General features: G+C 44.8%; 1 protein-coding gene across 2 annotated transcripts; it reads right to left on the reverse strand.

Moving 5' to 3' along the window:
• Positions 1 to 4,845: 4,845 nt before the first annotated feature.
• Positions 4,846 to 44,049, reverse strand: NT5M (5',3'-nucleotidase, mitochondrial). 2 transcript variants are annotated; one of them, XM_090291915.1, is made up of 5 exons: positions 43,591 to 44,049; positions 40,379 to 40,479; positions 30,820 to 30,880; positions 6,864 to 6,995; positions 4,846 to 5,576 (listed from the first exon to the last, which is right to left on the reverse strand). In XM_090291915.1, exons 1-5 carry the CDS (start codon positions 43,858 to 43,860, stop codon positions 5,364 to 5,366), a joined length of 777 nt encoding a protein of 258 aa, XP_090148041.1. In that variant the 5' UTR covers positions 43,861 to 44,049; the 3' UTR covers positions 4,846 to 5,363. The 2 variants fall into 2 exon arrangements, with proteins under 2 accessions (XP_090148041.1, XP_090148039.1); XM_090291913.1 differs by having other exon boundaries at positions 5,376 to 5,576; positions 6,881 to 6,995; positions 43,591 to 43,929.
• Between the last annotated feature and the right edge of the window lie 28,040 nt (positions 44,050 to 72,089).

Consider the following 72,089-nt stretch of genomic DNA (forward strand, 5'->3'; position numbering starts at 1 on the left):
AGCTTTGCCTTCTTTAACTCTTACCTGCCCAAATGGCACCGCTGGTTTATAACTTCATGTGTTGGGCTTCCGTGTAGCTTTATTTTCTGGAATTTCTAGTTATCCTTTGTTTTGAAGTAGTTGTATTCCTCTATAGTTGTAGAGGGAGACCTAGCGTGTCCGTCTAAGCCTCCATCTTGGCCGGAAGTCCAGATTTTGTTTATTTTTAGAGAGAAGGGAAGGAAGGGAAAAAAGAGAAGCATTGATGTGTGAGAGACATCCACTGGTTGCCTCTCGCACGTCCCCAACTGGGGACCTGGACTGCAACGCAGGCATGTGCCCTGACTGGGAATTGAACCAGCAACTTTTGGTTCACAGGCCAGCATTCAATCCACTGAGCCACACCAGCCAAGGCTATTTCTACACATTTCTGTCCTTCAGAGTCATTTCATAACAGCCCCAGCTGAGTCTTTTGAGGACTGCAGCTTTGTGGCAAAGGCTGGCCTCTCCCTCTGCAGGCCCAGCCTCCAGGCCTGGGTTGCTCTGGATAAAAACCTGCAAACACAGTTGCTGACCCCGCCCACGCTGGTTCAGGGCTTGGGGGGACAGCAGCTTGACTCCCACCAGGTCAGAGGTCGGGTTTGCTACAGAAAGCCTTCCAGAAGTGGAAGCAAACTGCTTGTGCCAAGACACAGGTAAGGGATGTGTTTGAGGGATGAGGGGTCGGGGTGGGTCACGAAGGGGCTTCCTTGAGTGCTAATGAGCCTCCACTTTATCTCCAGTGCTACAGGAAGCAGTGACGGGTTAGGCTCAGGCCAGGGCCAGCCTGGGACCTGCACAAACTCCCAACTCAGGTGACACCTGCAGCCAGCACCGGAGCTGCCCAGCAGCCCCGGCGGAGGGGCAAGGAAAGCTGGTCCAGGGAGCCGAGGGGAGCTCTGGCATTCAGCTTCCTTCTCTCCCTGCGCCTGCACCACTCACTGCCCCCCATAAGTACACACATTGGTGACACTTCAGGTGAGCTGCGCTGCCCCCTGGTGGCCAAGCCTGAACGGGCGCCCTGGTGACCGCTGAGCCCACCACCTTGTTTCCCAGAGCAAGTCTGTTTCTCCCGACCCTCAGCAGCAAGGTTATGGAATAAATAAATGTCACTGTTTCCAGCAGCCCCTTCTCTGACCAACTCTGGAAATGGACTCCGGAATAAGTGGCTTTGCCAAGGTCATGCCCCAAGGGCACAGCAAAAACAAAAAAAAAACAAAAAAAACCCCGGCCCTTCCGCAGCTCCCCTCCTGGCCCCTCCCACTGCCCAGCTGCCTCCTGGGTTTTCTCTGTGGCTCTGCCCGTGGGCGGCCTGGGGCTTGTCAGGGAGCCTGGCTTTCCGGGCAGGCTGTAGGAAGAACCAAACTTCCATGTTAAAACTCAGATGTGCATATATGAGTTTGTTACTAACTAGAACTGGTCACTGATAACTTATCATTACAGTATTTTTTTTAAATTGCCAACTATAACTTAGTCTCTTTCCACCTAAAATGATCTTCTTTGATCTCTAACTCAAGAGTCTTTCTAGAAGCACTTAGTTCAAAGTTCTCAATCCTTGGAGGGACTGATATCCCCTCCCTCTTCAGAGAGTCACCCTCATTTTTGTCCCTGCCAAGGGGGCACCCAGGTCCAGGTGCACTGGTCACATTGCCCTTGCTGCTTCAGTGCCAAAGCCCTGCAGCTGAGGTCTGCTTGCAGCCCAGGCAGACTGGGCAGTCCCCTGCTGCCGGCTGGGTCCTGAACACCCACTGGTACGTGGAGGCTCAGCCCAAGAGAGACTGCTTTACCCATGGACCACTGACCCCTTGGAGAATTCTGGGTCAGTGGCCAGGCCTGTGTGTCAGTCACAGCACGAGCCACAGAGTGGCTGCCTGGCGCCACTGGCCTGGCACATCCTCCGTCGGGAGCCCTGACCTGGCCAGGCCCACAACCCCACCAGTTACATGGGGCTGACCATGCAGGGTGGTTGCGAGGTCACGTCGAGTGCTTGTCAGCAACCAGAACATAGTAAATGCTAAGAAAATGGCTCTTAGTATTGCTGTGATGTTGGAGTGGGTCCCAAATGGGAAGCCGTGATCCAGAAAAGGGAAGAAATTACACTAAGCCTTTATGCCTAAAACCCCCCGCTAACCTGGAGGCCATCGCTCCTTCCAGGGCTTCCGGTCCTGCAGCCCTGAGTCTTCCCAACGTTTTCACTTTGGACGTGAGCTGAGGCATTTCGAGGCCAGCAGCAGAGAAGGCGAAGGACCGAGATGGCACCTCACTGCATCCTGGGGTTGGCAGAAGCGGACTTTCTTCTCTGGAGTGCATGAAATGGTGCTGAAGCAAAACAAAGTCTTCTCAAGCTGTGAAGAAAGTCACATTCATTTCAGTTGGGTGTCTCCTGTGTGACAAAGAGAAAACCAAACAATTGTGGTCCTGGCCATTTCATACGCTCTCCCTTCTCAGCAAGATCACTGCCCGTGCCCAGCAGAGGGCCACGGGCAGGCCGCCCCAGTCTGCCCCCATGACCCACCCCGCCCCAGGCCTTTTCTCTAGGCTGCAGTCCAGCCGCCTTCTTCCCTGCCCACTCCTCAGCAGCCCCTTCCTACCCCAGGGCCTCTGCATGGCCCTCCCTCAGCCGGAAGTGCTCATTCCTCTTCTACCTGGGTTTTATCAATGCCACCTGCCGGGAGGGCCCTCCTGGACCTCAGACCCCCGGCTGGCCAGGGTCCTCCTCCACGTACTCCCACAGCACCTGGACTTGTGGCCATCATCATAATCACAGTGAGTTTATGATTGCTTGCCTGGAGTTATTTACCCTGAAATTACTTCTCCTTTAACCTAAAGGCAGCTGAAGTAGCTGCTACCTCAAGGTGCGATTCTTGGTTAGCAGCGAACAAAGCTGGCGACTCATAGCTCATGAGTTTCTAGCCCAGCCTTGAACACCCATGGCAGCAGTCACTTAGAAGAAGAGATTGGGGGGGGGGGGGGCAGCGTCTTGAGGATCTGATGCAGAGCACCCATTACAGCTTTGTCAGGAGCAGACCTGAGTCAGGGCTGGGAGCAAGCAGCAGCTGCCTGAGGCTCTAGAGCCCCTGCCCTTCACCAGGGTCCGGGCTGCGGGGAGGAAGCGGCTGCAGGAGGTGTGTAGGCAGACTTGGCTCTCTGCCCCCTTAGGCGCAGCTGTTTCTGGTGGTTGAGGGGCCATCCAGTGGAAGTGGGGTCTCAAAACTGACCTCAGGAGAACCAGCTGTCCCACCAGCGCCAGCAGGCACTGGCCCCGTGGCGCCAGCATGGAGGGACCGGTGGAGCGCACATGCCCTCACCACTGCCATCCCTGCGTGCAGGAAGTCGGCCTCTCAGCTCCAGACGCTCCTTGGGCAGGAGGTGGAGGAAGAGACTAAGAGGGCACCAGGTGGGATTAAAGTTGTCATCAGCAGAGTGAGGCCCCAGGGCAGAAATGAACAAGTAGCTTTTCTGCTCCCCTGCATCAAGGTCTGAAGGTCAATGTTGTTGGAGGGCAGGTAGGGCCAGGTGCCCCTGGTTTGCAGCTGTGCCCTGCGGCTAGCACGCACCCTACACGTGGGGGGGGCGGGGCACTGGCAGATCCCCTTCCCACTAGGAAGGCCAGGTTCGGGGGAAGATGCTGATCCCATTGGGTCACAGTCTGCAATGCTCTATACAGTCCAGAACTGGGGGTCTTGGAGGGTCCCCGTAAGTCTAGGCCTGACAACTCTAAGCAGGAAGACGTGGAAAAAAGGGCATGAAAGAGCAGATGGGCAGAGCTGTTGTCGATGGGGAGGAAGAGGCAGAGCACACAAGCTGGGAAGAAGGCAGTGCTGCACTGCGCATTGGACACTGTCTCCCGGCCCTTGGACGGTGGCGGAGTCCTCATGTGAGTGGGGCGGCCAAGGAGCCAGCACCCCAGGTCTCACTTCCTTGCAGGGTCTCAGGCCCGGACTCTGGGAACAGCCCTGCTCGGGCCAGATGGCCTCTGGGCCACATGGTATGACTGCAAATACACTCTTCATCAGGACCGACCTGCAAAGCCCCCTACTCTGTCCCCCAAGGGATAAAGCCAGTCAAGGAGAGGTCACTGCTTTTGGCCAAGCCAAGAGTCCTTCCTTTCTAATATGGGGTGACCAAGCCCAGGCTCCTGAAGACCCAAGAGCCAGAAAGGCAAGACGCTATGCCAGCCCTGAGCCCCAGGCGCCTGTCCCTCATCTTTTTTACCTGACCTACTGCCAGGGAGCTCAAAAGTGCCTGTCACAGAGTCACAGACAGCTGAAAGGCCTGCCAGGCCCCCAGAGATGGAACAGTTAGGGGTTCCCTGCAAGGGGAGAGAAGGAGAGGGCAGTGGGGCAGCAGGAAGTGGAAGCGTGAGGGCCCTGGAGACAGGGTGAGAAAGCGTGGGAAGTGGTTGTTTCAGCTTCCGCTTTCTCATGGATTGAAAGGAACAAAAACTGAGCCTTGAACAGCCTGCTCCCTCCACACACAGCTCGTGGGATCCTACAGAATGGGGCCATTGCAGCAGAGCAGAGGGTGCGGGATGCACTCTGACCTAGGGGGTTGGGGAGGGTGCAGGCGGAGCAGGAGAAGTGGGAGGCCTGTGTGGGAGGGGTGCTGTGTGGGCGGCACTTGCTGAACTTGACCATCGGTGTGCAGTGTGGAGTCGGGGTGGCCCAAGGTCCCATTCCTCCTGGCCCCACCAGCAACCAGTGCTTGGGGCAGGGAAGCTGTGCCCTCTTCGGCTTCTCATGCTGCAGCGGGGTGGCCCAGGAGCTTGGTACTGGGGCCAGATGCCGAAGGATCTTGGAGTGGCAGCTAGAAGAGGCTACAACCTCAGACAACACAAGAAAAGCATTTATTTTTTTAACAAACATTCAAGCCTGATGACTCTGCTGGGTCCTGAGTGGGACCTGGGACAAGGGTCAAGGGCCCTCTGAGCTGGTCAAAGGCAGAGCTGCACGTGTGGCCCTGGAGCTCAGTGAGAGTTTGCTGAATGCATGGCGGGGCACTGGGGACCCCAGACTGGGCAGGCAAGGGGCTGTGGCTGAGAACGTGAGGGGTCACACCACCTGATCCTGCTTAGTATCCTCACTGATGTGCTGCCAGTCTGGGAAAGCAGGCACACCCTGAGAGACGGGCAGGGCTGATGGTCCTCTGAACGATGCCCTAGCCCCCCACCTGGAGCAGGCTGGCAGCGGCCCGAGGCCAGCCTGTGCCACCCGGCTGCTGGAGTGTTGCCAAGTGCTCCCGGGCCAGTCCTGCTGAGATTGGTTTAAGGCCTGGCGGGGCTGGGAAAAGGGAGGAGACATGCAATGGGCCTGGGGCATCTGAGAGGGAGCCCTAAGACCAGAGCACTAGGCCCCCAGACCCTGAGCTGTGAGCCCTAAGCCAGGGCGCCACGGAGGGGCCTGGAGCACCATCCCCTCAGCAGGGCCGCTTGCTGTCCAGAAGGGCCTTCCAGTCGTCCGCCCACGAGTGCAGCCTGCGGCTGGGGGGCTGCAGCGGCAGGTGCCGGTTGTGGCAGGCTGTGAAGAGGATGTGCTCCCAGCTGGGGTTGGGCTCGGCCCCTGTGGGTGGGAAAGCAGCACTCAGTCTAATGCCTGCAGCCCGGAGAGGCCACCTGGCACCAGTTCCCCTGGGCCTCCTGTCAAACAGCTCACCTCTGAGGCTTGGTCTCCCAGCCAGCTCAGTGGTGACTGCACAGGCCCCCGTCCCACGGGGGCCACGGGACTGAATGAGGCGGCCCCCACCGAGCACCAGCACAGCACACCCTGGGCCCCGCAAACAGTGACTGTGGTGCTTGCTGTCACCATGGTTACTGTGGAGGCCGCGCCCTGCTGCCCCCTGCCCTTCCTCTCCACTCCCAGTCCTCCTGACAACGGCCAGCGCCAGCTGCTGACCATGGGCCCCGCGAGGCCTCTCCCCCAAGCTTCAATCCACTTGTCCACATGGCACTGCCCCCTGGGTTATGGCCTGGCCCCCAGCTCCTTCTGCACAGGCCTCTTCCCTGCTCCCCATAGCTGGAGATGGAAGTCGAGGGGGTCTCTGGGACCCTGTCACAGTCCCGGCTGGCATGCGCCCTGACAATCTTTGAGAAACTGCCTGGTTTGGGAGGTCAGGGGTGGGCGCACCACGCTTCTGCCCTCTGGGAACAGAGGCTGGCCCAGAGGTGGGCGAGTTTCTCAAAGCAGCTCAAAAAGCTGTTAGGGAGAAGTATTCTGTGTTTTCCCACTGAGGAGCCCAAAGGGTAAGACTTAACCCTGACACTGAAGGCTACCAGGAGGAGAGAGCCTGTCAGGAGATAAAGACACCGACTCTGACTGATGTTGTCTGGATGTCTAGATTCAGCCATGCCTGAAGGCCTCCTGCCCTACCTTCCCAGTTAGGGGGACCAATAATTTCCTCTCTCCTTTTAAAGCCAGTTTAAGGTTTGTTTGTTTGCTTTTGGGAGGGGGCATCCATAAGCAAAAGGGACAAATAAAGCTCCCAAAACACCTTCGACTAGAGAAATTAGGCTCCGTTTTTCTGTTTTATGTATTAGATTCAGTTCAAATTGCCTTTAGAAAAAAAGAGGGGTTCTGACGAAAACAAACATCTGGAGGCCAGAGCTGGGCCTTCATTTAACATGAGGGAGGCAACGCTCCCAGGTGTAAGGGACTCACCTGCAGCTGCCCAGTGAGTTCTGCACCAAGCTGGCCTGGCTCCCGGTCAGACACGGAGGAACCTTGTCTTCCCAACAAGGAAGGGGCCAAGCGCCAGGCCCAAGGCTGGACGCCTGACACACGGCTGCTGCCTAAGTGGGGGCCGCTCGGGACAGGTGCCGTGAGGCTCCCAGCGTCCGTACTCATCCTTACCTGCCCAGGCCACTTGCCTGTGATGTCCGGCCGGTCATCTATGAGAAGGTCAGCAGAGACCACGGTCTTGTCTCTGGTCAGCACAACCTGCTCCAGAAAGTCGGGGCCGAAGTGCTTCTCCACCCAGGCATACTGCAGCATGGACAGGCAGAGGGGAAGGAAGTGCGTCAGGCCGGGCCCAGCCAGGCTTTCTGCAGGACCCAGGACCAGTGAGGGGGGCGCGGTCACCCCACTGGCAGCAGAGGACTGGCACACAGCAAGAGGGCAGCTGGGACCCAGACTGCCCACCCCCAGCTCCAGCGCTGCACCGCTCCTCCCGATACACGATACATGACACACGATACACGACACACGACTGGCGGCTGCCTCCCTCGCCGCAGCACGACCTGTGAATGGCTGGCACAGGCTCTAGGAACGCAGGAAATGGACAGAGATCAGAGGTGCATTGAAACACTTGGTGCATGACACTCGGGAAAGCGCTACCAAGAGGGTCTGCAGAGACCCTGAGCCAGCCAGTCCGCCCACCCTGCCTGAGTGAGCCGCGAGGGCTTTCTTCAGGACTCTGTAAGGTACAGGAGAGCCTTTCTCCCGGCCCAGCAAGCTCCCGATGCGAAAGCCGCCACTGCCTCGGCCTTCCCTACCTTACACCCTCTGTCCTTCCTCGCAGGGGTTACAGGCACAGCCGTGTGCCTGTGGCTTTACTTGTTTCACATCTTGCTGCCCCACTTGACTTTCTTCCCCTTGAGGTCAGGGACCGTGTCCCAATGAATACTTGTTGAATGACCAAACCAACCAAAAGCAAGCATGACAAGAAGAAATACGTCCGTTTGGGCCAGGTCTGACTCAGAAGGCCTCATGGCCAGGATCACAGCGTGGTCCCACGTGGTCTGTTGGTCAACAGGCCATCGGGTGCCCTCCTGCCTCTCTGGCCCAGTTCTGGGTTCCCCGAGCATCACTGTTAGAGCCAGGATGCACAAACTATCTATGGAGAAGAATCAGCTTTTTCGTTTTGTAACTTCCAATTGATCCTGGACCGATAACTTCCGTAAGATCTGAAACCCAGTCATGTCTGGATGCAGCATCCACGTCAAACGGCCACCAAAGTTTTGAACTGCAGACACCGATTTCTGCATTCCTCCCTCTGGGCCAGCACTGTCGCTAGACCATGAGGGGAGCAGCTCTAAACAGCAGATTTTATTTAGGAAAATGACACCAGCTTTATACCTTCCAAGGCTCACGGTGGCGAACAGATTCTCTACAGATAAAGAGGCTCAGAGAGGTTCAGCGAGGGGCAGAGCACCAAAGAACACGGGTCTGCACCTCGAGCCGCCCCCCACGCCCTGCCTCACAGCCCCCAAGCCCCTGAGCTCCCACCTGCCCCTGGGCCTCTAGTCCTCCCCCACCAACCAGGGCCACAACCTAGTGTGGCCACTTCCCCTCAACTGGCAGTGCTGGCTTTCCATCAGTGAGTCTCCTCTGCAGCACGTTGCCCAGGCCGCGGCACGGTAAAATGGGCGGTAACCGTGCTCCTTCAAGGGACTCCTTTGGAGATTAAATGGGATGATGTGCGTGCAAGTCTTGGCATGGCACGCAGCACCTAGGAAGTGCTCAGTCAAGGCAGCGGGACAACAGGTTCTAGCTTCGGTCTCCCCCTCGCCTGCGGTTCGGATGCACCTGAGCCACAGGGCCTCAGGCAAGTCTCTAGCTAAGCCTCAGTGTTCCACAGTGTTGTTGCATGACTAAGTTAAACAAAACCTAGGGAGGGTATAGTAAGCACTCAATAAATGTTAATATTATAACTACACTTCAATAGCCCCAAATAATATATAAAAGCTACTCATACTAATCAGTTTGGCAACGGAGTAGGATATAAAGTCAAAATACAAAAATCACTTGTATTTCTATAGAGTTGATATTGAAATGAAACAATACCACTTACAACAGCGCCAAAAATATGAAACAGGCTGGCTGTACACTTATGGTTAAGATGGTAAATTTATGCCAAGTATACTTTACCACAATCTTTAAACATTTAAAAAATAAAGAATTACAAAAATAAGTTCTAGGAAAAAAAACCCACCATGAAATAAGGATTAAACTGAACAAAATATGTGCAAGACCTGTATACTAAAAACTTCTTATAAGATCTAAGTGGGAATGTGTAAGTGCTCGTGGGTCAGAAGATTCAGCGCTGTCAGGCTCCATAGTCAGGGTGCAGACGCAGATTCCAGCCAGGCTGTAGAAACTGCAAGCTGATTCTACAATTTAGATAGAAATATCAAGGACCGAAATAGCCAAAACAATTTTTAAATGAAGAATAAAGTTGGAGAACTTAAAAGAATTATTATTAAAACTATGTTTAAAAAGACTTACTATAAAATTAGAGTAACCTGGACTGTGGTATTCACACAAGGGCAGCTATTTAGATCAAAGGAACAGGATGTTTTTGAGAAAGAGACACACGATGCCAAGGTAACTCAACAGCAGAAGGGTGGGCTTTCCAACAGAGGAGCAACTGGGCATCCACAGGGAAAATTACTCTACAAAAGCCTCTGCTTTTAACTCCTACCATATAGAGAGAGTAACTCAAATAGGATAATTACCTAAATATAAAATCTAAAACTATAAATGCTGCTCTTCAAAAATACTGTTAAGAAAATGAAAAGACAAGCCACAGACTAGGATAAAGTATTTACAAAATACATTATCTGATAAAGAACGTGTATCTAGAATATATAAAGAACTCTCATTATTAAGAAAATAAACAAGCCAATGAAAAATTAGTCCAAAAATGTGAACGTTTCATCAAAGGAGGCATACAAAGGGCAAATAAGCAAGCACATGATGTTCAACATCATGACTCATTAGGGAAATGCAAATGAAAACCAAAGCTGGATACCACGAGACACCCGCCAGAGCAGCTGAAATGAAAAAGACTGGCAACACCACGTGACCAGAGGAACAGGAAGCAACTAGACAGCTCATGCGCTGCGGGTGGAAATGCAAGAGGGCCTCACGCCTTTTAAAACCAGCTGGACAGCTGCTTATAACCACGTCAGTTAAACACACACCTACCATGCCACGCAGTCATCCCGCTCTAGTTGTCTACCCTGCTAGATAAAAGCCCATGCCTACCCAAAGACATGGACATAAATCTTTATAAGAACTTTATTCACAAACGCCCAAAACTGGCACAACCCAAATGTCCACAAACTGGCCAATGTATAAGTTGTGGTAGAGCCACAGAACAGAAGGCTCCTCAACAATAAAAAGGAATAAACTTCTGATACACGCAACGCCGTGGATGAACCTTAGAAGTATTATGCTCCATGAAAGTCAGCCACAAGGCTCCATACTTTATGATTCCACTTATATGGCATTCTGGGAACGGCAGAAACTACAGGCATGGAGAACACAGCCGTAGCTCACCCATACCAACCGTACCCAGCAAAGGGGTGGGGAGAGGGGAAGGAACTCGCTGCAAAGCGAGTGCTTTTTTAAAAAAACAAGACTTTATTTTTTAATGTTATTGAATTTTATTGGGATGACATTGGTTACAAGATTATGTAAGTTTCAAGGGTCATATGCTAAGAGTATGTTTAGTTTCATGAGAAACTGTTGAACGGCCTCCCAGTGTCTGTACCAATGTGCACTCCCACCAGCAATGAACCCAAGTTCCTGTTGCTCCACGTCCTCTCCAGAACTTGGTGTCTTCAGTGCCCTGGACTTGAGCCATGCTCATAAGTGTGAGTATTGTCTCATTGTTGTTTCATGTTGCATTTCCCTGATGACATATGATGATGAACATCCTTTCATATGCTTAATTGCCATCTGAGTATCTTCTTTGGTGAAGTGTCTGTTCATGTCTTTGGTCCATTTTTTACAGCAGGCTGTCCATTTTCTTACTGTTGAGTTTCAAGACCCCTTTCTATATCTTGGATAACAGTACTCTATCAGTTATATCTTTTGCAAATATGTTCTCCTAGTCCATGGCTCATCTTCTCATTCCCTTGACAATGTCTTTTGCAGAACCAAACTTTTTAATTTTAAAGAAGTACATCTTATGAATTATATTTTTTTAATTTTTCAATTACAGTTGATATTCAATATTATTTTATACTAGTTTTAGGTGTACAGCATACTGGTAAGACACAATTTACAAAGTGACCCCCCCCCCACAATAAGTCTAGTACTCACCTGGCACCATATATAGTTATTATGGTGTTATTAATTATATTCTCGATGCTGTACTTTACATCGCTGTGATAAATTATTTCTTTCATGGACTGTGTCTTTGGTATTCTATCTAAGGAGTCATCGCCATACCTGAGGTCATCTAGGTTTTTTCCTATGTTATTTTCTAGGAGTTTTAGTTTTGTTTTTTGCATTTAGGTCTATGGTCTATTTTGAGTTGCTTTTTGTGAAAGGTGTAAGATGTGTAAGGTCTGTGTATAGATTGTTTTTTGTTTTTTTTTTTTTTTTGCATGTGGATATACAGTTGTTTGAGCTATACTTGTTGAAAAGACTATGCCTGCTTCATGGTATAGCCTCTGATCCTTGTCAAAGACCAGCTGACTTTATTTATGTGGGTCTGTTTCTGGGCTCTCTGTTCCACTCCACTGATCTATTTGTCCATTCTTTCACCAGTGCCACATGGTCTTGATTTATTGTAGCTTTACAGTAAGTCTTGAAGTCAAGTAGCATTCGTCCTTCAACTTTGTTCTTCTCATTCAATATTGTATTGGCTCTTCGATTTTTTTGCCTTTCCACATAAACTTTAAAATCAGTTTGTAGATATCTACAAAATAATTCACTGGGATTTTGACTGGATTGAGTCTATAGATCAGGCTGGGAAGAACTGACACATTGACAATATTGTCTTCCTATCCATGAACATGAAACATTTCTCCATTTAGTTATTATTTCAATTCCTTCATCAGGGTTTTGCATGATAGTTTTTCTCATATAGATCTTGTACATATTTTGTTAGATTTATATATGAGTATTTCATTTTTGGAGCGGTAATATAAATGGTATTGTTTAATGGTATGCTATAAGATATGATTTTTCTTGGTTCAGGTATACTTTAAATTCCTAAAACTCCAAGGAAAAAATTGAATGAAAAGGTCAGTAATATTTAAAAAATCAAATTATTAAAAGTTATGACTGCATGTGTATAATTATCCATCTGTTCTCAAAATTCGTGTTTCTCTCTTCATTACTTTTTTTTGATATCTAAATATTTGTGTCATATCATAAGCAAATAACTGGATAAAAGAGTCCCCTTGGAATAAAATTTGCTGAAGGTATATATTGTTATTTGAGGAGTATACTTCTGAGGAAGAATGGTAGTTATTCAGAATCTCTCAGAGTAAAGTGTTTACTTTTTATGAGCTAATAATGGCCTTCAAAAGCATTTTATTTACTTATAAAATTTGCTTTATTTGAAACCTAAATAATGGAGAAGCTAGAGATCTGTTTGTTTTCCATCCACTAAGGGAACTTTTCTGGAAATTTACTGGGGAAATTGAGGCTCAAGGTTTAACCTTATGTTGCTGGGCTACTGTTTATTTTCCATGATGTAGGGCACATCAGAGAAGGAAAACTCTGACTCCAAAAAACCTCCGCTGCCTTGCGGCATACCTCTTCAGGGGAAAGGCTAAGGGAGTAAACCCCGACAGAAAATCCGGAGCCGGAGTCCCTAAGGCGGTTTGACGTTGTAGTCAACACCGGCAACTCCTGCGGCGCACCTGAAGCCAAGCTGTATTGACTCCGTCTTTCCCTTGGACCCTTCAGCTGCGAAGAGAGGGGGGGTCTGCTGCATGGGCAACAGCAGACCCTCCATATCACCCTGCCCAGGCTCTGTAGCTTCAGCTTCACTGGAGAGGACACTCCAGCGTCATCGCAAGATGTCGATTCAACACAGGAGGAGACAGATACCGTGTCACTCCCGAGTCGGACTGCACAGCCATTTTCGGCGGTGCAGATAGACTCTTAAGAAGCTACACCATCGTCTCTCAAGACGGACGGCTGCCGACGATTGTTTTTAATCTGAAACCCATTTGTTCATTGATGGCATATAGGAAAGCAATAGACTGTTATATATTAACCTTGCATCCTGCAGCCTTGCTATAATTGCCTATTAATTCCAATAGATTTTTTTTGTCAATTCTCTCATATTTCTACATAGATGGTCATGTCATCTGCAAACAAAGACAATTTTATTTCTTATTTTAAAATCTGTATATTTATTTCCTTTTCTTGTTTTATTTCGTTAGCCAGGGCTTCCAGTACAATGTTGAAAAGGAGTGGTAAGAGCGCACACCCTTGCTGAGCTGCGGATATTAGCAGGAAAGCTTCTAGTCTCTCATCATTAAGTATGTTAGCTGTAGGCTGTTTGTAGATATTCTTTATTGGATTGAGAAAATTATTATTTTTTTTATCATGATGGGTACTGGATTAATCAAATGTGTTTCTGCATATATTGATGACCACATGATTTTCCATCTTTGGCCTCTTCATGTAGTAGATTACATTAGTTGATTTTCAAATGTTCAATTTGTTAATATTTTGTCTTTTTTAAGAGATATATTTTATTTTTATTTTAAAGATTATTTATTTATTACTTTTATGGAGAGGCGAAGGGAGGGAGAAAGGGAGAGAAATATCAGTGTGTGCTTGCCTCTTGCGCACCCCCAACTTGGGACCTGGCCTGTAACCCAGGCATGTCCCCTGACTGGGAGGAAAGTGAACTAGTGACCCTTTGGTTCACAGGCCAGTGCTCAATCCACTGAGCCACACTAGCTGGGGCACTAATATTTTGTAGATGACAGATAAGTTGAGACATATTCCCTCTATGTCTATTTTCTGGAAGAGATTGTAGAATTGTTATAATTTCTTTCTTAAACACTTGGTAGAATTCACAAGTAAACCCATCTGGGCCTGGTGCTTTCTGTTTTGGAAAGTTATTTATTATTGGATTAATTTCTTTAATAGATACAAATGTTCAACTTCCCATGGCGTTATATCCAGATAAACCCATTATAAGTTGAAAATATTGTAAGGAAAAAATGCATATTAGCCCTGGCCAGTGTGACTCAGTTGGTTAGAGCATTGTCCCATAGACCAAAAAGTCACAGGTTCGATTCCCAGTCAGAGGATATGCCAAGGTCGAGGATTCAGTCCTGGGTTGAGGTGTGTACAAGAGGCAACAGATCAATGTTTCTCTCTCACATTGATGTCTCTCTCCCTCTCTCTTTCCTTCCCTTTCCCTCTCTCTCTCTCTAAAAAAAAAAAAAGCATTTTAATACTACACTGTAGAATACTGGACTTTTCACTCTCATGGCTGTGTGGCTAACTGGGAGCTGTGGCTCAATGCCACTACCCGGCAGTATGAGAGAGCATCATACCACATACTGACCAAAACTCAAATTATAGTCCTACAAAGTATGCATTGCTTTACTACAGTAAAATCTAAACATGATTAAGTCGAACCTTTTTAAGTCAGGGACACTCTGTATAGGTCTATTCATATTGTCTATTTATTCTTGTGTGAGCTTACCTGATTGTGTCTTTCAAGGGATTGGTCCATTTTTATCTAGGTTATCAAATTTGTGGGCAGAGTTGTGCATAGTATTTCTTTATTATTATTGATATTCTAATTGCCACCAGATATAGTGATGTTTCTTCTTTTATTTCTAATATTAATAACTTGTGTCTTGTTTTTTTATTAGTGAGTCTAGCTAGAGGCTCATTGATTTTATTGCTCTTTTCAAAGTGCCAAATTTTGTTTCTCTTGTTTTTCTCTTTTTTTTAACTATACAAACTCTTTAATAATCTGTCTTAAAAACATATTAAGGATGTATTTCAGTTGCATTAATTTTTTAAATATGCTTTATAGATTATGCTGTTACAGTTATCACTATTTCTTTTCCCTCTTCTCCCCTCCACCCAGTGACCCCCCCTCCCTCCAGTTGCCCCCCACTTAGTCAATGCCCATCGGTTGTGCATATAGTTCTTTTCAACCTCTTCCTGTCTATTCCACTCCCTTCTACTATGCTTCTTAATTCCTGTACCATCTCCCTCCCTTCCCCATTCCCCCTCCCTGCTGACTTCCTCCCAATATGTTCCCCATACCTATAATTCTTTTCCCACTCTTGTTGCCTACTTAGTTTGCCTTTGTTTCGGTTCCCTAGCTTCTGTTGTTGGTTGTTGTGATACAGTTTTCATTTTAATGTTCATAGTTTTGATCCTCGTTCTCCTAAACAAGTCCCTTTAACATTTCCTATAACAGTGGTTTGGATCTGATGAATTCCTTCAGTTTTACTTTGTCCTGGAAGCACTTTCTCTGCCCTTCTATTCTGAATGAGAGCTTCACTGGATAGTAATCGTGGTTGTAGATTTTTGCTTTTCATTCCTTTGAATATTTCTTGCCAGTCCCTTCTTGCCTGCAGAGTTTCTTTCGAGAAATCAGTTAAGAGTCTTATTGTGACCCCTTTGTATGTAATTCTCTTCTTTCTCTTGCTGCATTTAAGATTCTCTCTTTATCCTTAATTTTTGACACTTTGATTATAACGTGTCTTGGTGTGGTTCTCCCTGGGTCCAGTTTTTTTGGAACTCTCTGTGCTTCCTGGACATGTAAGTCTATTTCCTTCCCCAAGTTAGGGAAGTTCTGCTTCATTATTTTTTCACATAATTTTTCAATTTCTAGTTCTTCTTCTTCACCTTCTGGCAACCCTATGATTCAGATATTGGCCCGCTTATAGCTGTCCCACAGGTTTCTGAGCTTCTCCTCATTTTCCTCACTTTTCATTTCCTCTTTCTGCACTGGTTGACTGTTTGTTCGTTCCCTATGTTCCAATTTGTTGATTTGATCCCTGGTTTTCTTTCCCTCACCACTTGTTTCTTATGTGTTTTCGTTCATTTCAGCAGGACTAGCCTTCATTCCTTCCCCGTCTTGTTTAAGATCTGCTGTTAGGTCTGGAAGCATTTGTATAACCAAGCTCTAAACTGTGCCTCACTAAGATTTCCTATCTGCTGATCCGTTAGATTCGATATTTGCTGTCTGGTCAGCTCTGTCACCGGGATCTCTATCATGATCTGTGCCATCCTGACAGTTTGTGTTTACCTTTGCTTCCTGGGCAGGGCTGTCACACCTCCCATGCTATAGGGGGCGGAGCCCCATGCACTTGTCACTACGGGACGACCCTTCTCACCACACTGTGGTGTTTTGTGTGTGGGGTGGGGGTCCAAGATGGATTCTTGCTGTTTACTCTCCACTGAGAGACCAGGAGCTTCTTCCTCCATCCCCACTCCCTCCAGCCTTCACGTTCCGAGGCAATGGGGGTCTGCCTTCCCTGGCATTGGAATCGCAAGCTGATGGATCTGGTCTGCAGCCTGGGGTGCTCCCCAGGTGTTTCTTGCCTCTTTTTAAATATGGGTGTCTGTGCTTACCGCTGTCCTGCCGCCGTCGCCACAGCTGCCGCCACCAGCACAGCTTGACCTCTATGCTCCGGCTTCGCCCCTCCTACTCGTCCAGACAAGCACCACTTCTTTATAACTTCATATGTTGGACTTCCATTTACTTTCTGGATCTTCTGGTTGTTTCTGGTTTTGCGGTTGATGTATTCCTTCTTAGTTGTGGAAGGAAACGGAGGGTGTCAGTCTAGGCCTCCATCTTGGCCGGAAGTCTGTTGTTTTCCTCTATTGATTTCTTGTTTCAACTTCATTGATTTTTGCTCTAATTTTTACTATTTCTTTTCTTCTACTTACATTGGATTTAATTTGCTCTTCTTTATCTAGTTTCCTAGGATGGAAGCTTAGATCACTGATATTAGATATTTCTTTTATTGTTGTAGTTGTTTTTTTAAAGTATATTTTATTAATTATGCTATTACAGTTGTCCCAATTTTTTCCCTTTAACCCCCTCCACCCAGTACCCCACTTCCCCCCACCTTAGTTCATGTCCATGGGTCATGCATATAAGTTCTTTGGCTTCTCTATTTCCTTTACTAGTCTTAACAACCCCGTCTATTCTGTACCTACCAATTATGCTTCTTGAACCCTGTACCCTTTTCCCCATTCTCCCCCTTCCCCCTCCATATGATCTCCATATCTATGGTTCTGTTCCTGTTTTAGTTTCCTTAGTTTTAGTTTTTGCTTTTTACATTCATTTGTTGATAGTTGTGAGTCTGTTGTCATTTTACTGTTCATAGTTTTGATCTTCTTTTTCATAAATAAGTCCCTTTAACATTTCATATAATAAGGGCTTGGTGATGGTGAACTCTTAGCTTTACCTTGTCTGGGAAGCACTTCATCTGCCCTTCCATTCCAAATGATAGCTTTGCTGGGAAGAGTAATCTTGGTTGTAGGTCCTTGCTTTTCATCACTTTGAATACTTCTTGCCATTCTCTTCTTGCCTGCAAAGTTTCTTTTGAGAAATCAGCTGAGTCTTATGGGAACTCTTTTGTAGGCAACTCTCTTCTTTGCTCTTGCTGCTTTTAAGATTCTCTCTTTATCTTGAACCTTTGGTATTTTGATTATGATGTGTCTTGGTGTGGTCCTCTTTGGGTCCAACTTGTTTGGGACTCTCTGTGCTTCCTGGACTTGTATATCTATTTCCTTCACCAAATTAGGGAAGTTTTCCTTCATTATTTTTCAAATAAGTTTTCAATTTTTGGCTCTTCCTCTTCTCCTCTAGCATCCTATGATTCAGATGTTGGCGCTTTTGGAGATGTCCCAGAGTCTTCTTATTCTCTCTCTCTCTCTTTAAAAAAATTCTTTCTTTATTCTGTTCTGGTTGATTGTTTATTTCTTCCTTGTGTTCCAATTCATTGATTTGAACCACTGCTTCCTTCCCTTTGCTACTGATTCCGTGTGGGTTTTTCAGCATTTCACTTAGTATAGCCTTCTCTTCTTCCCCTATGTGTGTGCTACACTCAATCATATCTGTGAACATCATTATCACCAGTGTTTTGAACTCTTCATCAGTTAGGTTGGCTATCTCCTCGTCGCTTAGTTCTCCCACTGGAATCTTGATCCATTCCTTCTTGGAGGCCATACTTCTATGTCTCCTCATCTTGAGAGGCTCCTGTGTTTTATTGCCTCTGTGTCTTAGGTAGAGCTGTTGCACCTGTTAGGTTGTAATGGGTGGAGCCTTAGGTATTCGTCAATATCGGGCAACCCGTTTCACCATGTTGTGGTGCTGTATGTGGAGGAGGGGTCTGAGTGGGAACAATGCTGCTTGCTCAGCACTTGCCCCTGTTCCAGGCACTTCTCCCACTTCTGTATGGGCCTGGCGCCTCTCTAGCTGTTGCCCTGGCCGTCGTTCCCAGAGTGGGTGGGTCTGCAGATGTTCTAGGATCGTGGGCAGTTTCTTCCTCTGCCCAAACCCCCAGTGATTTGCAGTCAAAAGCAATGAGGCTTTATTTTCCCCGGAGCTGGGACCATGACCTGTGCAGTCTGTTCTGGTGCTGGGAGCACTCCCCAGGTGTCGCTTCCGACTTTCTAAGATGTGTGACTGCGCTTTCCACCAGGCTACCACCACCACCAATGCTGCCACCACCACACCGTGTCCTCTCTGTCCCAGCTCCGCCCCTCCTACCTGTCTGGATGAATGTTTCTTCTTTATATCTTTGTTTGCTGGACTTCCATGCAGCTTGATTTTCTGGAACTTCTGGGTGTCTCTAGTTTTGAGGTAGTTGTATCCATTCTTAGTTGTGGAGGGAGACATAGCATGTCTGTCTAGGTCTCCATCTTGGCTGGAAGTCCAGTACCAGACTGTTCTGATTACACTGGCCTTGTGATATAGTTTGATGTCAGGCATTGTGATCCCTCCTACTTTCTTCTTTCTTCTTTCTCAACATTGCTGAGGTTATTCGGGGTCATCTTTGGTCCATATACATTTTTGAAGTATTTGTTCTAGGTCTGTGAAATATGTCACTGGTACTTTAATAAGAATTATGTTGAATCTATAAATTGCTTTGGGTAGTATGGGCATTTTAATGATGTTAATTTTTCCAAGCCACGAACAAAAATAGTCTTTAGATGTCAGTTATATCCAGATGGTGTTGTGGAGTTCAACTATGTCCTTATTTTTTAAGTCTGGCCATTTCTGATAGAGGGGTGTTTACGTCTCCAGATATAATAGTGGATTCATCTATTTCTCCTTGCACTTGTAACGGTTTTTGCCGCACATATTTTTATGTTCTGTTGTTAGGCATATGCATGTTAAAGACTGTTATGTCTTTTTGGATAACTAACCCATCTATCACTATATATAATGACCTTCTTTATCCCTGATAATTTTTATTGGTCTGAAGTCTGTCCTGTCTGAAATTAATATGGCTACTCTCACTTTCTTTTGACCAGTGTTAGTATGATATACCTTTCTCCATCCCTTTACTTTCAATATGTATGTGTCTTTATACTTAACATGTGTTTATTATAGACATGTATTTGAACCTTGTTTTCTTGTTTTTTAGCCAAACCAACAATCTTTATCTTTTAATTGGTGTATCCAGACCCTTGACATTTAAAGTGGTTATTGACAGAATTTGATTAATATCTACTGCCTTGGTTACCATTTATATTTCTTGTCCTTGTAATCTGTTCCTATTTTTGTCTTCCACTCTTTTTATGTCCTTTGTGATTTTAATTTAGCATTTTACACAATACTACTTTCTAGCCTTTCTTAGTATATCAATAGGCATATAGTTAAAAAAAAACTTTTTGGTGGTTGCCCTAAAGTTTGCAATATACATTTACTATTAACTCACTTTCAAATAACAGAATACTGCTTTGCAAGCAGTGCAAATACCTTAAAATAACAAAGGACTCCTAGTTTCTCCCACCCATCCCTTTATCACTGAGGTTACTCATTTCACTTATACAGAAGTTATAACTGTTGCTAATATTATTCTGAGAAAACTATTGGATCAATTAAAAATAAGTTTTTATTTTACCTTTAATTATTTCTTCTATAATGTGCTTCCTTTCTTAATATAGATCTGAGTTTCTGACCTAGATCGTTTTCCTTCTCTCTGAAGAATTTCTTTTAACATTTCTTGCAAGGCAGGTCTACTGGCAACAGATTTCCTCAATTTCTGTTTGTCTGACAAAGTCTTTATTTCTCCTTCACTTTTAAAAATAATTTCATAGGGTACAGAATTGTAGGTGGTAGGTTTTTACTTTCAACATTTTAAATATTTTACTCTTTCTTCTTGCTTGCATGGTTTCTGAAGAGAAGTCAGATATAATTTACATTTCACAAGTCAAAACTACAGAGGCTTTATGAAAGAAAGCCACCTCTGAAACCTCACTTACCTGAAATGTATGGCCATCCTGACTATAACAATGTGGGGTTGGGCCTGCTACCTCTCCAATCAGTAAGCTATTTCTAAAAGCAGTCATGTGAGATGACATGGGTTCAAATCCCAAATCAGCCATGTACTGCTTGTCAGGCCTTTGTCAAGTCTCCTTAACCTCATTTATAAAATGCAGGTATTCACCCTTTGGGGTTTTCATGAAGATTAAATGATTTAATATGACATGTTTAAAACACAGTAACATGTTTAACTCATAGTAATTAATTTTTAAGTGTTAGCACTTATATTATTTTTACTGCTAGGGAACATGTTCTGGCAAATACCTTTCCATTGCAGAAACAGGCTGACATTATACAACATACCTCATAGATATTGGAGATTCGGTTCCAGACCACCACAATAAAGCAAGTATGGCAATAAAAGAAGTCAAAATCTTTTTGCTGGTGAAGGTGCTTGTCAGTTTGTGAAAAATGCAACACCTGTGATGTGCAATAGAGCAGAGCATGATAAAGCACGTTGTGGCTGCACTCACAAAACTCAAAGTCCTTATGGGCCCGTCTCAAGCCATATCTTGACATATCAAAAACAGCAAAGGTTTTAGCGAAGTAAAAATAAATACATTACTCATTTTCATTGTTTATTAATTATATTATTTTGAACAATCTATTTATTGCCTAAAATTCTTCTTTGAACCATCTTCTACACTGTACTGTTTTTTTAACTTAGGTATAATTGACATACAACATTATATTAATTTCAGGCATACAACATAATGATTTGATATTTGTATGTATTGAGAAATGATCACCACCACAGCCTAGTTAAGACCCATCACAATACATAGTTACAATTTTTTTCTTGTGAATAAAAACATTTAAGATCTACTCTCTTAGCAACTTTCAAATATACAGTACATGTTATAAATTACATCCACAGGACTTACTTATTTTATAACTGGAATTTAGTACTTTTTGAATCCCTTCACCTGTTCCACCGCACTACCCACCCACCATCTCTGGTAACCAACAATCGCTTCTCTATATCCATGAGCTTGGGTTTTCTTGTCTGTACATATAAGTGAGGTCATATTGTATTTGTGTTTCTCTATCTGATTTATTTCACTAAGAATAATTCCCTCATGGTCCATCCCTGTTGTTGCAAATGGCAAGATTTCCTTCATTTTTTAATGAGTTTCTTTGAATAAATACCCTGAAGTGGAACTCCTGGGTCCTTCTTTGTTTCTTGTTATAGCCCTTGTTTTAAAGTCTATTTTGTCTGATATAAATATTGCTACTGACAGCCTCGGTTCCCATGCCCTCCCCCGCCCCCCCGCCCACCTGCTGCTGTTTTGGACTTTCCCGTGATCACAGAATGTGCCAAACTGAACCGCATTCAGCCTTGATCAGCCAGCTGTGAGATAAACAACTAAATTCAATAGTTTCTTTTTTATTCCCCCTATAAAGCAAGGCACTTCCCCCTTAGTAGGCTGGAGTCAGAGCTATTCGTGGCATGGCTTCCTCCCCACTTGCTAATTCCCTCAATAAACTTTTTTTTCTGCTCGCTGCGTCTTGAGGGTTCTCTGAGTGACTCTGTTCTTACAGCTACCTCACCTTATTTTCTAATTTCCATTAGCACAAAACATCTTTCTCCATTTCTTTACTTTCAGTCTGTGTGTGTCTTCTGAACTTTAGTTATGGGTCTTGTTTTGTTATCTATTTAGCCAATGTATGTCTTGATTGGAGCATGTAATCCATTTTCACTTAAAGTAATTATTGATGTATTGATGTAATTATTGCCATTTTATTGCTCATATTTTTTATTGTTTTTTTCTTCTTCAGGAAGTCCCTTTAACATTTCTTATAATTCTGGTTTGCGGGAGATGAATTCCTTTAGCTTTTCCTTGTTTGGGAAGCTCTTTATCTGCCCTTCCATTCTAAATGATAGCTTTGCTGGGTAGAGTAATCTCAGTTGTAGGTTCTTGCTTTTTGTCAATTTGAGTATTTCTTGCCAATCCCTTCTGGCCTGCAAAGTTTCTGTTGAGAAACCAGCTGACAGTCTTATGGGAACATCCTTGTAGGTAACTTAACTGCTTTTCCCTTGCTGCTTTTAAGATTCTCTCTTTGTCTTTAACTTTTTGCATTTTAATTATGATGTGTCTTGGTATAGATCTTTGCGGGTCTCTGTTTGGGACACTCTGTGCTTCCTGAACTTACATGTCTATTTCCTTTGCCATGTTAGTGAAGTTTTCAGTTATTATTTCTTCAAATAGGTTCTCAATCCCTCGCACTCTCTCTTCTGGTAACACTGTGATGTGAATGTTGGCATACCTCATATTGTCCCAGAGGCATCTCAAACTATCCTCATTTTTGGTTTCTCTTTTCTTTCTGCTGTTCTACTTGGATGTTTTCTGCTACCTTATCTTCCCAATTGCTGACTTGATCCTCTGCTTCATCTAATCTACTATTGATCTCCTTTAGTGTATCCTTCCTTTCACTTACTGTATTTTTCATTTCTGACTGGTTCTTTTTTGTTTTCTATCTTCATTTTTATGTTTCCTATGTCTTTGTGCAAGTTTTCACTGAGATCATTCATTTTCCCCTCTAAGTTCTTTAAGCATCCTTAATAACAAGGGTTTTGAACTCTGCCTCTGGTAGATTGCTTGTCTCCATTTTGTTTTTTTCTTGAGTTCTGTTATGTTCTTTCATTTGAAACATGTTTCTTTCTCTCCTCATTTCAACTGCCTCCCTGTTTATATGCATTAGGTGGGACTGCTGTGTCTCCCAGTCTTGGCAGAGCAGCCTAATGTACTAGGCGTCCTGTTGGGCCCTTGGTATAATCTCCTAAGCCAGTGCTCCAGGCGTGTCTCTTTGTGGCTTGTGTGTGCTCTCCTGTTGTAGTTGAGCCTTGACTGCTGTTGGCACCTCAGTGCCTGGTTGTGAGGACTGGCTGTGACTGCAGTGTAGGAGCTGCTGTGCAGGGGCTGACCCTATGCAGCAGAATTTGCTTTACTGTGGCTCTGGTGCCACCCGACTCCTCCCTTAGGGTGTGTCATTTATGAAGATGGTTGGTGTTGCTCTGGAGTGGCCACAGTCTCTTGTGTATCTTCCTGGTGTGGTCTGAAGATGGCCACCAGATGTGTTGATTGTGTGGTCTCTTGGGAGGAGCCCTGATGCAGGCGAAAGCCAGTCATTGCCTGTGCCCTGCCTGGGGCCCCTTGGTATGAGCTACAAATGATCTGCAGATGACTGCCACTTGTGCTAGGCTCAGAGGTTCCTGGGAGAGGCACGCTGCCACTAGCGCTGGCTGTGGGAATGCTTAGCAAGAGGTACAGGGCATTCAGAGGCCAGATACTATTTGTTTGGGCGTTGTGAACCTTTCAGATTTTAGGAGAGTGCACAGCACAATCAAGAGAGGCCATTTGTATGGAAAAGCCACTGGAAGTGGCTGGCGTGGGCCTCCAAGTCTAGTGGAGCGGGGTTTCAGGGAATCACCAGGGCCTGGTGAACAGTGATCGCCAGGTGGATGGAGTCTCAGACACAGCACTGAGCCTCAGTGGGAGAAGGGCTCAACAAAGGAGCAATAGCCTCTGTCAGCACTTTGTTTGGGAGAAATCTGCCCCTCCAGCCCTCAGTCTGAAGCCAGACAATTCAGTTCCTCTCCTTATGTTCCTTAAACCTTTCAAGCTGCTGCCCAGCCCTGCAGCCTGGAGCCAGCGAGGCTACCTGTGAATAAGTCCACGTGTGGGCCCTCTAAGAGGAATGCCTGGGACTCCAGAAGCCGTCCATCTCACCTGGATGGAATTCCCTCAGCCACACTCTCCACTGGCTTTCACAGCCACAAGTTACAGGGCCTTCTCTTCCAGGCGCTGAAACCCTGGGACGGTGAGCCCGTTGTGGAGCTGGGACCCGTCACTCCTATGTGGGGACTTCCATAACCAAGAACTCCCTCCCAGTTGGGTATGGGACCTGCCGGTTCTGCATCTCCACATCTCCTACCAGTCTTGATGTGGCTTCTTCTGTACATCCTTAGTTATGGGACTTCTGTTCAGGCTAGACTTCAGGTGGTTTTCAATGATGGTTGTTCTGTAGTTTAGTTATCATTTTGATGTGGTTGTGGGAGGAGGGGGGCATAGCATTTACCTACTCCATAATCTTGACTGGAAGTCCCACACATACATATCTTTTCAAGTTAGTGCTTTTGCTTTTTCTGGATAAATACCCAGAAGTGGAATTTCTGGACCATAGGTAGTATCATTTTAAATTTTTTGAGGAAACTCCATACTGTTTTCCACAGTGGCAGCACCAGTCTGCATTCTCACCAGCAGCGCACTAGGGTTCCGATTTCTCCGCATCCTCGCCAGCACGTGTTGTTTGTTGATTTGTTGATGATGGTCATTCTGACAGGTGTGAGGTGGTATCTCGTTGTGGTTCAGACGTGCATTTTTCTGATGATTAGTGATGTTGAGCATCTTTTCATATATCTATTGGCCATCTGTATGTCCTCTTTGGAGAAATGTCTATTCAGAACTTCTGCCCACTTGAAAAACTAGATTCTTCTTCTTTTGTGTGTTATTGAGTTGTATGAATTTATTATATATTTTCAATATTAACCCCTTATCAAGTATATGATTTGCAAATATTTTCTCCCAGTCTATGGCTGCCTTCGTTTTGCTGATGGATTCCTTTGCCATGTAAGCCTGTCTTTTAGTGAGCCTATGCTTCTTGTCTGTGAGCTTCACCAGTGCTGGGGATTTTTTTCCTGCCTTAGGTGGGATAGATGACCAGATGGGCTGGAGTTGAGTCACTCAGGCTCCGATTAAATAGTTTCCTTTGAAGGCAGGCCTTGTGAAGAATAGAATACCCTAGCATGTTTCAGGATGGTTACTGTGAGGGCTGTGTAAAGCTCTTGAAGGTACAGTTCACAGAAGTGGGGGCTCCCATGACAGCCTGTAGGGGTGCTTTGGACATGTTCTCTGTCTTGACTGTGGTGCTGATTGTCCTTTAAGGAGTTCAATGACATTGAGTTTACATGATATCTTAAGAAATCAGATGCAAAAAATAATAAGGGCAATTTTTATTTATTTAAGATTTTATTTATTTATTTTTAGAGAGAGGGAAAGGGAGGGAGAAAGAAAGGGAGAGAAACATCAGTGTGTGGTTGCCTCTCGCTCACCCTCAACTGGGGACCTGGCCCACAACCCAGGCATGTGCCCTGACTGGGAATCAAACCAGCGACCCTTTGGTTTGCAGGCCAGTGCTCAATCCACTGAGCCATACCAGCCAGGGCAAATAAGAGCATTTTTAAAGGCCTTTGAGTGTTCTGCCAATTTACTAACTGGAAAGGTTTTATTAGTTTCTTTCTACCAGCCCTATCTGAAATACTGGTTTTTACAAACCTTTACCAATACTAGTTATTATAACTTTAAATGATCATTCTAATAGAAAAAGTCATTTCAACTTTCAGTAATCTGTGCTTATGTTCACTGTGTTTTTTGCTTTCAGAAAACTTTCTATTAGCATCCACAGTGCATTTTTCTATTAGGCATTCATTATTTCTCATGGGTGTAACAAGTCACTGCCATGGTGACTGTCCTGTGGGCCTTTGTCACTGTCTTGGTTTAGGTCATCATTATATTCCACCCAGTTCACTGCAGCAGGCTCCCTGCGGTCTCCAGGCTCGGGGTGAAGACTACCGGTGACCTGCCAGGCTGCTGCAGGGGGCTTTCAGAAACACAATGGGGTTTGTGACAGATTTGCTTAAAAACTCTCAAAGGCCTCTCAGTGCCTGTAGCTGGAAGTGCAAACTCCTGATTACTAAAGGCTCTGCCTGCTTATTCAACTCATCTCTCGCCTCTCCCCGCATGCCATCCCCACCCTCCAAGCTCCCCCTTACGCCTCTTGGTGTTTGCACGTGCTATTTGCAACACTCAGAAATCACTCCCTGACCTTCTTTGCCTGCTCATTCCCATGACTGACTCTTTGGTACTTTCCTGAAGAACAAGCCATGGCTTCCTCCTCCTGGATGGCCACAGGGGCTGTGAAACAGTGACAGCCTGCTGTGTGCCGGCCACACTGTCAGCAGCTCCTGAAAGCACAGATGGGGCATTTTTTAAGTGTTATAGCTTGTGGATTGAGCGTCGGCCTGCGAGCTAAGTGTCGCTGGTTCGATCTTCCAGTCAGGGTACATCAGAGAAGGAAAACCCTGACTCCAAAAAACCTCCGCTGCCTTGCGGCATACCTCTTCAGGGGAAAGGCTAAGGGAGTAAACCCCGACAGAAAATCCGGAGCTGGAGTCCCTAAGGCGGTTTGACGTTGTAGTCAACACCGGCAACTCCTGCGGCGCACCTGAACCCAAGCTGTATCGACTCCGTCTTTCCCTTGGACCCTTCAGCTGCGAAGAGAGGGGGGGTCTGCTGCATGGGCAACAGCAGACCCTCCATATTACCCTGCCCAGGCTCTGTAGCTTCAGCGTCATCACAAGATGTCGATTCAACACGGGAGGAGACAGATACCATGTCACTCCCGAGTCGGACTGCACAGCCATTCTCGGTGGTGCAGATAGACTCTTAAGAAGCTACACCATCGTCTCTCGAGACGGACGGCTGCCGACGACGACGACGACGATAGCTGGTGCTCGGTAAATGTTTGCTGAATGAATGAATTCATTATTTCCTTAAGTTCAAAATTGGCCTACATTTTATATTTGAGGTTAAATGAAGAGACTCAATTCTGGGGTAGAAAGAAACACATCAGAAGGTTAACAGTGCTTCTGTAACTCGGTGGTAGGATCAGAGGGGTGGGGCTTTGTTGCTTTTTTCCTTTATTTTAATCCAGGTATCCACCATTATTGCACCCCTTCCTCTGGTAACAGCATCTGAATTTTTTTCTGTGAAGCCACCTCATCCTTAACAGGACCCCAGGAGCTCCCCCGCCCCTCATTGCCACAGGTGAGGGGTGGGACCTGAGTTCAGCTGGTAAGCTCCTTCTCTAGGACTGTGACTCTTGGGCACAAAAACGTAGGAATGGAAACTGGCCGGGGCTGCAGCCCCGTGGGCACAGGCACTGAGGAGGCCGCCTGTGGCTCTGGCTCCCACGCTGCTGGCCCGGGGCCTGCTCCGTCCAATTTTCCTTTGATTCTCTGAGCAAACCAGCATCCTTCCAATAAATTCTAATTTTGTTTTAAGTTGGCTGGATGCTGTTGATATTGCTTGTGACAAAAGAGTCCTAACTGTGACCTCTCCTTACACAGTCACTGTACTCCGAATCCTCAGCAAGGAGCAGGCACCGCTGTGGAAGCGGCTAAGGGCAGGGCTAGGGACACGCAGACCTGGACCCAGTGCACTGCCTGTGAGCACTAGATCTGCCCCGCACTCAGTCTCTTGCTCCATCTGGCAGATCAGAAGACTACAGTTGACCCTTGAAGTACCTGGGTTTGCGCAGGCCCGCTTGTATGCGGATTCTCTTCAGTAAACACCTGTGCTGTTTTTGATCTGTGGTTATGAGTGTGCAGATGCAAAAGGCTGACTGTATGTATTGATCTATACACTCTATACGGGGGCTCATGCGTCTATAGGTTCTGGTATCTGCAAGGGTGCAGGTAGGGGTGTCCCATCCCCTTCAGGTGGGAAGGGACAACACAAGTTTTAGGGAAGCCAAAAGTTATATGCAGATTTTTGACTGCAGGGGTAGGGAGTTGGTGCCCCATTTCCCTGTGCTTGTCAAGGGTCAACTGTATTCCCATTTCACAGGGAGTTGCTGTGAGCCCTAAAGATGATCCTACAAGTACAGCACCTGCCATAGTAAAAGTGTCCAACGTCCCTGACCACTGTGGCTCAGCAGGCTGGGCAACGTCCCATGAAGCAAAAGGTCGCAGGTTTGGTCCGCTGTAGGGGCATGTGCAAGAGGCAACTGATGCATGTTCCTCTCTCACCTGGATGTTTCTCACCCTCTTTCTCTCCCTCTCCCTAAAAATAAATAAATGAAATCACTTTTAAATAATAAAATAAAAGTGCTAAATAAATGGCAAACATTATTACCAAAAGATGTTTGATAACTCTGTTGAGCAAATAAATCTATTCATCCAACAACAAATACTGAGTGCTGACAACATGCCAGGCTGTGAGCTGGGCACCGAAATCAGTACTCTGCGAGACAGCCATCGTCCCTGCCCTCATGGCTCCTGCGGTCTAGTGGGTGAAACAAACAGATGACAAGATACGGACAGAGAAATAAACCCACTTCAAATGGTGGTACAGCAGTCCCTCTCTATATCGTGGTTCACTTATCGCGGCCTCCCTGTATCACGGGATTTTTTAAAATATTGTTTAATTATTTATCGTGGATTTTTTGCTATATCGCGGATTTTGCAGTACTGTATACATATGTTGTTAAAGTTACATAGGTTTAAGAGCGTAGAATATGTTTAAGAACATAAGTAGTGTTTATAAAAGTGTGGAAAAGGTTATAAGGGAATGGGAAAGGTTAATAAGGGACTGGAAACAGTTTATAAGTGTGTGGGAAGGGTTTATAAGGCCTTAAAATATATATAAGTACTAAAATAAATGTAAGGTTCCTACTTCGCGGGGGGTCTGGAATGTAATGCCCGCCATAAGTGAGGGACTACTTAAGTGTTACGCAGCAAACAAAGGGCTGAGAGATGCAACTACAAGGCGGAGGAAGAATGTACTTTAGATACAGTCGGATGCCGTGGGAGGCTGCTGAGCTGAGGCCTGAAGGATGAAGAGCAAACAAGCAGGCAGAAGACCCAGCAAGTGCAAGGGCAGGAAGCAAGAATGCATGGTGTGCTCAGAAGCAGAGGAATACAAAGCATTGTGAAGGGAGAGGACAGGAACGTGGCGCTGGGCGGGAGGGCAGGTTAGGCAGGGCCTCGTAGGTGTTGGGAAGGAGTCTGCATGTGTGTGGATCGCATGTTTATACCTCCTTGCATTCTACTTTAAGCGCAGGGGGAAAGCATGGACATGTTCCACAGTAGGAGGCTGACATGCACTGCTTATGAGGACCCCGGGGGCTCTGTGTGGGACTGAAATGCAGATGGGTCAGGAGGCTCTCTCTCAGTTCTGGGAAGGAATGCTGAGGTGATGGCAACAAGAAAAGGGAGGAGCCAGATGCCAGATACATTTCAGGAACAGACCTCCAGCAGCTGGGACTTGCTGATGTGCTGCAGGTGGGGGTCAGAAGGATGTCGCCAGGACGGCCCCTGCTTCCAGCCGGAGAGGAGAGGCACGGGCGTGGGATGGGAACAGCAGCGCCCAGCAACAGGCGTGCCAGGTCTGAGCTGCCCAGAGCTCAGAGGAGAGTCCTGGGCTGAGGCCACACGGGGACTGCAGGCATACAGGTGACACTTAAATCCACGGGAATGGATGACTGACAGCCATCTTATCAGTCTTACTTCAGTAGGAGCTGGACAAGCATCCTGACGCCCGCGTACCACCTCGGTTGAAACAGTTACTATAGCCCATCGTTCTCAAAAGTAAGGGCACACCTGACAGCGTGCTTAAATACACTCAGCTGCTCCCAGAGATTCTAATTCAGAAGCTCTAGGGAGAGACCAGAAAACACCCACTTCTATTCAAGTGTCCTGGGGGTGCAGACCCGCTGGCCAAGGGGCCTGACTGGGTCACTGCTCTACTACGAACAGTGGACCTGGCCCCCGTCCTAACTGCACACTTCCTGACTTTGGGGAAGTGATTAACTCCTGAGTGTAACCAAACCCATGTTTGTTGCGTGTTCTAAGGGCGTAAGGATAACCGGGGGGTGGGGTGCCGGGAGCGTGCAGTGAAATGGTGGGTCCCGAGCACCGTGCATAAATAACACTGCGGTAACTGCCCAGGAAGTGTGAGTGCGCAGTCCATTTAAAGCACACAGAGGGCATCCCATGCTGGCTGACTATGTGCACTTTGCTTCTAATAGGGAGCTGGAGACACTTGCCGGAACTCAGGGTGAAGGGCCGAGCCAGCCCCTGACCAGGGAGGCCCTGGGCGTGGGCAGTGCTGCCTGAGCCTCCTCAGGAGGGGCCGGGCCCTGGGCCCAGCTCTGGTATGAATGCCCACCTCTTGGGCCACAGACCTTCCCTTCGGTTTGATCAACCGCAGGTTCTCAATTTCCAGAAAAGTCTGTTTCATGTAATCCTAGTATTTTCAATAACGATGATAAAGTGACTATGAAGCAAAATTCAACTAGTTCCCCTTTGCAAGACTTCCTGTGTAAAGAAATCCGTGTGCCCTAGCGTGTGAATTCGGGCTGCCTGCGGCCCTTCCACAGACACATTTTCTCCCCCTGCCCGCCCTTCATGAACGACACTGTGCTGAGATGTGGGTGGTCACCCTTCCCAGGGAGCCTGTTGTCTTCACCAGGCCCCACCCAGACGAGGTGGCAGACTGAGGGACTGGCGCTACCGAAGGCCGTCGGGGGAGGAGACCCGGCAGAGAGACAGGAGGGACCCACGCAAGCAGAGGCAGGCACCAGGCCACCCCTGCCTCCGGCGGCTGCGCAGAGGCCCCGTGCGGCGCCCGCTGGGTGTGCCAAGAGCCAGCGCCCCTTTCCTAGGACCTGCAGGGTAAGAGCGAGAAGAGCAAAGTGCCAGGCCCTACCCGAGCAGGCTGCACGTCTTACCTTCTCGTAGGGACAGTACTTGTACATCTTGATGGGGCTCGTGCAGATGAAGACATCAGTGCTGCGGGGAGGGGAAGGAGAGTGAGCCCGGCGCCACATCCCGGTCGTCACCCCACCCTCCCGCTGTGGGTCAGCCCATGGCCCTGGGCAGCTAGAGGGGACCCCCGCCCCAGCCCAGGCAACCAGCTCTCAGCAGGGGCACTTGACATATGGCAACTCTTCACGGCCAGACCCGAAAGACGGGTGGGGCTGGGCAGATGTGGTGTGGGACCTAACCACGAAACGCTGAGCCAGAGCCCCCACAGAGGGGAGGCGTCACAGTAACGCAGAGCTGGTCACAGGGGAGGCTTGGGGCCTCGTGCAATGCAACGTAGAGAAACCCTGAGGACAGTCTTCCCGGGAAGCACCCAGCCGGGCCTGCGGGCGGGCAAGCAGGGGGAGCAGCCCTGGCCCACCTGGCTAAGCCCCCTGACGGGGATGGGGGTGGGGACAGGGATGGGGGGTTGGGGGGGCAGAGCGTGGCTCTGCTGGGGAGCGCCCTTCCCCACCCGCTGTGCTTCTGAGCCGGGTCTGCGGGGGAGCTGACCTGGACGAGCCTCCCAGGAGCCCGCTTCTCCTCGCCACCCCAAGGTCCCCCCGTCACTCAACGAAGGAGCCATGTGGGTCCCGACATTCTCATCAAGCCGGCGTCGCCCCAGGAACCACCCGCATCAGCTCAAGCCTATGAAGACTGGATTCTTCTGGTTTCTCTGGGAGTCATCAGAAAGCGCACCCCTGCGAGGACCGGCGGTGCCCCACCCTGCCGCTGCGTCAGTCCCCTGGGTACGCAGCCTCTGCTTCGCGCTCTCCCACCTCCCGCAGCACTGGGACCTGGCCTCCCAGCGCGAGTCCCCTCCGCGGGGTGCCGGGGCGACCGCTGCGCCATCCTCACACCCACCTGCTTCAGACGTGTGAAGTGAGGTGAGTTCCTGGGGCCCCACGGCCACTTCCAGACCGCTTTCCTTCGAAGTCCCTGTGCCTAGAGCCGCACCCCTGCTGCGCTTCCTGCTCCCTCACCTACAGCTGCGGGGCTGCTGTGCGTGTTGCCCCGCCTCCCAGGCTCAGCATTGCCCCTGCGCCTCAGCGACCGTCCAGGGACGCGCACTGTGCACACGTGCCCATCCAACCCCTCGGCCTCTCAGGCCCCGGCCTGCTCCCTTCCAGAAACCTCCTTCCTTGTGCAGTCCGCAGCTCCCTTCCCCTGTGGCACCCTGGAACTCACCCCTGCTCCTGCCAGAGTCCCGTTTCATTTGCCTCTAACCCCCACCCACTACCCCGCCAGGAACGCCCCCCCCCCCAATCTCCCAGTCCACCCTTCCACCCCATCAGCACAGACAACCCAGGACGGCCCCCAGGCAGCTGCCCAGTCTCACCGCCCAGCCTCTCTGACTGCTGGGCCCTGCCAGGTGATGCCACCCAGGCCCAGGGCTTTCAACACTGCCTCAAGGCTGGTGCCCCCCAAACTGCTCTGACAACCAGATCCCTCCTGTGCGAGAAAAACCACCCAGTTTCCCTCCTGTCTTTCTGTTCTGTTCTCCTTCCCTCACAACACTTCTGACTCCATGGGTGGGGGTTCCCCCACACCAAGCGATGCTCTGAGACACCAGCTGACTGTCCCATGAATCTGACTCACTTCAGACACAGTCTGCCCAGCCATAGGGTCACACCCCACGGGTGAGGGGCGCAGTCTCACAGACTGCCCTGCCTCAGACACCAGGAGCAAGTCCAGGCTGTCACCTGGGCTTCTGATCAACAGCTGTGTATCAGGGGTTCCATCAACCCCTCCTTGAGTTCAATTAACTTGCTTAGAACAGCTCACAGAACTCAGGAAACTCTTTACTTACTATTACTGGGTTATTATAAAAGATATGATAAAGGACACAGATAAACAACTAGATGAAGACACACACAGGATGAGGTTGGGGAGGGTCCCGAGCTCAGGAGCTTCTGTCCCGTGGGGTTGGGGTGTGTCGCTGCTGGCTTGTGGTTGTGTTCACTGACCTGGAAGCTCTGTGAGCCCCCTACTGTTGGGGTTTCACGGAGCTTCCGTGCACAGGCATGACTGATTATTTATTAATCCATGTCCATTCCCTCTGGGAGAACTGGGGGTGGGGGCTGAAGATCCCAAGCTTCTAATCAGGGCTCAGTCTCTGGCGCCAGCCCACCCAGGAGCCACCCAGAGCCTCCACATCAGAACAAGGTGCTCCCGTACTCTTATCGCTCAGGAATGCACAAGGGCTTTAGGAGCTCTGCGCCAGGAACCAGGGACAGAGACCAGGACGTATTGCCTACGACCTCACCTCTTTCCTGAGCTCCAGGCTTGCATCCTTCGTAGCCTGCAAAACACTCGGCTTGGACAGCCCATTGGCGTCCCAGACCCGGCCTTCCAAAACAGAACACGTGATTCTCCCCAGCCCCCAGACCTGTCCTCCCCAGCCAATGGCTCTATTATATGTACCTAACTGCTCTAGCAAATTTTAAAGCTAAGAACTAAAAATCACCCTTTTTCCTTTCTTCCACACCAACATGTGAGTTGTCCCTCCAAAGCATGTTTCAACCCATCAACTGCTGTCACGGTTGTCATCCAACCCAGAACACAGCCATCTCTCACCACAAACACCTTGGCTTCCCATTCCACCCCAACCACGCCACTCTCCACCCACACCTAGGCTTCTTATTTTCAGCTTTCCTGAGGTATTGTAATGGGGGGACACACGCTCCCCTAAAATGTGGGAGGGGTTTGTGCTATGCATGCATGACTGGAGACTTGACCCCCTTGCTAAACACGGCAGTGGGAAGGAGGCAAAGCAAACATGGCTAGCACTGGCCCTCGTTGGTTGGAAGGCTGGACACTTGCACTGGCTTTCGGCAAGCATGAAATTCTGGGGGAGGACTTTTTATTTTTTACTGTTGTTCTATTACACTTGTCCCATTTTCCCCACATTGCTCTCTCCTGTCCCGCCCATCCCCCTGCCACAGTCACTTCCCACCCTGTTGTCCATGTCCATGGGTGATTTACACTAATTCCTTGACTAGACCCTTCCCCTTTCTTTCCCCACTTCTCCCCTCCCCCCTCCCCTTTAGTCACTGTCAGTCTGTTCCTTGTTTCCATGCCTCTGGTTCTATTCTGTTCATTTGTTTTGTTCATTAGGTTCCTATATTAGGTGAGATCATATGGTATTTGTCTTTTGCTGCCTGGCTTATTTCACTAAGCATAATACTCTCCAGTTCCATCCATGCTGTCATGAAAGGCAGGAGTTCCTTCTTTCTGCTGCGTAGTACTCCACTGTGTAAATGCACCAGTTTTTTGGTCCACTCACCTACAGGTGGGCACTTAGGCTGTTTCCAGCACTTGGCTATTGTAAACAGTGCTGCAATGAACCTAGGGGTGCACAGGTTCTTCTGAATGGTGTTTCAGGATTCTTCAGGTATAATCCCAGCAGTGAAATCACTGGTTCAAAAGGCAGTTCCATTTTTAGTTTTTTGAGGAAATTCCATACTGTTTCCCACAGTGGCTGCACCAGTCTGCATTCCCACTGACAGTGCACTAGGGTTCCCCTTTCTCCACATCCTCACCACCAATTAGGTTTCCTGGTTTGTTGATGATGGCCATTCTGACGGGTGTGAGGTGGTATCTCATTGTGGTTTTTATTTGCATCTCTCTGATGGCTACTGATGTTGAGCATTCTTTCATACGCCTTTGGATCCTCCGTATGTCCTCCTTGGAGAAGTGTCTGTTCAGGTCCTTTGCCCATTTTTAATTGGGTTGTCTGTCTTCCTGGTGTTGAGTCATATACGTTCTTTGGAGATCAATCCCTTGTCTGAGGTATCATTGGCAAATATGTTTCCCATACGTTTGGTTCACTCTCCATTTTGCTGATGTTTTCTTTAAGCATAAACTGTTTAGTTTGATGTAGTCTTTATTCTCTCCTTTATATCCCTTGCTCTAGGAGATGTATTGGTGAAAATATTGCTGTGTGGAATATCTGAAGTTTTCCTGCCTATGTTTTCCTCTAGGACTTTTGTGATGTCATGTCTTACATTTTTAAGTCTTTGATCCATCTTGAGTTTATTCTGGTGTGTGGTGTAAGTTGGTGGTCTACTTTCATTTTTTTGCACGTCTCTGTCCAGTTCTCCCAGCACCATTTGTTGAAGAGGCTCTTCTCACGCCATTTTATGCTCCTTCCCCCTTCGTCAAATACTAATTGACCTTAGAGACCTGAGTTTATTTCTGGGCTCTCTGTTCTGTTTCATTGATATATATGTCTGTTCTTATGCCAGTACCAGGCTGTTTTGATTACATTGGCCTTATAATATAGTTTGATATCAGGTATTGTGATCTCTCCTACTTTGTTCTTCTTTCCTAAGATTGCTGTAGCTATTCGGGATTATTTTTGGTTCCATATAAATTTTTGAAGTATTTGTTCTAGGTCTGGGAAATATGTTATTGGTATTTTAATAGGGATTGTGTGGAACCTATACATTGCTTTGGATAGTATGGTCATTTTAATGATGTTAATTCTTCCAACTCATGAACACACTACAGTATATGCTTCCATTCATTTGTATCTTTCTTACTTAAAGAAGTAAGTTCTGTAGTTTTCCAAGTACAGGTCTTTTACCTCCTTGGTTAAGTTTATTCCTAAGTACTTTTTTTTCTTGTTGCTACAGTAAATTGGATTTTTTTCTAGTTTCTATCTGTGATATTTCATTATTGATATATAAAAATGTGTTTGATTTTTTAATATTGACTTTGTATCCTGCTATTTTGCCAAATTCACTTATTGAGTAGTTTTTGGTGGAGTCTCTAGGGTTTTCTATGTACACTATCATGTCATTTGCAAATAGTGACAGTTTTAGTACCTCTTTTCCAATTTGGATGCCTTTTATTCCTCTTTCTTGTCTGATTGCTATGGCTAGGACTTCTAAGACTATATTGAATAGGAGTGGGGAGAGTGTACAACCTCGTCTTGTTCCTGATCTCAGGGGGAGTGCTCTAAGTTTTTGCCCATTGAGTATGATGTTGGCTTCAGGGTTCTCATATATGGCCTTTATTATGTTGAGGTATGCTCCCTCTATTCCCATTTTTCTGAGTGTTTTTTTTTTTATCAGGGCTGAGGTGCGAGAACTCATGGGCCTGGCCAAGTTAGGGTTTTATTTTAGTGCAACAGGAAACCAAGAGAGAGTTTTAAGAGGGGACCAACATCACCAGAACTTGGCTTTAAAAATATCACCCTGGCTGCCAGATTGAACATAGAAATTTATAAGTCTCTATATAAGTACTCATGTGAGCACACTATAAAAGGTCTGAGAGCAAATCATCAAATTGTTAACTAGGGTAAAAAGAGTGGGATACATGGAGGGGGGTGGAACGGGCAACTGCATTTTTCACATATTCCACATTGTATAAGTTTTTCATAAGAATATACTCAAAAATTACTGAATAATTTTTTAAAATTTGTCACCACTGAAGATATTCCAAACAAGCTCTTCAGGGTGTGAGGCAATGCCTAGGGGACATTCTCCCACTCAGTGAGGATGCGGCAGGCAGAGGCCGTGTGAGGACGGTCCCTTGGGTGGGTAGATAGTCTTTGCTCACACTCTCCCCTCCTGCCTGAACCCCCCTTGCCTTCCCCACCTAGCAGATTCCTTTTTATTTTTCAAGATGACAGCTCATGATGGAGGGGGGCAAAAGGGAAAACACTGGGACAACTGTAATAGAATAAACAACAGCAATAATAAAAATGACAGCTCAACGTCCCTGCTCTCCCTGGGGACGCTGAGCTGCTGTCTGTCTACATGCCCGCCCTCGTCCACATATGACATATTACAGCACTTTTAGAGCTACTTTCTACTCGCCTGAGTCCTCCCCAACTCTTTGAAGGCAAGAGCCACCTCTTAGCTTCCTCTGTATCCGCAGCACCTGGACCCAGGCTCACAGGTAGCAGGTGCTTGACAGAGCTTCACTAAGTTATGTTTTAAACCTCAGTCTCTGTCTGCTTTAGTACTAGACACACAGCTATCCACTTAGTCACGACTAGACCCCTCTCTTCGTCCGAACTTTGGGCACTGACTGACTGTAGGAGTCTTCGCCCCAGTGAAGAGCCAAGAGGAGGTAAAGCCCCACTGGTCTGGTCTAGACTTGCACTTCTCAGACTGGAATTTCTGCAGAAGTGTGAACAGGGAAGCTAAGAAAGCAATAGCTGCATCCTCTGCTCCTCCAGCGAAGAGTCACAACACACCTGAGCACACGAAAAGCTCTGAAAAGTCCTACAGCAAAAACACCTTAACTCCGTGTTTCCCCAATGGTTTTAGTTAAAAACACTTTCCTTTTTCCATATGTACTAAATCTTGCAGAATAATAACAAGAACATTTACTGAGCATCTACTATGTGCCAGGCACTATATCGAGGACTTTCTCATTGTCACTATACAGATAAAGAAACTGAGACCCAGCAAAAGCTGAATAACTTGCCCAATGTCTGACAGAGTCCAGAGAAGCCCGGATCTGAGCCTGCACAGTTTAACTCCAGGCAGGACTTGACCTCCATCACCCTCCTATCCAGTGCCGCAGCAGGCAGCCAAATAAATGGGATCCAGGAAAGGCTGATCCAGACAACAAGCTTCAGTGCAAATACACGCATGCTTTGCCTCTCCAGGCTCTTGTGAGAAACGGATAGAAGTCAGATAACACCACTTCACTATACATCAAATCCAGATGATAAACCAGCATAAATATACTACTCTGCACGACCTAGACTCGGAGGTAAATTACTGACCAAACAAGGCTACAGTTCAACTCAAACTCAGCATTTTGTGTTTCTCTGACGCCTATTTATCATGTCAGAACTTTAAAAGCTGACAATTTTTGGAGATATCTGTATGGTACAATGAAGGCCAAATCACACCTAATGTTTGTCATTCAGGTTGCTAAATTCAAGCAAATTTGTGACCAATAAAAAGTTATGCAAGTCTAGAAATAAATCCTAACATTTATCATCAACTGATTCTTGACAAGAACGCCAAGACAGTAAGGCAAGGAAAAACCTTTCCAACAAATGGTTCTGGGACAACTGAATTTCCACTTGCGAAAGAATGAAGTTGGACCTCTTTCTCCCAACACATGCAAAATAGATCAAAGACCTTAATGTAAAAGCAAAAACTATAAAACTCTTAGAAGAAAACATAGGAGCAAATCTTAGTGAACTTGAATCAGGCTAAGGATCCTTAGATGAGACACACAAGTGACAGAAGGAAAAAAAATAAATTAAACCAAAATTAAAATTTTTGTGTTTCAAAGGACACCATCAAGAAAATAAAACAATGCCCTGACTGGGTAGCTCAGTTGGTTAGAGTACCGTCCCAGTACACCAAGGCTGTGGGTTTGATGCCCAGTCAGGACACATACAAGAATCAACCACTGAATGTATAAATAAGTGGAACAACAAATGAGTCTCTCTCTCTCTCTTTCTCTCTCTCCCTTCCTCTCTCCTTCTGAAATCAATAAATTAAAAAAAAAAAAAAAAAAAAAACAATCCACAGAATGAGAGAATATATTTGCAAATCATATATCTGGTAAGGGAGTTATTATGTAGAATACATATGGAATTCTTACAAGTTAACAATAAAAAAAGACAAACCAGTTGAAAATTTTAGCAAAGGAATTGAATAAACATTTCTCCAAAAAAGATATACAAATGGTTAATAAGCACACAAAAAGATGCTCAACATCTTAGACATCAGAGAACTGTAAATCAAAACCAAAATGAGATACCTGTTCACACCCACTAGTATAGCTAAAATGTAAAAGACAATGACAAGTGTTGATGAGGATGTGGAAAGACTGGAGCCCTCACACAATGCTAATGGTAATGTAAGATGTTGCAGCACTTTCAGAAAGTCTGGCAGCTCTCAAAATGTTAAACATGGATTTTCCACATGACCCAGCAATTCTACTACTGGTTATATACCTAAGAGAAATGAAAATATACAATTACAGCCCTGGCTGGTGTGACTCAGTGGATTGAGCACCAGCCTGTAAACCCAAAGGTCACCGATTTGATTCCCAGTCAGGACACATGCCTGGGTCAGGTCCCCAGTTGGGGGCGCGCGTGAGGCAACCAATCGATGTTCTCTCCCTCTCTCTGCCTCCCTTCCCTTCTCTCTAAAAAATAAATTAGATATTTTTTAAAATTTTAGAAAAAGAAAATATACAACTATAAAAAATATTTATATGACAAGCATAAATGTTCAAAGCAGCATTATTCACAATATCTAAAAAGTAGAAACAACCCAAATGGCTACAAACTGAAGAATGAATGAACAAAATGTGGCATACCCATACAATAAAATATTATTCAGTAATAAAAAGGAATGATCATATATATAAATATCAAATTATTATGTTAGACATCTGAAATGAATATTATATGTCAATTATATCTCAATATTTTAAAAGTTACATAGCCTATGCAAATAAAAAAATTAGTCTCAGCAGAGGAAAGAATTCTGTTTGAATATGTCCTGGCCTCATTAAATACAGCTTCCACTTTAGGGAAAAAAAAGGAGGGAAGTGCCAATTTGTGCTACAAGATGGATGAGCCCTGGAGACACTATCCTCAATGAAAGAAACCAGGTCCAAAAGACCACATACTGTCTTGAATGTATATGAAATGTCCAGAAGAGGCAAATCTATTTTACATAAGGTAAGATAGTGGTTGCCTAGGGCTGCAGAGAGCGGAGCAGGAATGGGGAGTGGGTTTCTTTTTGGGGTAATGAAAATATTCTAAAATCGACTGTGGTAACCGTTGTACAACTCCATGAATATACTAAAAACCTCCGAGTTGTGCGCTCTAAATGGGTGGACGGTATGTGAGTTCACTCTCAACGAGACTGTTCTCGGGGAAGCACACCAACGGTCCCTCCCAGTGGACCCCAGAGGGCGGTGTGCGGTGGCGGTGGGGTGGGGGCTTCGGTCCACGGAACCCATCGTTTCCCCAGAACAAAGCGGAGCTCTCACGCAGCACCCCTCCTGCTTCTGTACCGCCCTTCCTCATCGCGCCTCCTATTGCCCCCCTTCATACGCCGCACTCTCGGCGCCTCAGAACTTATCGCCCTCCGCGATTACGTTCACTTGCATGGCTCTTTGTTTAACATCTGCTCTCTGGCTGGACTGTAAGCTCCATGAGGGCAAGGACCACGTTTTGCTCATTTCTGTATCCCTGGTATCGAACAGTCATTCTCACGTATTTGCTGAGTAAATGAACTTTCAACACCTAGTGAACCATGTCAAATTAGACTTAATATTTTCTCAAGTTATTGATCAAAACATCTTAATAGCCTACAAGTGGGATCTGTTTTACTCGGTTAGGTTTTGCATCAGGTCCAGTGATGATGGAAGTGGAACGAGCATGGCCCTGTGCAGGCCGTGGGGAGAGAGGAGGGAGGGGGCGGGGAAGGGACCAGAAGCAAAAGAGGGACTGCAGGAAGGTGCAGACGCTGGAGTGCAAGACAAACTTACTTTTCTAGGCTGGCCATCTGCTTCACAGCTTCCACAGCCCCTGGCAGAGGCTCAAGGTCAAAAAAGAAATTCTCCGACTCCCATATGCTGATGGCCTTCTCCTGAGGAGAGAAGCAGGTGAATCCAGGGTCCTCGGCACCCTGCCTCATGGCAGGGAGGATGTCACAGCTGAAAAGGGCTGCCGATAAGAAGAGGACAGGCTTCCATCTTCCCCTCACCCTCTCCCTTATTTCCAGGCAGGACATGGAGTGTGTCTGTATCCCAGCCCTTCCAAAGAGAGACCTGACTTCTGCCAGGATCCAGCCGCGACCAGCTAAGGTGTCAGGGGCTGTGGACTCGAAGGCCTGCTCTGGAGTGGGGGACAAACATCATGAACCACATGCTTGCTTGATGCTAACGGCCAAGACATGCAGGAGGCTCAGAGGTTGGCCCGGGCCTTGCCGTGGCACTTGTGGACCCTGAGGAAGAAGAGACCTACTACAAAGGGCTCTCAGGAGCTTCACTGGACTCAAATTTAAAACCAGTCTAGCCCTGGCTCGGCCTGTGAACCTAAAGGTCACTAGTTCAATTCCTAGTCAGGGCACATGCCTGGGTTGCAGGCCACGTCCCCTGTTGGGGGCATGTGAGAGGCGACTGATTGATGTACCTCTCGCACAGTGATGGTTCTCTCCCTCTCTTTCTCCATCCCATCCCTTCTCTCTAAAAATAAATAAATAAAATGTTTTTAAAATAAAAACCATTCTGGCAGCCATACCTATACAGGGGCCTCTCACACAAACCATACTCCAGGGAGAAGCCCACACTAAGCTGCCTACCTGCACTGTGTTCCTCCCATCTGAGCCATCTGAACCAGCCCTTATAAAGAACCTTCTGGTGTTTCAACCCATAAGACTGAGGCTTTCAGCATCTGATTGGAGCTGCACATCCAGAGGTGAAACGCTGAAGATGGAACCCCAGACACACTGAAGACGTCTCCCAGAGTGGAGCAGAGAAGGGCAGGGCAGGGCAGAGCAGAGCAGAGCAGAGCAGAGCAGGCAGAAACGGAGCACGGCTGTCCAGCCAGAGGAGTGGCCCCTTTCACAGCCCTGCAGCTTCCTCACTGAGCTCTAACACTAGCGAGCTGGCCTCACTGGCCTTCTGCATCACAGCTGAGCTGTTGCACTGAATGAAGTTCCCTTCTTCACTGCACACCAAATTGGGGGTTCCCGATGCCAACGACTATCAGTTAACACCCTACAGTCCTTAAGTTCAAGAGCAGACAAACTCAGAGATCCTTAAGAGCACTGCTGTGCCATGGTTGGGGGGTGTGGGGGGTTGGTCAACAGGGTAGAGTTCCAGGTTCCTCACCCACATCAATCAGAACAGCTCTATTATCTGCGTTACGTGTTGGGCTGCCAAGAAACAACTTATTTAAAAGAAAGAATTCTGCAGCCTTTAAAGTGTGAAAGCCAAAATCCAGTCCCTCACTAACATGAAGAAACTGAGGCTCAGAAGAAGTGATTTACCTAATGTCATACTGTGAAATGGGGGCCGAGCAGAGAGAACCCCATCTTTCAACCCCAGGCTAGGAGTTTCAACCTCATGTTGCTGAGCTGAAATCAAGCCTGCAGAGTGCCACACCTTTCCAGGACCAGGACCAGGGGAAAGCGACAAGAGAACAGACACACCCAGCCTCTGAGAAGCAGGAACCCAGATCCCCGTGTGCTGCGCAGGAAGTGCCTCTGCCAGGCCAGATGCTCTATGGCCGCAGGACCAGTGGGGCTGCCACGTCACATGACCGAGTGCAGCGCACTGAGGTCACACTGGCAACACTCCTGTGAACTAGACAGAGCTGAGCAAATGAGTGCTTATTGCGAACCTACTTTTCCTTTGACCCTCACATCCCACAATGGGTAAGAAACAGGCTCACAGATTTTTTCCAAGGCCACTTATTGGTGTTACTGGCAGAACTTGGACTTGAACCGCCCTCCAGAAGGTAACTCCAGGATTTTTCAGGATGGGGGGTCCCCCCTTGTACCTCTGGGAGGAAATAAGGTGCCCGGACTGTGCATGTTGTGCACTGTCTATAAGTGAGCACACACAGAGCAGGGAAGCAGGCTACTGAGGCTGCAAAAATTGTTGGAGTATTTCTGTTTGAAGTTTTAATTAGGCATCAGGACTGGGAGGAGTCAGCACTGGGCTCTGGGAAAGTCACCCACGAAGTGTTAATGACCAGAAACACCACTTAATTTCCTTCTTAACACCTGCCCCCTCAACAAACCAAAATTACTGTCAAGGTACCTTTTGTAACCAAAAGAAATGTCAGAGAACAGATCTCTGGGGTGGAGAACCCTAAAGGTGCCGGGGAGGCTGATGGACTTGGGTTTGAATACTGACTGAGCCCCTCACCTGCATATTGGAGATAATAACGTCTACCTCACAGCAAAGAGGTAAGGCAGCCAACAAGTGGTTACCAAATAGATTCTAATACCGTCAACATCATCATCATCAAATCCTCTGACAGTCACCTTAAGTGGTGGATCAAGGGAAGCCAGCAAACACCCAGCTGCTTTAAGTTTGTGCATGGCGGAAACCCTGCGGGGTACCTCCTCCCCAGGCCCCACCTGGACCCCATGGCAGAGCACCAGGAGTCCGAGCGACGAGCTCAGGTGCTCCGCAAGGCCAGCGCCGCACCGGTGTAAGCCAGGGAGTCGGTCCCACACCACCTCCACCACGGACTCACTGTGCGAGGTCCAGAAAGTCCTTGAGCCGCCCTGCGCTTCAAACTCCCCTGGGAGCTATGGTCTTGTGGACAGGGGCAAGAAAGACTGGTAACGACACACGTTCATGGGATGAAGAACTGGAAATGGGACTGTTGCCAGGGGTCAAAGAGGACTTCGCTTGTAATGTGTCTTATTAAAACATAAAAGGCTTGTGGCTAAATATACGAAAAACGTTCAAGTCAGCAGATGAGATAGTGTTAGGTATACCACGCTTTATATCCTGAATTTTGAGAAGCCCTCGATGACAGCCAACAGTTACTGAGCACAGGGGCTGCCCGTCGCTGCGCCCTCAGTCCTGCCCAGGACAAGACCACCCCGAGGCTCAGCGGTGACCCACCCAAGGTCATGCTCGGCTCGTGCCCGGGCTGGAGAGCCGAGCCCGGGCCTCCCCGCCCCCAGGGGGCGCGGGGCCCGGGCGGAACCGCTGGGTGCGGGGCGGGGTACGCTCACCCTCAGCCCGGGTTGCAGACGGCCGTACTGCTCCGATAACCAGAAGCCGCGTCGGTCCTCCAGCGCGATGAAGGGCTGGTCTGGGAAGCGAGCGCGAAACTTCCTGAGGAAGCCGCCTTCGAAGTCGGCCACTACGCCGTCCAGGTCCACCAGCACCCGCAGGGCGCGGCCGCCAGCCCGGCCGGCGGGCCCGCCCGCCACCCAGCGCCGCCCCGCCGGGACCGTCGCGCCGCGGGGCCACCGCGCACACCAGCCACCCAGCCAGATCATGGCCGCTCGCGCGCGCTCGCCGCGGCCGGCGAGGCTTGGGCCGGGCCGCCACGCCGGGGCCGGCGGAGAGACATGGTACAGGGAGGAAAAAGCCCCACGGGCCGGGGAGCACCGCGGACGGGGGGAGGTGGGGCGCGCGCGGGGAGCGAGAGCGCAGGCTCCGGCCCCAAAGCAAGGCTGCGGTGCGCGCCTCACTCAGGCGCGTGGTCGCGCTGCCCTTAAAGGGACACACGCCCCGCGGAGACGGGGCCGGGGCGGCGTGGCTTTGAAGACAGTCCTGCGTTCTGGAACGTCTCTGGAGCACCCACACTCCGGCTTCACACTCACATCTTCTCCCAGGCCCCTGGTCCTGGGCACCCTCCTTCCACTGTAGCAGCGAGGATGGAGAACAGGGCAGGCCGTAGGAGCAAGCCTTTGTTCCTGAAACACTTATGAGCATTTTCTGTGTGAACAAAATAGACGCGGTTCCTGACATCCTGAAACTTAGGTTTTAGAAGGAAAGAGACAAAAAGCAAATACATCTTCAAAACAGTCGGAACACTTCCAGGGAGTGCCCATGGTGTGAAGGAACCAAATAGTGAATATCTGGGGAGATGCTGTTACTAGGAAGACTAATCAATACCTTGCAAACATCACAAAGCCTTAGTAAAACTGGTGACTTTCAAATAAATCTATAAATAAATATATTGTTCTGTGCCCTGGGATAGGTTGATGGAGAGGTGGAGGGAGTGGTGGGGTGGTTCAGGAAGGGCTCTTGCAGGAGGTGGTGCTGGAGCAGAGACACGCCTGCTGAGAAAGGGCAGCAGCAGCCCTCGCAGCGAGCGGCCTAGGCAGCAAGAACCGCAAGTTCAGAGGCCTGGGTCAGGGAGTGGCCAGAAGGCCAAGGAGACCACAGTTTTCATTCTCCTATTTGTTTGGCACGTGCTTGCTGAGTATCTCTGATGTGCTTGGTAGTGGGTGTCAAGTGGTGAACAAGGTCCTCACGCTCATGAAACTGACATTTTTGGATCTTTCTGAAAGTATGGTAAAGCGTTCCAACCCGGGGTCAGAGAGATGGTCAGTAAGGAAGTAGTGTGGCACGGCCAGAAAAGTATGTGGGCTGTGGGGTCCCCTGACCCCTGCCTCATAGTAGGTCTTCAGCACCCAGCACAACTGGTTGCTCTTTTGGCATCTCCTGAATTCAAGGGCGGAGACCAGGTCTGACTCATCCCTACCTCCTGAGTGAATGTGATCCCTGCAACAACTGTTTCCAGTTATCCTCTGACCCCCTAACTAAGAATCCCCACTATGCTTCCTCATCTTTATATTCATTCTATTCTATTACATCACCATTTTTTCATAATTTTATTATGAAAAGTAATAAAAGTTTAAAGAACCATACAATGAAGATGAAAATGCTCACCACCAGGATTTTGTAGTCAACAGTTCTCTCTCTTTGCTTTAACATGCGTCAGTGCGTCCCTCCATCCATCCACCCACCCACCCATCAGTGTACCTTATTCTTTGGTGCACTTCAGAGTAAGCTGCAGACAGCAGTGCCCGTCTGCACTAAACACATCAGCCTGCATACTATGGCTTAAGTGAGGACAACATAGTTAAAGGTAAATTTTACAAGTGAAACGCACAGATTTAACTTGATCATTCCATGAGTTTTGACAAATGTGTCCCTAGCAAGGTACAGACCGCTGCTGTCCAGCAGAAGAATCTGCGGTCACAAGAGTGGTTTGTGCCATTTAGATACAATAGCCTCTGGCCACCCAAGGCTACTGAGCAATTGAAATGTGGTTCCTGTGACTGAGGAACTAAATTTTCCACTGTATTTAATTTAAATAACCCATGGAGCTGGTGGCCAGTGCCAACTCAGAACATCTCTGCCTTCCTGGTAAGTTCCCTCCTGCTCCTTCTTCATCAGCCCCTTCTGCTGCTCTTTTGATTTTTTTACCACAGATGAGCTTTGTCACTTCTAGGACTATAAAGGAATCATACAGTATAGTTTTTTTGTGGCTGACTTCCTTCACTCAGCATGTTTTTAAGAATCATTCATGTCATTGTATGTATTGGAAGTTTGTTTCTTTTATTGCTGAGTTATATTTCATTGTGTGAATATACCTTAGTTTATCCATTCTCTCGTTGATGGACATTTGGCTGTTTCTAGTTTGAGGGAATTATGAATAAAGCTGCTATGAACATTCATATGAGGTTTTCTGTGGATGTATTTCTTTTCCCCTTGGGAAAACACCTAAGACTGGATTGCTGAGTCACAGAACAGGGATAAGTTTAGTTTTACAAGAAACTTCAAGACATTTTTCAAAGCAATTGTGTCATTTAACAGTCTCACAAGCAATGTCGGAGAGTTCTGTTAGCTCCACATCCTCACCAACATTTGATGTTTTCAATATTTTTAATTGTAGCCTTCTGGTGGGTGTGTAGTGGGGCCCCACTGGGTTCTGTTTTGCATACCTCACCCTTCTTTTCTTTATTGTTTACATGTGGGTTGTTATTTTTGGTCTTCTCCCTTTGGAATGTATGTTCCATTAGGGTAAAAACCCTGACTGGTTTTTTTGTTTGTTTGTTTGTTTTGTTTCTTTGTTTACTAATATGTTCCTAGTGACTAGAAAGGTTCTGGCAAACAGTATGTGTTCAATAAATTCATTCACACATGGATCCACAAATAGCTTTTGAGTGCTTGAACAGAACAGATATTATTTATTCCCATTTGACAGGTGAGAAAATTGAGACTAAGAGACAAGAAACTTCACCATGTTCAACATAGCTAATAATTAATGCTAATTATAGCTAACACGTGTGGATGCCTACTATGTGTCAGGCACCAGATAGGCTCTTTATGTAAATTGTCTTAATCCCCACAAAATTTCTATGATGAATATTAATATTAACCCATTTTAAAAGATAAAAACACTGAGCCACAGAGAGATTAATTACATGCCCCTTGGTGTGGTAATTAAAAAAATTAAAACTCCTCCCTTCAAGTGGTGGAGTTTCTGTTACCTTGGAAATGGGCTGGATTTGGTTATTTAATTTTAATGAATAATATGGTGGAAGTGATGGCTTATGATTTTCAAGAATAGTTCACAAAAGGCCTGTGTGGCTTTGTCCTTGTGCTCCTGCGTTCTCTCTCTCTCTCTCTCTCTCTCTCTCTCTCTCTCCCCTCCCTCCACTTCTCCCTCCCTCTCTCTCTCTCTCATTATTCACCTCTCATGTCCGAGGACACTGCAGCAGCTATATGGAGACTCCCTCACGAGGAGGAATACCAAAGAACCGAGACCTCCAAGCACAGCACTTGGGTGCACCATCTTGGAAGCAGGACCTCTGGTCCTGTCAAGCTTTCAGATGATGCAGCCTCACTGGACACCTTGACTACAACCTCATGAGAACCACACAACTCACTGCCCTCATTCTGTAACTCAGACACTGCAGGAGACAGTCAATGTTTGTTGTTTCAAGCGTCTACGTTTTGGGGTAACTTTTATGTATCGCTAGGTCCCTAATATACTAGGTCACTAGTGTTAGAACCTGGATTCAAATCCAGATGGTCTGGCTCTAATTGCCATGATGTTCCCAAAGACATCTGTCCTTCAGTGAGTGTCTCCCATGTGCCAAGCCCTGGGACATGCTCTCCTGGCATCAGTGACCTTGGATGGGCACTGGTACCCCAATCTCTGCACTGGACACAGTGACTGGGATTCAGGCTCTGGAGCTCAGATGCCTGGCTTTCAACCCCAACTCTGTCACTTATCAGTCTGACACTCTGACGTATCCTTAAACATCACTTGGATTAAATTTCCTCATTTGTAAAATGGAAATAATAATAGGGTCTGTGGGAGACCAGTATGTATGGTACAGAGGGCTGTAGCCGCTGCGCCCCACGTACCATATTGCTGGTCCCACACTCCGGGGGGTTTTAGAAGTAGAATAGGAATGCAATGTACTCTTTGAAGCTGAAGAAGCCTGCTTGCTCTGTGTAGCCCCAAATTCTTCTCAGTAGAATGTGAAAACAAAGTGTTTCAGTAAAAAGAGACACCCGGACTTCTGTGATATGCCTTGGCACCTCACAGTCTTGCTGCCTGTCTCCCTGCGCCGATTTATGCTTCCCTTTGCTGTTACCCCCAACAGTTTGGTGGAGGTCTGCGTGCTTACCCCCTGCGTTTCTGCACGTGGCAAACTCAATAGAAACCCTGACTGAGAAAGGAGTGGTCGGTGATCGCCTATGAGAGACCCTCCCCTCTTCTCTCCTCAGACAGTCCGTCCAGAGTCAGTTCTTTCATCCGCGCCAAGGGAGCTGCGGGACGGAGAACCTCTCAAGGATCTACCTCATAGAGTCATTATGAAGTTACATTTAAAACATTTAGAGCTGAATCACGCACAGAAAAGGCACTTACTACACATCAAACGAATTGCGTGTCTTTTCCTATTAATTGTGCTGACCTATAGAGCATGCAGAGCACTTTATCTTGCTGGATCTTCACAATGGCCCTAGGAAGTAGACACCGTCGTTTCCCAGGGAGGAGATAGCCTCCCTGAGGTGGAAGCACCTTCCCCAGGTCACAAAGCTGGTAGCTAGCACAGTGAGCCTGGGCGTCAAGCCTGTGTGCCTTCAAACCGGTCCTTCCCACCAGGCATCTTCCAGCCTCTGCATGAACCTAGACCTTCTGCTACATGGCTGGGTTGGGCAGAGAACTCACACACTGTACCAGGGGCTTTCGATGTGCTCTTTCATTCACCCCCCCCTCCACATGCACCGATTCTCTCTCTAAAGTGTTTCCCCAGGTTCCTTCCACGTTTAGCACACAAAAGGTATGAGAAATGTTCTTGTTGAATTGAAAATGCCCAACATGTACAGAAGCTGATTTTTTATAACAAAAAAGGTTATTTTTGTCTTAATGGTAAAAAACCAGCTTGCCAAAAATATCGTCTTGGACAAAACAGACTGGGAGCTCCTGACCAGGAAGCCACCACTTGGGCCTGTGTCCCTTTCCGCCATCCAGGCGTGTTACTGGGGTCTCTCCTAGCCAAGACGGTGCCGGAGAGGGAAACAAAGCCTAGCTTAGTGATGTCAGATGCACTCAGTGTTCTTGCTTTCTCCATAGGGTGTAGGTGCTTATACCTGTCCCTACCCCTGTGCTAGTCTACACTGAGGTGCATGTGACCCTGTCAACCCTTTGGGTGGCCTGCTCGCCCTGCTGCTGAAGCCTGTGGCCTGGCTTTTCACCTCTTTGCAAAGTCCTCTCACTGAAGCTTCCATGTTCCGACCACTGCACTTGCAGCACTGGATACATCTGAGCCACCTGTATGGCCTGCGCAGGTCACAGCAACTAGGACACTCCCTCAGGCCCATTCAACACTAGATACCTCACCCGGTATGGCAGGCCTGCCAGTGAGAGGCTGTGCTGACCAGCATCTGTCAACATGAGCTGTCTCGAAGAAGACTTAACCTTTGCCCTGCTGATGCCCAGAGAGCTTTGGGAACATTGTTTCTAACTAACCTGCCCCTTGAGAGTTTTGACTCCAGGTCAGAAGACAACAGGGCCAGCGTCTGATTGCTTCCCTATTTAATTTTACTCAAGTGCCCAGTTCCAGAACTCTTCCCCATTTCTCCTTGGGTATCTAGAAATTCCCTTCCATAGAGTTCACTCTATGTTGGTCTTAGAGCAAACCTCAGACAGAACACCATGCTTTGCCTTTGGTATACAAAAGGGGTTTCGGAATTGAGAAATCCCAACCAAAAAGCTGGCTTTGAATCAACTGACCTTTTTGTTCTAATTGCTGCTATCTGCCTTTCCTCTTCTGGAGAGTAACAAGCCTGATGGCTTAAGCTTTTTTAAGCAAAGAGGGTAAAGAGAATGAAGTCAGTTGATTGATAAGGAAAGCTATGACAGGCTGTATTTAAAATATACTGTGCCAAATCAAATAATAATAATAATAATAATAATAATAATAATAATAAAAGATTTCATCAAAATTAAAAACTTTTGTGCTTTAAAGGACTCTACCAAGAAAATGAAAAGATAAACTACAGAATGGGAGAAAATTTGCAAATCATATATCTGAAAAAGGACTTGTGTCCAGAATATGTAAAGAACTCTTACAACACCATAATAAAAAGACTTCCAAAAGAAAGTGCACCTCTACAAAGTATACAAGACGTGGTGTGAGGAGCGACTCTCAGTCGGCTAGCTGGAGGGAAGGACCCGCCAAAGAGCAACACAACAACAACCAAAACCCAAGTACAACCAGAGAACCCAAACAAACGGCATAAAGGCATCCCAAGAGCATCAAGTTCAGGAGATCAAGGAGGCTGTACCACTGAATCCCACAGGTCTCCTACCACAGAAGTTCACACCACAAAGACAAGAAGTCAAAGCAGATCCATCTAAGGAGCAGAAACAAACAAGAAGAGTCACAAGAATGGGGAGACAAAGAAACAACCCCCCAGAGGTAAGTAAACTACCAGACATGTAATTCAAAATAATGACTATAGAGAAGCTCAATGAGGTCAGTGAGCTCAAAGAGAACTACAAAGAACTCCAGGGAAGCTACAAGGAACTTACTAAGACCTACACCAGCATTAAAAAGAACATAGAAATTATCAATAAGAGCCAGGAGGAAATGAAGAGTACAATTTCTGAATTGAAGAACAGGATAGAAAGAATCAAAAGCAGGCTAGATGAAGCAGAAGATTGGATCAGTGAGCTGGAGGACAACATAGAAAAACATTTCCAGACAGTGCAACAGAACGAAAAAACACTGAAAAAGAATAAAGAGGTTTTAAGAGAGTTGTAGGACAACATGAAACATAATAATATCCAAATCATAGGAATACCAGAAGGAGAAGAAGAGGAGCAAGGGATAGAAAACCTGTTTGAAAAAATAATGACAGAAAAATTCCCTAACATGATGAGAGAAAAAGTCATGCAAATCCAGGAAGCAATGATGATGACGCCAAACAGGCCCACTCCAAGACACACCATAATTAAAATGGCAAAGACAAAGAGAAAATCCTAAAAGCAGCAAGAGAGAAACAGCTAATAACAGACAAGGGAGCTCCAATAAGGCTATAATCAGGTTTCTCAACAGAAACACTACAAGCCAGAAGGGAATAGCAAAAAATATTCCAAGCAATAAAAAACAAAGGCCTGCAACCAAGACTACTCTACCCAGCAAGGCTCTCATTCCAAATGGAAGGTGAAGTAAGGAGTTTCCCCATCAAACAAGGTTAAAAGAATACATCTGCATCAAACCAGCATTGCAAGAGATGCTAAAGGGTCTGCTTTAAGGAGATGAAGAAACAGAGAGAGACAGAGAGGAACACAGGTACAAAAGGGAAAAATGACAATGAATAAGTATCTACCAATAGTAACCTTAAATGTAAATAAATTAAATGCATCAGTCAAAATGTTACAGTCAAATGAGTACCAGAGGGGAAATAAAGGCAGGGCCCTCAGCATTGCAATCTAACAAAGAACTTAATACAGGAACCTAAAAGCAAAGGGAGACAGGTCTCACCCATTGACCCAGCAGTCCTGAGCCTGGTTTGATAAGGCTGCCAGGCATTCTGAACAACACAAGTAAACCATGACAGTGCAGGAATGGGGGAGCCCTTGCAAGCCTGTGTGTGTCATCTCCACTGGCTGGGAAAAGGAAAACCTTGAGATTGTGTGTTCATCCCAAGGCCTGGAAGGGGAGGGGGACTACAGTGCCCAAAGAAACACCCTTAAAACAACTTTGGTTAACTGCCTGCCTCCCATCATGTATGCAAGATAAGAATTTGGAATAGCAGAGCCCCCGCACTATACCTACGTTTGGGTAGTCACATCTCCCTGGGAAAGTTGGCACCGTCTCTACCCATCAATAAAAATGTACCTTCTTCACACTGCCCACCCCAGCCAACTATATAAGTCCTCAGAAAAAAGTACTTGCTTCTCTTTTCTCTTGGCCCTTTTGCCAGGTGGGAGGCCCCTGGCCTCCCGGCCTTTGGCCAGTTGGGCTCTGGCCACACTGGTGCTGATGATCCTTTGGCCACCCTTGCTTTGGCTCTCCCCCTCACTAATAAACTTCGTGTACATGCTCATAGGCTTGCTGATCTGTAATTCTTTACTGTATTGGCAAGAAGAACCAGGGTTTTCTCTGGTAACAAAAAGACACGGGGTAGCTGAATGGATTAGAAAGCATGACCCACATATATGCTGCCTAGAAGAGACCCACCTCAGAACAAAAGACCTACACAGACTGAAAGTGAAGGGATGGAAAAATATATTTCAAGCAAACAGACATGAAAAAAAAGCTGGGGTAGCAATACTTATATCAGACAAAACAGATTTCACAACAGAGGCCATAAAAAGAGACAGAGAAGGACATTTCATAATACTTAAGGGAACAATCCGTCAAGAAGATATAACCCTTGTAAACATATATGCACCCAACATAGGAGCACCCAAATAATAAGGAAAATCTTGGAGGACTTCAAGAAGGATATGGACAGCAGCACTCTCACAGTGGGGGACCTTAGCACCCCATTGTCAACAATGGACAGATCTTTGAAGCAAAGAAACACCAAGGATATTGAGGCATTGAACAACACTCTAGATTAAATGGACTTAATTGATGTATACAGAACCTTTCACCCCGAAGAAGCAAAATACATATTCTTTTTAAATGCACATAGAACATTTTCAAAGATAGACCACATAGTAGGACATAAAAAAAGCCTCAACAAGTTCAAGAAAATTGAAAGTATATCAAGCATCTTCTCAGATCACAATGGCTTGAAACTAGAAACAAACCTCATGGAAAAAAAAACTCAAAAACATTCAAATTCATGGAGACTGAATAACATGCTGTTAAATAATGAATGGGTTAACAATGACATCAAGGAAGAAATCAAGAAGTTTATGGAAACAAATGAAAATGAACACACAACAGCCCAAAACCTATGGGGCATAGCAAAGGCAGTTCTGAGAGGGAAGTTCATGGCAATACAGGCCTACTTAAAAAGTATAGAAGAATCTCAAATAAATGACCTAACCCTACAGCTACAAGAACTAGAGGAACAACAACAAACAAAGCCCAGAGCAAGTAGAAGAAAGGAAATCATCAAGATCAGAGCAGAATTAAATGACATAGAAATTAAACAAACAATTCAAAGGATTGATAAAACCAGGAGTTGGTTCTTTGAAAAGATAAACAAAATCGACAAGCCTTTAACCAGGGTCATCAAGAAAAAAAGAGAGAGGACCCAAATAAATAAAATCAGAAATGAAAGAGGAGACATCACGACTGATACCACAGAAATACAAAGGATTGTAAGAAGTTACTAACAACTATATGACAAAAAATTTGACAACCTAGATGAAATGGGCAAGTTTCTGGAAACACGTAATCTTCCAAAACCGAATCAAGAAGAAGCAGAAAACCTGAATAAACCAATAACAACTAGTGAAATTGAAGCAGTAACCAAAAAACTCCAGGCACACAAAAGCCCTGGACTAGATGGCTTCACAGGCTAATTTTACAAAACATTTAGGGAAGAACTAACTCCTATCCTTCTCAAACTATTCCCAAAAATTCAAGAAGAGGGACAACTCCCAAAGTCTTTCTATGAGGCCAGTATTATCCTGATCCCAAAACCAGGTCAAGATACAACAAAGAAAGAAAAGTACAGGCCAATATCGCTGATGAACATAGATGCTAAAATCCTCAATAAAATTTTGGCAAACAGGATCCAGCAATACATTATAAAGATCATACACCACGATCAAGTGGGATTCATCCAAGGGATGCAAGGATGGTATAATATTCACAAATCAATAAACATAATACACCACATAAACAAAATGAAAGACAAAAATTACATGATTATATCAATAGATGCTGAAAAAGCATTTGATAAAGTTCAGCACCCAGTTATGATAAAAAATGCTCAGCAAACTGGGAATAGAAAAAAAAAAAAAAAAAAAGAGTTCCAGTCCAGATGGCAGAGTAGGTAAATGCTGTGCTTGCCCCCTCCCATGACAACTAAATTATAGAACAGCCACCCCTGAGAACCACCTGACAACTGGCTGAGCAAAACTCCTACAGTTATATAGAAAGAAGAAGCCACATCAAGACTGGTAGAAAGGGTGGAGAAGTGAAATAGGCTGACTTACACTCATGCGTGATGGTTAAGAATCAGGAGGTATATCTTAGCTATGGAGAGCTCCATGAAGAGTGAGGGGTCTTAGCCCAATATAAGGCTCTCCAGCCAGGATGCCAGTGCTGGAAAGAGGAGTCCCCCAAAAATCTGGCTGTGAAAAATCAGTAGGGATTCTGTCTGGATGAGACGGAGGGTTCCTGTAGACCCAGGCATCTTCTTAAAGGGCCCAAGCACAGTTGTGCTCAGTTGTTCACACTCACCCTAAGCTTCAGCAAAGGGACAACAGCTTAAAAAGTGCCAGAGACATATGGGCAGGAACTAAATTGTCTGGCTTCAAGGCAAGAGCTGGAGGGGCAGCTTTCTCCCAGAGTGCAGGCAGAGCTCATTATTTCTTTGTTGAGCTCTTTCCCCATATGGCTGGCAGGCACAGGCAGGTGCCAAATCTGAATCTCCATCAATCTGGCTACCACAGCTTGCCTCACCCTGGCGATTCCCAGAGGTCTTGCCCCACCTAACTTGTGCACCTGTCCCAACCTCTTTCACAGGCTGTTCTTCACAAACAGCTGGCCTCTGCCCATACTGTGGACTTTTCCCAAATCTCTCAAAGATCCAAAAACCCCAAACAAGAAATGCCTGGCCATGACATGTCCTGTACATATTGCTAAGTGGCCCCAAGCCTGGCACTAATGGCAGCTGGCATCATTTCACAGCATAACCATTCACAGGCACCTCCAAGGCCAACACAGGTAGCTACCAACCACAGATCACTTTGTAGCTCCTACCAGGAGGCCCCAAGCTGGGCACAGCTGCTGACCTTAGTCTGACCCAAAGCCCCTCCGAAGAGGCCCAATACACATGGTGGCCAGCTTCAGACCATTCCAGAGCACCACCCAAAGAGACCCACAAACAACACATCCGAAGAGTAGATCTGGCAGACAGCAGAGCCTTGTTAAAGTAAATCCATCTCCGTGGGATCAGCCACTCCCACAACAGCTTGTCCACAGTAATCATGGCCAGTGTTCACAGCCAGTCAGCCTAAGGATCAATCCCACCCACAAACATGCCAACAGCAATCAAAACTCAATTACAACAGGAGGGTACACACAACCCACACAAGGGACACCCCTGGAGCACCTGGCTCAGGTGACCAGGATGACTGTGCCACTGGGCCCCACCAAGACAGGAAGATGTAGCCGATCTACCTAACAAATAACAACAAACACAGCCAAAATGAAGAGACAAAGAAACATGTCCCAAATAAAAGAACAAGACAAAACTTCAGAAGAATTGTACAAAATGGAGACACACAACCTATCAGATACAGAGTTCAAAACACTGGTTATAAGGATACTCAAGGAACTCAGTGAGAGTTTCAACAAAGAGATAGTAAGCATAAAAAAGAACCAGTCAGAAATAAAGAATACAATAATTGAAATGAAGAATACACTAGAAGAAATCAATAGCAGATTAGTTGAACCAGAGGTATTAATAAGCTATATGGAAGACAAGGCAGAAAAAAACACCCAATCACAACAGCAAACAGAAAAAAATTTTAATGAAGATAGATTAAGGGACTTATGGGGTGACATTGGTTATAACAATCTTTGCATCATAGAAATACCAGAAGAAGAGAGAGAGCAAGAGATTGAGAACCTATTTGAGAAAATAATGACTGAAAACTTTCTTAACCATGTAAAGGAAATAGATACACAAGTTCAGGGAGCACAGAGAGTCTCAAATAAGATGAACCCAAAAACGCCCCCAACAAGACACAGCATAATTAAAGTGGCAAAGGTTAAAAACAAAAAGGAAATCTTAAAAGCAGCAACAGAAGGGCCATTCGTTACCTACAAGGGAGCTTCCATAGACTGTCAGCTGATTTCTCAACAGAAACTTTGCAGACCACAAAAGATTGACACAAAATACTCAGAGTAATGAAAAGCAAGGATCTACAAACAAAACCATTCTACCCAACAAGGCTATCATTTAATATTGAAGGAACAATAAAGAGCTTCCCAGACAAGAAAAGACTAAAGCTGTTCATCACCACCAAACAAGTATTACAAGAAATTTTAAAGGACTTCTTTAAGAAGAAGAAAGAAAAAAACCAATGAATAATAAAATGACAATTACTTTATACCTATCAGTAATCACTTTATTTTTTATTTATTTTATGTATTCACTTTTTCTTTATTTTTTAATTTATTTTGGCGGGGACCTCCGTGCTGTAACAATTCTCCCCTCTCACACATAAGACCCTTTATAATCTTATAAAAGACAATGGGTGAAGTTCTCCTGCTCCTCTAGCAGCTTCAAGCTGGACATGGTTGTCATCCTACTTACCCTTGGGTCCAGAAAGCCCTAATAAGAGTGGGGGTGTGGAGGAGAGGGTGGCCTTCCCACATGGGGAAGGATCTTGTGGACTCCAGGTCAGTTGGCTGTCCCCAGACAACGGCATGCTTGGTTTAACAGGCTGGCCTCCTTGTTGTATTCAGTCACGTTGCGATGAAGTGGCCTTTTCTGTTTCTCCGTGGTTATAAGACGTCTTTCCAGCTAGTGTTCAGTTGGTTATTCCAGATGATTTCTCCACAATTAAGTTGTAAGTCCAGATTGGTCCTGGGAGGAGGTTAGTGTAGCTTCCACTTACTCCTCCGCCATCTCAGACCTCAGTAATCAGTTTAAATGTTTGTGAATTAAATGCTCCCAAAAGACATAGAGTAGATGAATGGATAAAACAAAAAAGACCCATACAGGTGCTGTCTACAAGAGACCCATTTCAAGTAGAGAGAAACATAGACTAAAAATATAGGAATAAAAAAAGATATTCCATGCAAACGGAAGTGAGAAAAAAGCTGAGGTAGCAATACTTATATCAAACAAAATAGACTTTAAAACAAAGGGTGTAATGAGACAAAGAGGGACACTACATAATGATAAAGAGATCAAACTAACAAGAGAGTACAACCTTTGTAAACATTTATGCACTCAACATAGGAGCACCTAAATATATAAAGCCAATATTGATCAACATAAAGGGAAAGATTGACAGTAATATAGTCATAATAGGGAACTTCAACACCCCATTGACATCAGTGAATAGATTTTTCAGACAGAAATCAACAAGGAAACAGCAGCATAGATTTAATTGATACTTTTAGTGCATTTCACACCAAAGAAGTAAAATAGACATTCTTTTAAAGTGCACATGGAACATTTTCCAGGCTAGACCACAAGTTAGGTCACATAAAAAGTCTCAGTTAATTTAAGAAAATTTAAATCGTAGCAACTATATTCTCTGACCACAATGGTATGAAGCTAGAAATCAATTAGAAAAAAGAACTGAAAAAACACAAACACATGGAGGCTAAATAATGTGCTACTGAACAATGAATGGGTTAGCAATAAGATCAAGGAGAAAATAAAAATAAACCTTGCAACAAATGAAAGTAAAAAACAATGACCCAAAAATCCATGGGACATAGCCAAAGACGTTCTAAGAAAGGAATTCATAATGATGCAGGCCTACCTCAAGAAAAAAAAGATAAAATAAAAAGCAATCTAACCTTACACCTAAAGGAATTGGGAAAAGAACAACAAAGCTCAAAGTAAGTAGAAGGGAAAGATTATAAAGCTCAGAGCAGAAAAAGAATGAAATAGAGCCTAAAAATACAATACAAAATGCCAATAAAACCAATAACTGGTTCTTTGAAAAAAATAAACAAAATTGATAAACCTTTTACCAGACTCATCAAGAAAAACACACACAGAGAGAGAGAGAGAGAGAGAGAGAGAGAGAGAGAGAGAGAACCCAAATAAATAAAATCAAAAATGAAAGAGAAGTGAAAACTGACATCACAGAAATATAAGGGATTGTAACAAAGTACTTCCAAACAATTACATGCCAACAAATTGAACAATCTGGAAGAAATGGATAAATTCCTAAACAGATGATAACTATTAACAAAACTGAGTCAGTAATCAAAAAACCAACCCACAAAAATCCTAGGCCAGATGACTTCCCAGGTGAATTCTACCAAACATTCAAAGAAGAATTCATATCTATCCTTCTCAAACTATCCCCCCCCCCAAAAAAAAGAAGAGGGCAGGTTTTAAGATCATTTTATGAGACCAGTATTACCTTGCTTCCAAAACCAGAGAAAGACATTACAAAAAAAGGAAATTATATACCAATACTCCTCATAAACATAGAATCAAAGATCCTCAACAAAATACTGGCAAACCAAATTCAGCAGTACATTAAAAGGATCATGCATTATGATCAAGTGAGATTTATTGTTAGAATGAAAGGTTGGTACAATTCCCTCAAATCAATTAATGCGACACATCACATAAACAAAATGAAGGGTAAAAGTCATATGATCATATCAATAGGTACAAAAAAAGCATTTGACAAAATCCAGCATCCATTTATGATAAACACAGCAATCTGACAAGAAAAAAAAAACGCATCCAAATTGGAAAGGAAGAAGTAAAACTGTCATTATTTACAGATGACATGATGCTATATAAAGAGAAATTCTAAGATTCCACCAAAAATCTATTAGAAATTTTAAAGGTCACAAATAAATGGAAGGATATATCATGCTCACAAACAAGAAGAGTTAAAATTGTTAAAATAGCCAAACGACCCAGAAAATCTACAAATTCAATGTAATTCCTGCCAAAAGACCAATGGCATCTTTCACAGAACTAGAGTATATAATCCTAAAATTTATATGGAACCACAAAAGACATCAAATACCCAAAGCAATATTGAGAAATAAGAACAAATTTGGAGGTATCATGCTACCTGATATCAAACTACACTACCAAGCTCTAGTAATCAAAACAGACACATAGAACAGAATAAAATTAAAGAATATTTTAAAAAGAAAAACAGACACATAGAGAGCAATGCAGACTGATGCAGCCACTGTGGAAACAGCATGGAGATTCCTCAAAAAATTGAAAGTAGAACTATCATAAGACCTAGAATTTTCACTTCTTGGTATTTATCCAAAGAAATCTAAAACACTAATTCAGAAAAAGATATACGCATCCCTATGTTCATTGAAACATTATTGACAATAGCCAAGATCTGGAAGCAACCTAAGTGCCCCTAAGAGGTGGTGTATATATACAATGAAATATTACTTGGCCTAAGAATAAAATCTTATTTGTGACCACATGAATGAACTTAAGAGGATATTATGTTAAGTGAAGTAAGTTACACAGAAAAGGACAACTATCATACGATTTCATTTGTGTGAAATCTGAAAAACGAAAGAAATGAACAAACAAAATAGAAACAAACTCATAGATACAGAGAACTAATGGTTCCGAAATAAGAGGGGTCTTGGGGAGCTGTGTGAAAGAGGTAAAGGGATTAAGAAGTACAAATGAGTAGTTAAAAAATAGCCATGGGATGTAAAGTACAGGGAATACAGTCAGTAATGTAGTGACTTTGTAGACGCCTGGTGGGACTACACTTACTGGGAGGCGGGGATCATGTCATAAATTATATAAATGTAAACAACTATGCTGTATACCTGAAACTAATATAAAATAAGACCTAATATCAACTGTAGTTGACAAGTTTTAAAATTGAAAAAATGTGTTTTCTCTTCTTATTGGGTGGACAGTTCTATATATGTCAATAAGATACAGTTGGCTGACGGTGTTGTTCAATTTTTCTATTTCCTTGCTGATTGTCCATTTATTTTTTTAATTATATTTTATTGGTTATATTGTTACAATAATTTCAATTTTTTCCCCTTTTCTCCCCTCCACCCAGCACCCCACCTCCCCCAGCAATCCCCCACCAAATCCATGCCCATGGTTTGTACATACAAGCTATCCCGCTTCACCCTTTCATATATTCTTCTTTTTTTTAATAAATAAATGATTAATTAATTATTTTAACAACGAGAAATAACAATCCCTCCCTTTCAGATATTAAGACCCTTTATAATCTTATAAAGGACAATGGGCGAAGACGGTCTCAAGTTCCTCTAACTGCTTCAAGCTGGACATGGTTGTCTTCCTACCTACCCTTGGGTCCAGAAATCCCTAATAAGAGTGGGGGTTGTGGAGGGGAGGGTGGCCTTCCCACATGGGGAAGGATTGTGCAGACTCCAGGTCAGTTGGCTGTCCCCGGACAATGGCGCGCTTGGTTTAACAGGCTGGCATCCTTGTTGTATTCGGTCAAGTTGTGACGTAGTGGCCTTTTCTGTCTCTCCGTGGTTATCAGACTTCTTTCCAGCTAGTGTTCGGTTGGTTATTCCAGATGATTTCTCAATTGTCCATCTATTTTATTAATTACTGACAGAACAATGTTAGTGTCCAACTAAAATTATGAATTTAGCCATTTTAGTTTTTTATTAATTTTTGCTTCATATATATTTAGGCTTTATTGTTAGGTTTATATACATTTAAGATTGTTATCTACTCTTGGTGAACTGGTTCATCATTATGTAATGTCCCTCTTTATCCCTGTTAATTTTTATTGTGGGATATATCACTACAGAATGTAGAAACATTGTAAAAATAATAAGGGCCTATGGACAACTCTCTGCACATAATCTTACCATGTCATATTAATATGGCCCCTTCCAACTTTCTTTTGATGTGTTTGCAAAGCATGTCTTTTCCCATTTCTTCTTACTTTTTATATTTGCATTATATTAAAGTGAGTTTCTCTTAAATATTATATATTTGTATTTTCTTTTTGATCTGTTCTGACAACCTTGCTTCTTCAATTGGTATTTTTGAGCTATTTATATTTAATGCAATTATGTATATGATTGGATTTAGGTCTACCACTTTATTATTTGTTTTTGTTTTGGTTCTTGTTTTTCTTCTTCTTCTTCTTCTTCTTCTTCTTCTTGTTTTCCCTTTTCTATTTTCTTTGGGGATTATTTGAACTTTTTTAGTATTTCATTTTAATGTATCTATTGAGGTTGGGTATTTTTTGTTTGTTTGTTTGCTTCATTTTTTTGTTTTGCCACATTCCTTTGGATAGCTTCTTAATGATTACTTTAAAGATTATGAATACGTACTTAACTTTTCACAAACCTCTTGGAATAAATATTCTACCATTTCAAGTGGGATGTACAATCATTACCACTACTAGATAGTTGTAGTTGTCATGTTTTATATTTACAAACATTGGAAACCCCTTTGGACAACATTATAAATCTGGCTTTCAATCATTACATGTATTTTAGAGACTTTAAGAGAAGAAAAGTAGTCTATTATATTTACCAAGAGAGTCAACATTTCTTTTCTTCCTCCTCCCCCTCCCCCTCCCCCTCCCCCTCCTCCTCCTCCTCTCTTCTTCGTGTTTAAACAACAGAAATTTATTGTCTCACAATTTGATACCTAAAATCTGAGATCAGCTTGTCAGCAAAGCCATGTTCCTTCTGAAGAGTCAACATTTCTGTTATCCTTCCGTCTTTCCTAAAATTCCATATTTTCTTCCAGTATTCTTTCCTTCCATCTGAAAAACTCTCTTCAGCATTTCTTTCAGATCAGGACTGCACGTGATAAATTCTTCAGTTTTTTAGTTTTTAGAATGTCTTTTTTTCTTCAGTATTTTAGTTATTTATTTTTAGAGAGAGAGGAAGGGAGGGAGAAAGAGAGGGAGAGAAATACCAATATGCAAAAGACACATTGATTGGTCAACTCTCGCACGCCCCCAGCTGGGGACCTGGTACTCAACCCAGGCATATTCCCTGGCTGGGAATCAAACCAGTGACCTTTCAGTTTGCAGGCCAGTGCTCAATCCATGGAGTCACATCAGCCAGGGCAGAATGTCTTTATTTTGCCTTCATCCTTGAAGTATATTTTTGCTGGATATAGAATTATGTATTGGCAGTTCTTTTCTTTTGGCACTTGAAAAATGTTGTTCTATCTGCTGGTTTTCATGTTTTCTGATGAGAAATTTATAATTATTCTAATCATTCTTCCCCTTTATGCAGTGCTTTTCTTTTCTTTTTTTTTAAATGTGTTTTATTGATTATAATGTTACATTTGTCCCAATTTCCCTTCCCTCTTCTCCCCTCCACCCAGTGGCCCCCCTCCCTCCAGTTGTCCCCCCCTTTTAGACCATGTCCATTAGTTGTGCATATAGTTCTTCTCAACCTCTCTCTGTCTATTCCATTCCCTCCTACCATGTGCAGTGCTTTTCTTTTCTTTGGCTGCTTACAACATTTATTTTTGTCTTTTATTTTTAGTAGCTCGATTATGATGTGTTTGGGGGTGGACTTGTTTGAATTCATCCTGTTTGTGATTTGATGAGCTTCTTCAATTGTAAACTTAAGTCTTTGGCTAAATTTGGGAAGTTTTCAACAATTACGTTTTCTACATTGTACTATTTCTTTTTTTTTTTTTTCCTGAAATTCCAATGACATGAATGTTAGAACTGTTGGTATCGTTCCACAAGTCCTTGTGGCTCTGTTTATTTATTTATTTATGTTTTAACCTCTGTTGTTCAGCTTGAACGATCTTTATGTTCACTGACCCATTCCTCTCTCATCTCCATCCTACTGTTGGTCCCATCCAACATTTTTTCAGTTACTGTGTTTTTCAATTCTAAAATGTCTATTTGGTTCTTTTTCATATCTTCTCTTTCTCTGCTAAAACTATCTACATTTTCATTTGTTCAAAGTGTGGTCCCTATGTTTCTTGGGACATAGTTATAACTGTCTTAAAGTCTATCTGATAATATCAACATCTGTCTCACCTCAGAATTGAAATATTATTGCCATTTCCCTTGTGAGAATTTGACATTTTCCTGATTATTAATACATTGAATAATTTTTGGATGTGTCCTGAACATTTTGAATATTGTTATGCTATGCTAGGCCTTGTTTAAATCCTGTGGAGAGTATGAATTTTTTTTCTTTTGCTTTGTTTTAGCAGGCAATTGACCCAGTTAGCTTTAATTGACCATTTCCTACCAGTATTCTGTGGACTACAGCTTTCTTAGTTCAGTTTTCAAAGCTGTTGTGCTTTTTAGATCCGTCCTTCATGTATACCACCCAGCAGTCAGTCTCAGATTTGGAAAGTGGTCTACCCCATAATTTGGTTCCCAAAGTTTTTGGCGTGCAAGGTAGGGTTCAGTTTACACATGCGTTTCGAGGTGAGATCATGAATTCACAGTTTTATAAAGATCACTTTCTTGATATCTATCATTTCCTTAATACTTTCCAGTCTCAGGGAGGTATGCCTTAGTGTAGTTCTATTCACCTTTCCTGGTTTTGGGGTTTGTTGAGCTTTTTGATTTTTCACCACATTTAGAAAATTTCCAGCCATTATTTCTTCAATGACTATGGGAGCACCAAGCCTATGCTGTAAATTTTATTATTGCTTCTATATTATTGATAATTAGAGCTCTATGGTTGGGAAAACCAAGACATATCATAATCAAATGTCTCAAAACCAGTGATAAAAAGACAATCATAAAAGCCTTCAGAAAAACAAATACAAATTATCTACAGAGGAACAAAGATAAGAATAACAGCAGACTTCTTGTCAGAAACAGTGCATTAATTTTTTAAATAGGTAAAGGATTTAAATATGGTTCCTACATCCACATCCAATGTGTGTGTGTGTATGTGTGTGTGTGTGTGTGTGTGTGTGTGTGTGTGCGTGTTTTGGGGGTGTGAGGTCCACTGCACCAACAACCAATTCTCAGACACCAACAAGGAGTCTAAGAATTCAACTCAATTCTGTCGCTGTGTATCCAGAGATAGCATCAGATTCCACAAATTAGGGTTCAGCACTATAAGACAACCCCCCCACCAATACACATACACTTCAGACACCAGTTAGAAACCCAGGCTGTTACCTGTGCTCTGACCAACTAGCTATGGGTTGGCAGTACAATGACCCTCATCAACTCAGAATACCATCACAGGTCTGGGTTGTTACCTCTTCTTTCAACTGATTATAAACCGGAAACTTCCACAACCCCCTCCTTTGGTTTGGTTACTTTTCTAGAATGGCTCACAGGACTCAGGAAACCCATTTACTCTCTAGAAAGCCAGTTTATTATAAAAGGGTATAACTCAGGAATAGCCAGATGGAGGAGATACATAGAGCAAGGTGTGGAGAAAGAGCACAGCACTTCCATGCCCCCTCCAGGAGCATGACTTCCTGTCTCCATGTGGTCACCAACCCAAAGCTTTCTGAACCATTGCCATGCTTCGCTTTTAGTTAGACTTTTTTTTTTTTTTTCATACCATCCTGTGTGGTAATGTTTAGTCTCTCCATTTGTAAGGCCTACCTATAGGCCTCCTCTGAGCCTGTCAGGTTAGTAGGTGGCCCCCTTTTCATCCACAACAAGCAATGAGTATAAAAAGAAATAAAAATCCTTCTGCATTGCTGGTGGGAATGTAAAATGGTGCAACTGCTATGGAAAATGGTATGACGGTGCCTCAAGAAATTGAAAATAGAATTACCATGTGATTCCGCAGATCCACTTTCAGGCATATACTCTAATGAATTGAAAGCAAGGACTTGAACAGGTATTTGTACACCCATGTTCATAGCAGCATTACTCATAATAGCTAAAAGTTGGAAGCAACACAAGTGTCCATCCATTAATGAATGGATAAACAAAATATGATATATACATACATTGGAATATTATTCAGTCTTGAAAGGAAGAGAAATTCTGATGCACACTGAACATTGATGAACCTTGAATTATACATTATGCTAAGTGAAATAACCCAGTCACAAAAGGTCACATAATATAGGATTCTATTTACACAAAGTGTCCAGAATATAGGTAAATCAATAGAGAGAGAAAGTAGATTATTGGTTGTCAGGGGTGGTGGAGTGAGTGAAACTTTAACTACTAGTAGATACGGTTAGGTTTGGGAGGTCGGTGGAGGTAGAGAAGGCCAGCAGCCAAATGCTGAACAAGACAGTTTATTGAGTATGCGACGCAGAGGACTAGGGTCATAGAGTCAGATGCCAGCATCTAGGGTCAGGGCAGGGTGAGTTTTTAAGTAGTTCTGAGGCTTGGAACGCAGTACAGGAGAGGCTAAACTCCCTCCTTATACAGCCCGCAGGCTGGCGATTGGCCCAGTTGCAACCTCCTGATAGTTGCCTGAATCTAGGGCAGCTACGGGCAGGGGCAGGCTTTTTGAATGGCGGGCTTTCGAACGGCAGGTTTTTACCTCACACACATGGCTTTTTAGTGGGGGTGGGGAGTGATATAAATGATATGGAATTTGACAGTGGTGATGGTTACACAACATAGTGGATACAGTAAGACCCACTGAAGTGTACACTTTAAAATGGTAAATTTTATTATGTGAATTAGATATAAAATGCCACAAGGTAGATCAAGAATAAAGAGCTTTTTAAATATATAAAGCTGAGAGGAGAAATAGATAAATTCACAATTATTGTCAGAGATTTTAATACCTCTGTCTTCAAAACTGACAGAACAAGTAGACAGAAAACCAGCAAGGATATTGAAGACTTAAATAACCCTGCCAACCAACTTGACCTTTTATACAATACTGCACATAACAACAGCAGCATATACATTCTTGTCCAGTGCACCACGTGAAACATTTAACAACACATGCCATATTCTGGGTCATAAAATAAACCTCAACGCATTTAAAGGGATCCAAATATACAAAGTGTAATGTCTGACCACATGAAATTAACTTAGAAATCAGTCCTGAAAGATCTCTGAAAAAATACCCAAATGTTTATAAACTAAAAATACACTTTTAAATAACCTATGGCTCAAAGAGTAAGTCAATACAATTTTTTAAATTATTTTTACCTAAAGGAAAATGGAAATATTTACAAAATATCAAAATCTGCAAGGTGCCATTAAACATTAAAGCAGCGGCAGTTATTCAAACAGATACCTCACCAAAATAGATATATCAGATGGTCAATAAGCACATGAAAAGATGCTCAACATCATTAGTCATCAGGAAAATGCAAATTGAATCCACAATTAGATAACACTTCAGATCCACTAGGATGGTTAGACTTAAAAAGACTGACCATAGCAAATGTTGGCAAAGATGTGGAAGAACCAGGAGTGTCATAAACTGCTGGTGGTAATGAGAAAATTGCACGAACACATTAAAAAGCATTATGGCAGTTTATCCCACTACTCCACTCTTGGTTATATGAGGGTAGACCCCAAAAAACTGGAATTTATTTATAAAGTTGTGTATTTATTCTTACGTGTTTAAACTTCAGTCACCTTCAAAGTCCTCTCCATTGGATGCAATACACTTATTGAGTCATTTTTCCACTGCTCAGAACAGGTTTTGGACTCATTGATCTTGATGTCTTTTAGTGCTTCTGCGTTTTTTGTTTCACCTCTTCCACATCGTCAAGACGTTTCCCTTTGAGGACTTCTTTCATCCAGGGAAACAAAACAATAAGTCACTTGGGGAGAGATTGAGTGACTAGAGAGGGTGGGGCACAGGGATCATGCCGTTTTTGGTCAAAAACTGCTGAACACCCAGCACGGTGTGGGCAGATGCACTCGTAAATCACCCATCATGAAATGGGCAAATGTGTTGAGTCCTCAAAACATATTCACTGAAGCCAAACATAGCCTCTTACAACACCACCAGCTGGTGCACTGACACAGAGGGGTTCCTAGAACACTCACCTGGGGGGGAAGCCTGTGCTACAAAGGGCCTGCCCTCCAGAAGATAATTCTGTTTTTAGGGGTCCCCCCTCATACATCCAAGAGGAAAGAAAGTACATATTCATATGAGGACTTGTATTGGAATGTTCATAGCAGATTTATTTGTAATAGCTAAAAAATGGAAACAACCCAAATGTGTCCATCAACACATGACTAGATAAACAATTTGTGGTACACATATAACAGAATATTATTGAGCAATAAAAAAGGAACAAACTAATGATAAGTGCAGAGCATGGATGAATCTTGAAGTAATTACAGTGAATGAAATAAATCAGATTTGTGTGAGTATGCATGTATATACATATACGTACAGTATGCTTCCATTAATATAAAATTATGGAAAACCCAAACTAATTTATAGTGACCGAAGCCTGTCAGTGGTTGCCTGGGAGCCTGGGGATGCAGGGAGGAGAGAGATTGCAAAAGGAGGCAAGGGATATTTGCAGGCGATGGATATATGCACTATTATGACTGAGGAGGTGGCTTCATAGGTGTGTACAGAAGTCAAAATGTTTAAAAAATTTATCAAATTTTTATCAAACTTTAAATGTGTGGAATTTATTGTATGACAATTATACCCGCATTTAAAAACAAAAGTTTTATCCAAGAAATGGAAAGCAAATGAAATGAAGATGATATTCAGATTGCTATATTGCCAAAGCCAGCTTTTCCTGAATCAACAATTAGTTTACTCCTTGAACTTCCCAGTAACAGAAGCCAATAATTCCCCCTTTTAAATTAAACCAGTTTAAATTGTGCTTCCTGTCATTTGCAACTCTGAGTCCTGAGCAGTACAATTCTGGCCTCTGGATAATTGGCAGGAAGCCTGGAATGGAAGTACAGTGTGGGTGCAAGGAGTTAGAGGCATCACGTCCTTTTTGGAATTTGAAAAGTGGAAGCAAAGGAGAGTAAGTCCTCAGAAAAGGGTGGGCAAACTCTTAACTGGCTTTCGCCTCCTCTGCAAGGTAGGGCTTGTTCGATGTGCCTGAGCTGTTAACATACACGGAAAGGACACTGCTCTCTGCTGTGTAGGAGCTCTGGGAAGTTACCATGTGCTGTCATGAATGGAAGCTTAGACTGAGATTATGGCCATGTAAGTCATAATCCAATCTCTGTCACTGATGTGCTGTGTGACTTTGGGCAAGTTACAGCTCCTCTCCGGCCTTCACTGAGTCCAGAAGGGGTTGACAAAATGGTCTCAGGCAAATTGTTCTTGATTGTGTCCATCTTCCCAAGAAACAAATTCTGCATATGGCTGTGTGAAGAAACCTGGAGCTGCTGATAAGAAAAAGATCAAGAATTTGAGAATATGAGATGCTTTGAAGCCAGTAATTTAGATCACTATATTAAGAATCATTGGAAACCAGATTGTAGGATTGTAGGGCATGTTTTTGCCTGGGTTTTTTTGTCTTCACCCTCTCACCCCTCATGATGTGTAGACCCTAGTTGTTATGGAGAGTTGCAACTGTCCCCCTGACTGAAATTGAATGCTTTTCCCATCTGCACTTTCCCTACGTGCCCAATGTTGTGCCAGTAACTAGCCACGTGTCTTTGGCTAAACCCCTAAATCTCCCTGAGCACCAGTTTCCTCTATGACCAATGGGGAAACTGTATCAAATAAGGATAGGCTAGGTTATGCTGCAGTAACAACCAGCCCCTAAATCTCAGTAGCTTAACAAAAGTTTGTTTCTTGCTCATTGTCGGAGTCATCCTCTGAAATGACTGCCTGTGACCCCGCCTCTTGGCAGTCATGCTTTTCAAAAATCCGTAGACTTGAGTCAAGTCACAAAGAGACTGTGACTTGGTATGCTTCTCTCCCCCTTCTCTCCTATTCCTCTCTCTCCCCATCTCTTTATGTTTCCCTCTGAGGGAATCTACCTGCCATACTGTAGAGAGGTCCGCGTGGCAAAGAGCTCAGGTAGATCTCAGCCAATAGCCAGCCAGCAACTGAGAGGTTCAGCAGCTGGAGTCCTTCCAACAACCACATGAAAGAGCTTAGAAGCTGACAGTCAAGCCTTCCAAGGGGATCACATTCCTGAACAACAAAGACCTTGAGGCTGTGGGAGACCTTCAGGCAGTGGAACCCAGCTAAGCCATGGCAGAATTCCTGATGCTTAGAAACTGTGGGACAGTAAATGTTTCTGAAATGCTGAAGGCTGCGTCTCTAAGTCTTGGGGTTGTTTGTTACAGAACTACATGTCTAATCCTGGCTGTCATGGGGAGGCACTTAAAGCTTCCACTCAGAAGTGACATGTGCCACCCTGCCTGTGTTTCAGTAGCCAAATGAAGTCATATAGTTATACCTACTTTCAAAGGGTAGAGAAGGAAAAGAGATGGATAATTAGGAACAGTCCCAGGACTTCCACAATAAAATCTGCCTTGAAGGATTGTTGTAGGGACAATGCCATTAAAGTGCTGTGCCAAGACACTTGCAGCTACAATTAAGAGAAAACATGTGAATTTAATCAAAGCTTAAAGAGTAAAGGGAATTTGTTAGCTCATATTTTTTGGCTAAAAATTCTGGAAGTCGGGTTGCTGCTGGTATCCAGTGACTCAGTGATGGATAAAGCTGGCTTATTTCTATCTTCTCTTTTCTGTGTTCAGAGATATTAGCTTCACCCTAAGCCTTGCTCTCCTCAGGGCCCTAAGGTCGCTGCCAGAGATGCTTAGGGATGAAGATCCCTTCTCCAACCCAGTAGGGAAGAAACTTCCCAGGAGTCCTGAGTTTACCTGTGATTGGATCAACCTGAGCCAATTATTGAAGGTGACTGGAGTGGAGTGGTGACAGAATGTGCCTGAGGATAGCTTCCCTAGGCCACTTGCTCACATCTCCACAGATCACGTGCCCTTGAACCACATGAACCTTCAAAGGGAAGAGGAGGTGTGTGGGAAGTGTTTACCCACTATTGACACTATTTCCCCCCTCAAAATTATCTAACATTCCTTTCTTTCAAGTCTCAGTCATGATATTTCAGTGATGAATCTAAAAAACATCTACTGGATCTGAAAATAGTTTACAAATGGAAAAGGCTGGACAAATGCAGACCATTACTAGTGTTATAGACAAGCAGTACTCAACTGAGACACGTCACTGTTCTCCTTAATATAGCCTAGCCAACTTGGTGTTTCTTTTTTTTCCAGAAATACACCAAGTTTGTTTGGATCTTCAGATCTTTGCACATCACACTTGTTTCTCTTCTCTGGATTTCTCCGCCCCAGGCCTCTTTTAACTGGCTCCTTCTCGTCCTTCAGTTCTCAGAAGCATTTTCCGACCTTCCTAAACCCCATCAGAATGTTTCATTTTCTTCATAATAGGTAATACCGTATGAAATTATTCTATTTGTTTGCTTGTTGTCTTATTCAGTAAACCAGAACTTTCTATCAGTCAGTACTTGCTGTCTTGTTAAACACTCTACATCCCCAGCATCTGGCACAGGGCTTGAAATATATACGACACAAAGTAAATGTGTGTTTAAAGAATGAAATGACAGATGATTAAATGTAGCACCTCCATCCAGTGCTGTGCCTTGTTGTGAGGTGTGTCTTAAGTAATTGATAGATTTTACAAATGATTAGCTTTTAAAATATACAACTTAGAATATATTCAAGGTTATCCTTGTAACCATATATCTTCCCATTATTACATTCTTGAGAGGAAGAGAGAAAGGTGGAATGATGCTTAGCTGTTTTGAAATGAGTGTAATTTGTGTCCTGGATCCTCTATGCCACAATCCAGACTTTCTCAAACTTTAGAATGCATCAGTAAGATTGCAGGGCTTGTTAAGTTCAGATTGCAGAGCACCCCTGTCAGAGTTTCTTATGCAGTAAGTCTAGAATGAAGCCTATAAATTTGCATTTCTAAGGAATTCCCAGATGCTGATGCTGCCAGTTAGGGAAACCACACTTTGAGAACAGCCGCCACAATCTAAATGGGCAACAAATTTTAAAGTATCAGTAGTTGCTGCGGCTATTTTCAGTTATTGTAGTGTTTTATTTCTCTGCAACATATTTGGCTTTCATTAAAATCCATGCAAATCAATGGAAATGTGTCCCATAAATCAAGATATCTGTCTTGTATGTTGCAAGAGATCAAAGATTGAGAACCAAATGCTGACATAGGACATGCAGGGGCAGTTTCATCTTAGGGTACAGGTGTTAAAGTCATTCATTTAAACATTTATTTCCATTTCTACTTTCAAGGTACAATTATTACTATTATATTTCATGTTGACTTCTGCAATAGCTTCCTAAGTGGTTCTCTGAAGTTATCTATGTGAGGTCAACCTTTTCTAAAAGCAAACCCAATCATCCCACTTGCTTGCATAAAACTCTCAGTGGCTTTCCAATCTTCTCGGGAAATGTCCAATATCTTTACATCAGCTTACTTGATATGGACCCTGTTTAACTTGCAGCTCCATCTCATACCACTCCCCTCTGCCTACCCCCTTGCAGTCCCTCAATCTCGATAGCATGCTTCCTCCCAACACAGGGTTTTAGCATATGCTCTCTTCTCCCTTAGGATAATTTCTTCCTCCCCTACCGTATTAACTCCTATTCTTTCTTGAGAGCCCAGTTTGTGTCATTCCTCAAGAATATCTTCCCTCTTGTTCCCAGGCAAGGTGAATTTCCTCTGCTGCATGGTCTTATAGAAACTTGTTTCACTTCTTCAAAGTACTACCCCCTTTTTCCTAGGGTCTTTACTTGTTTATTATCTTCAGGGAAAAAGGACCATGACTGCCTAGCACAGCACATTGTAGATGCTTGATAAATATACGCTGGATGAAATTTTAAAACACATGTTTATTTACTCAGTCCCTATTATGCCCCAAATCATGGGTGTGGATCCTGAGAAAGAAGGGCTCCTGTGGACAAGTGGGCTAAAATTTAAAAACAGAGCTTACCAGTCGTGTTTACATAAAGGCCTCTCTTGCAAACTGCACTGTCCAGAGAAGCCTGCACTACGCTGCCTGCCTCCTCCTGAACTGAACTGTCTGCCTACACTGCGTTTCTGCCAGTTGAGCCAACCCTTATAAGGGAGTTCCCAGAATCCTATTATAACCAATAGGACTGAGGCTTACCTCATCCAATCAGAGCTACACAGCTATATTTGTCCTGCCTCCATCAGCTTCTTCACTACAAATCGGAGCAACTCCATTCTGACCAATCAGGACAGTGACGTTGGGACCAATCAAACTGAGGATATGGAGTCCTCGTTTGCATGAGCATGTACCAATCAGGGACCAGGAGCCGAACTTCTATGGAAGTCAGCTCGGAGACCAGCAGGTGCTTTCCCTTCCCACGAAGACTGAGAGCTGTGTTTCTTTGGCTGGAGCTGAATCACAGAAGATGTCTCACCAGATAGAACAGACCTGT

This window comes from Furipterus horrens, unplaced genomic scaffold, assembly GCF_987537825.1.
Source record: "Furipterus horrens unplaced genomic scaffold, mFurHor1.1.pri manual_scaffold_11, whole genome shotgun sequence".
NCBI classification, from domain to species: Eukaryota; Metazoa; Chordata; class Mammalia; order Chiroptera; family Furipteridae; genus Furipterus; species Furipterus horrens.

Coding starts and splice junctions, on each gene's coding strand:
- NT5M (XM_090291915.1), bottom strand. CDS start 43,860: ATGATCTGGCTGGGTGGCTGGTGTGCGCGGTGGCCCCGCGGCGCGACG. Junction 40,480..43,590: donor GTCTGCAACCCGGGCTGAGG/GTGAGCGTACCC, acceptor TTCTCTCCTCAG/GAGAAGGCCATCAGCATATG. Junction 30,881..40,378: donor CAGATGGCCAGCCTAGAAAA/GTAAGTTTGTCT, acceptor CCCTCCCCGCAG/CACTGATGTCTTCATCTGCA.